General features: G+C 37.3%; 2 protein-coding genes and 1 long non-coding RNA gene across 3 annotated transcripts in view; all 3 read right to left on the bottom strand.

Moving 5' to 3' along the window:
- Positions 1-2,528: 2,528 nt before the first annotated feature.
- LOC114283877 (14-3-3-like protein) lies at positions 2,529-5,914 on the bottom strand. The gene is made up of 4 exons (XM_028226745.2): positions 4,750-5,914; positions 3,429-3,551; positions 3,031-3,147; positions 2,529-2,811 (listed from the first exon to the last, which is right to left on the bottom strand). Exons 1-4 carry the CDS (start codon positions 5,233-5,235, stop codon positions 2,755-2,757), a joined length of 783 nt encoding a protein of 260 aa, XP_028082546.1. The 5' UTR covers positions 5,236-5,914; the 3' UTR covers positions 2,529-2,754.
- Positions 5,915-46,173: 40,259 nt separating this feature from the next.
- Positions 46,174-58,390, bottom strand: LOC114283057 (putative glycosyltransferase). Its single transcript, XM_028225881.2, has 16 exons — positions 57,999-58,390; positions 55,727-55,837; positions 55,501-55,556; positions 55,271-55,413; positions 54,646-54,843; positions 54,365-54,564; positions 53,502-53,601; positions 52,806-53,381; positions 52,232-52,354; positions 51,631-51,711; positions 51,213-51,544; positions 50,836-51,093; positions 49,786-49,870; positions 49,466-49,679; positions 47,753-47,924; positions 46,174-46,631 (listed from the first exon to the last, which is right to left on the bottom strand). The coding sequence occupies exons 1-16, from the start codon at positions 58,190-58,192 to the stop codon at positions 46,493-46,495; spliced, it is 2,982 nt and encodes a 993-aa protein (XP_028081682.2). The 5' UTR covers positions 58,193-58,390; the 3' UTR covers positions 46,174-46,492.
- An 11,632-nt stretch (positions 58,391-70,022) lies between these two features.
- The window catches only part of LOC114283878 (uncharacterized), a 15,740-nt gene continuing 13,673 nt past the window's right edge, over positions 70,023-72,089 (bottom strand). Inside the window, exon 4 of the long non-coding RNA XR_014364998.1 lies at positions 70,023-70,343. This is a non-coding gene — a long non-coding RNA (uncharacterized LOC114283878). The remainder of the gene's footprint in view (positions 70,344-72,089) is intronic.

Below are 72,089 nucleotides of genomic sequence, written 5' to 3'. Positions count from 1 at the left end.
GTTAAATAATTTTGACTTTCTTGAGTGTTTTTGGGTCAATTTAATTTGTTTAATAGATGTTTTATTTAATTTAATTATTTAATTATTATTATTTTTTTAAATAAATTTATTTAAATACTTAATCAAAAAAATAACATATATTTTTATTGATATTTTATTTATTTAATTTTTAAAAATATATTTATTTAATTGTGCAAAAATAAAATAAAATAAAATTTTATTTAATCTAGCCATAATTTATAATTTATTATTTTTAATTAAATTAAATTTATAATTTATAATTTATATTTTTTTATTAATATCTAATTTTAAATTAACAACACTAAAAAAAATAATTTATAAATTATAAATTATAAATTTATTTGTCTTATTTATAAGGCCATAATTTATTATTCATTATTTTTAATTAAATTAAAATTAAAATTTATAATTTATATTTTTTATTATTAATATATATTTTTTATGAATCCCCGGACTATTTGGTTGAATTGGATGTGTATCCTGTATTTATTTTCTCATGAAATTTGATGTTTAGAAATGACTATTTTTAATGAATCTAATGTTTGGTTGACCGAACTGGATAAGGATGCATGTGCAAAAGACTATTTTATCATTTTTCAATTAATTACTAAGTAATAGCAATATTAAACATATCTTTAATATTTTAATTATTTTTAGCTAGATTAAATAAAAATTTATTTTATTTTATTTTTTACACAATTAAACAAATTTATTTTTAAAAATTAAATAAATAAAATATCAATAAAAATATATGTTATCTTTTTTAATTAAAATTTTAAATAAATTTATTTTAAAAAATAATAATAACTAAATAATGAAATTAAATAAAACAGAAAGTCAAAATTGTTCAAAGCAGTCAAAATTATTCAAGAAAGTCAAGAAAATCCCATGCGTGCGTTGCTTGCATGCGTAGGATTTCCCTACTTTGTTTCTATCCATCATTCTTATGAACTTTATTTTATTCATGGGAAAATTGGTAATTTTACATAAAAACATAAAAATTGAAAAAATTACCAAACATTGCACAAGTCTAAAAGTTAACAATGTATCAAATAAATTAGTTTTTTATAAGTTGATTTTGAGTCAATAAATTATGTTTAAGGTAAAATTCCAATAAAAACTACATTTTAACAAATAGACAGGTTACTTCATTACACCTCTATTTGGTTGAATTTTAAAAATTATATTTTGAAGAATATTAAAATTTTAAAAATTACTTTGGTAAAAAAATAAAAATATATATTATTTTCATCTGATTTTTTCAGGTGTTTGGTTTGTGTTTATAGAGTAGTTTTTGAGATAAAAAGGACGAAAATTTGTTTGGTTTATTTTTTTTCAGAAATGATTTTAGAAAATTGTTTTGGGGAGAGAGTTTAAAAAAAGTGATTGATTTGATGTGTATGAGAGAGAGTGATTTTGAAAAGTAGGTAACCAAACAAAATTTTGAGATTTTTTTTAGAAAAATTTGTTTGGTTTGATTACTCTTGAAAATTTGCTTGTAGAAAATTTTTCTCAAAATTTTTTCTGAAAAACAAACCAAGCAAGGCCTTTATTTTTAGGTAGGAAATAATTTTTAATATTTAAAAATAATAATTAAAAACTCAACCAAATTGTGCCATGTCAACGACATAATGCTTCAAACAGTGGGTTTAATTATTTTTAGCTAGATTAAATAAAAATTTATTTTATTTTATTTTTTACACAATTAAATAAATATATTTTTTTTTAAAATAAATAAAATATCAAAAAAAATATATGTTATTTTTTAATTAAATTTATTTTAAAAAATAATAATAATTAAATAATAAAATTAAATAAAACATCTATTAAACAAATTGAATTGATCAAAAAACACTCAAGAAAGTCAAAATTGCACAAGAAAGTCAAAATTGGCCCGGGCGTGCAAGGCACGCGTCGATTTTTCGTCCAAAAAGCTAACGGCCGTTAACTATTGGACTATTTAGAGCCAAAAACCAAACTGTAGGAGCAAAATTGAAACAATTAGAAATGTAGGGACCAAAATAAAAACATAGGTAAACTATAGGGACTATTTTTATAATTTACCCTTTATTTTTTGTCTTGTCAAAACTTAAACTCATCTTAGATTCTAATTCATATATTTAAATTTTTTTATTCTCTTAAAGTAACATTTAAGAAAATATATTGAGAAAAACTTTTAAAATCGTTTCAGATCACAAAATTTACTATTTTAAAATGAAAATATATCAGATTTCAGAACATACATATTAGTACGTAATTCAGTAAGGTATTAACGTTTCTGGTGACATAGGTCTAAAGACAATAAAAAGGAGATGAAAGAGATAGAAGAATCATATGGAAGAACCTTAAAAGCCTTCTTTCCAAACAAAAAAGGGGGCTAAAAACCAGAAGGAGATGTCTGATGCTAGTTAAATGGGCAATGAGGTCTGATGCATTGGTTTTTTTTCCCCAAGACATCATGGAAGGCAAAATAGTTGAACCATCTATTAAAAAAAAAGAATTTCATATTTACCCAATGCAAAGACAAAGCTTCAATCTCTTTAAGAGAATAAACCATTCCACATACAATTAAAACTAGAAGCACAAGAACATCAATATTCATCATTTTCAAGTTTTGGTATTGAAAGCAAGAACGCCTAAAAACTCAGAATGCCAGGAAATTAGAAACAAGCACCTTCTCCTAACAAAAACAACCAGGGAGAAGTGAGACCCTAATTCAAGGGTGCATGTCCCTCACTGCTTTTCATCATCGTGCTTGGGAGCTTCCTTAATCTCATCAGCCCCGTCATCCTGCATCAAAAACCAGAAATTGTTAAAAATAAAATTACATAAAACTGGAATATGCTTCATGAAAGATGTAACCGATTCTTTTTCACATCACCAGGGCAGCTGAGTAGCGAAACAAAGTATTCCACTTGCGAAAATAAGAGCTCATCATGCAAATGATGATTCAAAACATTATAAAAACAACCCCAACCAACAGGATGTTGCATGAAAGCAAAGAAATACCTGCATGTCTGAGGTCCATAGAGTGAGATTGTCCCGAAGAAGTTGCATAATCAATGTGCTATCCTTGTAAGATTCCTCTCCCAATGTATCCAACTCAGCAATTGCTTCATCAAAAGCCTGGTCAAGGCAGGAAAAAAAGAAACAAATCTGAGCCAAATAGTAAAATGAAATAACAAATAAGGATACTTGTCTTTTTGTGATAGGCGAGTAGATTTATGCAATGTCCAGATCAAACAGGTGTGCATCAATTTGGGAGATCGTTTTATGTTTGATATACAGTAGAACAATAATTAAAACTTAAAAAAATTCTCCTCAAAGTTCAACATCATCTTCCATCAATATGCCACCTCTCTCAGAAATCAGAGAAAAACAAGAGTGTCAAATTCAGAAAAGCTCACCTGTTTGGCAAGATTGCAAGCACGGTCAGGAGAGTTCAAAATCTCATAGTAAAATACAGAAAAGTTGAGAGCAAGTCCAAGCCGGATTGGGTGTGTTGGAGCAAGTTCTGAATTGGCAATATCCTGGAAACAAAATGACACAATAAAACGTTAAGAGAGCGAGAGAGAGAGAGAGAACCATGAATCAAAGTAGCAACCAACAAACCACTTACCACAAAAAGAAAAGACCAACATGATCCCATACTCTATTATTGTGGGTCAAAGCAAATTTCCCTACTAATGCTAGATGACTCCAGATTCTTTATTTTAATCTTTGCCATTTTTCCAATTCGACACAAAAGTCAATTCACAAATGATTATGACTACTCATTTTGAACCAAAACTTAATAAAAGATGCTGGAAAAATGAAAAATAATGCTAAAAATGATAAAAACAGAAAGTAATCACTCATGAAATTTGGACAGGAACGTTGAATTTCTATTGCTTCACTTGTTTCAACAAGAAATACACTTCCTGGAAGGACTTTGAGAATAAGCCCTGACGCTCAATGTAAAATACTAATTGCATAAAGTTCCCCTTTTTATTATTTCATCAGGCTTCTCATCTTGATCAATATTAGCTTTAAGCTGAGAAAAGTAACAAATTCTCTCTAAAGTGAGAGGCACAATTGAACAATGTATTCCCCGACAATACTTTGCCCCCAGTAAAAAGTAATTGAAGGGAGTTTTCCAAAAAAGAGAGTGCTGAACCAAATCATTGATGAAAACCACAAATAATCTATGAAACCTTTACAATCTTCTCCTACGAAATTCAACAAAGATCTTCAATTTGTCCTAAATGTTGCCTCAGGAACATGTACAACTCTTCCAAAGCCTGGGCCTCAACTTACATCAATGGTTAATCAATCAGATAATTAGGAGAACTATCACGTATGCTCATGATTTGCGGAAAAATATTTCCTTTTTAACTTAAGCATTTTTCTCAGCAAATTAAAAAAGCAAATTGCCTGGATACACTTTCAGTTCAATGTGGATATAACATTATTTTCTTTGGGAAACATCAATGGGCGCAAAGATACAAGTCATTGTAAGGGATCAATCGAAACCCTAACCCTGACTAATTTGCATTCCAATTATAGCTTACAAAAAAAATAAAAAAACAACAACAACAACCAAAATAGACAAATCTACTACGACATTTAAAAGTGAACACCAAATTTAGACCAAAAATTTCCCAAAATGTCTTGCAATTTTGCATAATATGAAATACTTAAAGACATAAACACATGTAGATAGATAAAGATAGAGAGTGAGAAAGAAACCTGAGCCGCTTTGTAGGCAGTGAGGGTGCTTTCGGCGGCTTCCTTGCGCTCGGCACCGGTCTTGAACTCAGCGAGGTAGCGGTGGTAATCGCCCTTCATTTTCAGGTAAAACACTTTGGAGTCTCCAGAGGAAGCCGCAGGGATGAGCCTGGAGTCGAGGAGCTTGAGAATGCCGTCGCAGATCGACGAGAGCTCCGACTCGATCTTAGATCTGTAATCCCTGATAGTGGAGACGTGGTCCTCGTTGCCGCGGCTCTCCTCTTTCTGCTCGATCGAGGAGATGATTCGCCAGGAAGCCCTACGAGCGCCGATGACGTTCTTGTAGGCAACGGAGAGGAGGTTGCGCTCCTCCACGGTGAGCTCCTCCGACTCCGCCGCCGCCGAGACCTTCTCCATGAACTCCACCATCTCTTCGTACCGCTCGGCCTGCTCGGCCAGCTTCGCCATGTACACGTTCTCCTCGCGTGCCGATGCTGCCACCGCCATGGTTGGATCGGATCTCTCTCTCTCTCTCCCTTCCTCTGTGAGATGTCTCGGAGATCTGCGGTTTTGAAATTTGAACAGGAAAATAGAGTTTAGAGAGAGAGACGCGGAGAGAGAGACGCGGACTTTGTTTTAGGCCTATTTCGAGTTTGCCTTTTTTGGGCAAGCTATGATATCGCTGGCGGTTGGCACTGGCAGTGATTGATTTGAAATAGGGATTAGATTGTTTCAGTCAGTCCCGTTGAAGAGGTTATGTTTACATCTTGTTTTAATAATTTAAATTATTTGTATTTTAAATTTTATTGAGTGTATTATTTTTATAAAAAATTAAATTGATTAGATACTAATAAAAATTGTATGTTTGAATTAATTTTGTATTTATTATTTATTTTTATGCTGTTTATTTTTTTATATAAAATTGATCCAAAAACATAATTATTATTATCCGATCGACTTAATTTTTTTATAAAAATAATATACTCGATGAATTCTAGAATGTAAATGGTTTAAATCATTAAAACGGCCCCAATACGATCTCTTTAGTTTGATGGAGGATTGAAAATAAGCCATATCCTTTGAAATAATGAGTTCGTTTGAAAAGTTGACTATTTTAATTAGCTTTTTAATTTTTTTTTTGACTATTTTAACTTTCTAAAACTAATTTCACTCTTATATTCTAATACTATGGGTTGTTTTGGGAAGTTGGTAAAAAGTTGACTTTTGACTTTTTACCAAGCTTTTTGGCTTTTTTGAAAGTGATTTAGGAAGTTGGTAAAAAGCTGACTTTTTGCTTTTTAGTTTAATATTTATTTATGGTGTCAAATCAAATTAAAATGACCAAAATACCCTTACCCAACATAAGAGAGTTATTTTTTTATTTATTTTTCATAGGCCCTAATTTGTAATTTTAGAGCTGCGTTTTTAGCACTTGCCAAATGGCTTTTTTGGCGTTTTTGGCAGCCACGTTTTTGGACATTTTGTCCAAAAACGTGGCTTTTTACCATGTTTCCAAAATGGCACTATGTTTGGTTTAAGTTTTTAAGTCATGATTTCAAGTCAATTTCAAAACATATCTTTAAAATATGTTTGATAAATCAGACAGTTTTTAAATTTTTGGTCTACCCAATCGTCACTTGTTATTTGGAAAAAAAAAAAATTGTATTTGTTTTTTATATTTTTTAAATATAGAAATTATTTTCTTAGACCAAAATGACAAATTATTTTTTTGAATTGAATTTTAAAAAAAGTTTAGTTATGAGTTTTGAATAGAATTTTCAATAAAGTTTTATGTTATGTATTTAGTTATGAGTTATAAGTTTTTCAATTAAATTTTGAAAACTCTTTTCAAAACTCATAACCAAGCCATTTTTCTCATTTTATACGTCACATCAAAAATTCAAAACTCATAACCAAATAAATTTTCTCTTTTCAAATCATAATTCCAAAATTCACAAACTCAAAATATAACTCTATTATCAAATTATAATTCTAAAACTCTACTAAATCCAACCTATGTTTGGAATATAGTTGACTTTTTTTTATAACTGATTTGATGGTTGTGAAAAAAAATAGTGAAATAATTATGATTTAAATATGATATTTTATATTATTGATTATTTTAATATTTTTGATCTTTATTAGTTATTTTAGTCCAAAACCTTCGGGACCACCTCTTCTCTAGCTATGTCTTGTTCGGTCATGTCTTGCACTTTCCAACAGATGAAGACACATGACAATTAGGGATCTAAAGGCGAAGGAGAGGTCACGTTTTGTACATGTCGGATGATCATTCAGACGATCGATGTAACACTTATTTACTGCAGTTGTTACCCTTATTAATCGTGACTATCACCTTATTTACCGCAATTGTCACTATTGTCAACTACGACTGCCCCTTTATTGTTGAATGACTGACCAAATGACGAATAAAAGAGTGCAGGACAATAGATAGAAATAGTACTGCAGATGAGGCGGATACAAAACTTACTTCCTAAATAGGGCCAATAAATTTGAGCCTTTGAGCCGTTGGATTTTAGTAGACAGATAGGAGGCTATAGGCCAAAAAATGAAATTTGGGTAATAGAATCAAATTAAGGTCGAAGACATTTGGGCTGAAGATTTTTAGCCCATTTTTAATATGCTTAACTATTTTGTGTAGAGAACAGCCCAAAGTTGATAAATTTATTTATTTTTTCAAGTCTTAGAAAGTAAACCTAAGTTCAATCTATAACTGACGTGATGATATCTTACGTGTCGTGCCTTTTTAATTGTATAAGAATATGTGATTAGTTTATAGATTAGTTTGGGAATCCAAAAAATAGAGACCAAAATTTATTCCAAATGTAAATGAATGTTAGAGACTGAATGAGTATATAATAAGGTTCATATATAAAATAAATCTTAATCACATGTTCAAAATTCTGGACATAAATTTCTGAATTTGTAACATGACTCTTAGATTATTTCATCTATGTACTAAACAAAATGATTATATCAAACTTTTTGAATTTACTCATGTTGAATAAATTTAGGTGAATCACTTTGCGAAAGGCATTACTTAACCGGTCACACTACAAGTGCACACTATGTTACAATCAAGGAACTTTCTACTATTTCTATTTTACTATTAAGCAACAAAAACAGAACAAGGAAATGACAAGTTTAGGCAACGAAAATAGAGAGAATTTACATTGTTGTATTATGTTAGCTTGAAAATCAATTTATAGAATACAACTCCATAAACAAACAAAACTAAAAAGTCTAGTCTAAATTTAATACATACCTAATTGGTTAGTCTATCAAATACATATGTCCAAATTTGCAAAGTTTTTTCAAAAGTCTATACTTAAAAAGTTTACTAGCCTAGACTTAGGCTTGACAATTATACATGACACCAAGGCATATATTTATGGAGGTTCTGACAAACTCCAATTATATACAAATATATATGACTGTCTACCCTTCTTGATTTTCTAAGGGATAGACTGAAACAGATAAGATTTGCTGATCTTTTTTGTTTTGTAGCGTTGGCTGAAAGGATTTGTCTGACCATTTTTCGCTTGATAATGCAAGTTGCTCAACCTGTCCTGGATAAGGTTGGAGTCGATCATGAGACAATTGCATATGACAGTGGGGTCTACTATGCTTCCATCATGTTGACGAGATTGCAATACTCTTCATCAGTCTCTGATGAAAGGGAATCAGGATCCTGGCTGTATCGCTCATTCTGAAATTGTTCTACATCATTTGCGGTCATTGCTAGTTCTAACGGAAAATCCAAATTATTTCTCTTTTTGAGATTTAATAACATGTCAAGAGTCTCATTAATTTGTATAGGAGACCTTTGATATGTTATGGGAAAATGAGTTACAAATAGTATTTTACCATTTGTGACGATGAATATTAGAAGCTCCCTGTGAAACAGTTATTAGACTGTCTATCCAATATTCTGTCAAATGAAGTTTTTGAATAGTTTCTAATTGCTCCCTCCTGCGATCTTCATCCAAATAATCATCTTTAAATTAAAAATCTTTAGTTTCTTTGAGATATTAAATTTGGTATGGTTGGAAAAAATGTTCTCGTTCTCGCCAACCAATTATGCTAGAGATCAAAAAAGTAAAATATTTACTCCATCGGAAGTCTTTTACTACCCATGAGAGCATTGCTTTTATGATCATCGGATATTCTATTCGTTGGATTGGATCTAAAATTTGGAAAATAACTTGATTAGTTATTCTCCAATTTATATCTTCAAAATATCACATGTCATGATTTGCTATGATGGTTATTTTGAGAATTCCATCTTTAAAATTTAGTTTATAATAGGATCGTTCTAAGATTTGTCTAATCTTATCACGATAATCCTCAACTCGATTTTTGATTAACAAGAAAATTTCTTTTGGAAGCAAAGTTCTTACTTTTTTAAAAAGACAAATTCTTTTTATTTGTTCAAAAACTGAATTAGAAAACTCATCTGATGTGAGGTTTGATAGTTGAAGAAAATTGTTTATTTTTTCGAAATTAAAATCTTCATTCCAATTCATTTGTTTAAGGATATTGAAACAAAGGTTTTGTAAATCTTTTAACTTAGCTGTTTGCTCAGCTAATTTGTTGGCCAGAACTCCCATGTGTTTTCGAAATCTCACTTTGTTATCTATAATGTGAGTTTTCCAAACTCCATTGAGTTTTGTATAAATTTCTATGGATATACCGGGGTTGAAAAAATCTTTTATTTCAGATTCATCTAGTTTAGATGTCTGAATATTAGGTGGAACTGGGTTAGTTCTCATTTGACAAAAATTATTTTGATAAACAGGTATAGTTGGTGCATTGTAAAAAACTTTTTTAGCTTTGGTTATGCTATTATAGGATTTAAAACTTGCTCCTGGAAATCCACAAGCTTGCTTATTGCACTCATTCCATTCTATGTAAATTCCAGGTTGTCTTCCTGCAAACACAACATAAACTTTTTCTTGTCTAGGGATTGCTTTTTTAGTAGTTGTCACCCAATCTCCTTGAGCGGGTTGTTTACCTTTGTCCATTTTTTCCTTTTGATCTAAAGGTCTTTTGCAAAAATTAAAATTACTTGTTTAGTAATTTAATTTTCTGAAACAATTCCTACTAAGAAAATCTGCAAGAAAATTGTTAATACCTTTAAGGTGTTCTACCTCAAAAGTATATTTAGAAATTTTATTATATCAGGCTAATCTTCTTCTTTGCTCAATAGGTTTTTTTATTGGTCAAGAAATCTCTTACTGTCTTATTATCAGTGCGTACGATAAAATTTTCTAAGACTAAATAAATGTGAAAACTTTTTATTGCCAATTTTATTGCAAGTAATTATTTTTCAAAAATAATATATTTATGTTCATTTGGCTTAAATATTCCAGGATTATATCTACAAATTAATTATTCTTTTTGTAATTTTATGAGTATTGATTTTTTTTTAGTCTAATCTCATTTTTTGATAAAGGTATCTCTTTATCATGCCATAATTTACTTGTTATTGCTATAAGAACACATCCCCAGCATGCTTTTGAGACATCTGTTTCTAAAATTAATTTATCACCTGTTTTAGGAAGATAAACATCTGGTAAAGTTTTAACATTTTCTTTAATTTGTTTAATTAAAGCAACATCTTCTGTTGTCCATTCAAAAATAATATTTTTTCTTCATTTGGTTAACCAAGGAATTTCTATTTTTGAAAGATTTTGATAAAATTTTGTCCATAATTTAGAATACCTAATAAACTCTGTAATTGTGTTATACTTTCAAGAGTATCAGGAAAATCTCGTACTTTGGACAAAACATGTTCTTATAATTTTAAACATTTCTAGTCTAAAATTATTCCCAAAAATTCAATCGATTCTTTTTCTAGTTCAATCTTTTTTGGAGATAACATAATTCTATGTTTTTGAAATTTTTCACAAAGTAATTTTGAGGGGTGTTTCGGGAACTTTTGAAAAAAGCTAGTTTTTTTGCTTTTTAGCTTTTTTACACACAAAAAAGCCAACTTTTTTAACACAAAAAGTCAAAAGTCACAAAAAAATCAAAAAAGTCAGCTTTTTACCAACTTACTAAAACACTACTAAATGTTTCTTATGTTCCTCCCGGGTTTTAGAGAAGATAAGTATATCATCAGTATAAATTACACAACAATCTTTAAGATCTTTAAAAATTGTATCCATCCAACGTTGAAATACCTGTGGTGCTATATTTAACCCAAAATGCATAACATTTCAGTGGTAATGTCCTCTAGATGTACTGAAAGCTGTCATTTTTTTTTATTCTTTAGTCAATTGAATTTTTCAAAATCCACTCTTACAATCGAATTTGCTAAAGATTTTTGATCCTTAGGTTAAGTTAATCAAAACATCTTTTCTTAGAATAAAATATCCATCAAATTCTAAATTTTCATTTAGCTGTTTATAGTTGACTACCATTCGGGCTTTTCCTGTTTTAATTTCAGCATGATTTCTTACCATAAAAGTTAGACTAGAGTGAGGGCTTCTAGTTTCTTTAATTAACTTTTTGTCTAAAAGGTCCTGAAGTTGAATATCACATTTATCTATATTTTGTCTAGTATAGATCATTGGTCTTACTCTAATGATAACATTATGGTCTTTCAATTTTAAATTACAATAATGCGGACTACGTTGCCATAGTTTTAATGGATTTTCAAAAAAAATTTCTTCAAGAATTTTAAAAATCTAATGTGATTCATCAATAGTTTTGATGATGGAGGTTAAATCACCACGCAAAATGGGCGCAAACTCTTTATCACAGATATATTTATGTTGTTCTAGCAATGAAATATGAATTAAGACATTATTGATACTTAATGAAACGGCTTTTTCCTGTATTTGCATTGGAAGGTATTTATACATAAAATTATTTCCAAGAAGGAAGTCTCCATGCATATAAGGAAAATATAGAATTTTTGGTATAACGAACTCGCTATCATTTAACCAAATAGCTATATTTTTAGCCTTAAATTGTATGGAAGTATGGTACCCATCAATTCCAGTAACAAAAATTGGATGTTTCATTAATGTCCAGTTTTCTTTTGATATGACATTTCATTTACATGAGCTGATTGTAGCTCTTGTGTCTATGAGAACATTGAGGCTATAGGGTTTATAACCTGCAAAATTAAATGTTCCCAATACATATGTGTATCTTCTTTTTCCTTGGTTAGAAGAAAAAATAATATCGTCATTTTTTGTTTAAAAATGATACATATATGCAGACTTAGTATGTTCAAATTGTCTTCTTGTTCTTGAAAAAATAGGAATCTGAACATTTGTTGAAGTAATAGATTCTTGATTAGAATTATTACTTGATTCACCAATGCTTAATTTTGAAAATACTTTGTTAGGAAAATCTTTTTCAAATACGGAAGTTTATCTTTTAATTTTTGAAACTGTATTTTGAATATATAAATTTTTTCTTGATGCTTGCATTTGTATTTGTACAGGATTTTTTTGTTTTAGAAGATTCTCCTTATTCCACTAGATCAAGGATTAACCATTGTCGAGGGATTTCTAAATCACTCCAATTCATTAGACGTGATTGGATTATCGTGTTAAATAGTCTTGGTTCAAAGATTTCAACGATTTTATTATCGTTTGATTTTGTTTTTGTTTCAGGAAATTTGGTCAATTCATGAATTGTTTTTCAACAAATAGCCAAATTATGGGAATTCGATTTCATTCCTAATTCTTGTATTTTAATTCTTATTTCAACTGTGTTCTCAAGATTAAGATCATTTATAGAAATAAAGAAATTTGGTCTAACATTAAACCAAACTACTCCCTTAGCCAAATTAGATTGAATTCCTCCAATGATTGTTTCATTGGGTCAGAAAATCTTTTATCAAAAATTACTGCCAAAATAAGAGTATCTATCCCTTGGCGGAATAAGGCTGTTATGGTTACTTGTATTAATTCAATATGAATATATTGAATCTTAGGATATTTCTTTTTCCATCTTGTAATCTTTTTCTTATATAATAAAAAAAGAATATCAATATTTCCTTATTTTGATCATTTTACTTGAGTGTTACCACTGTATTGTTCAAACACTCTTGCTGAAAAGAAGTTGAATTTTGAAAGTTTGTAAATTTTTGAAACAATAACTTCTTGCATTTTTTCAAATTTTGCTAATTCTTCTTCGGTAAAAGTTTTTTCCTTCTCCAATTACATTTCCAAGTCGAATTGCTTGTAATTCTTCTTGAGATATTTCTTAACTATTTATATTAGTCATCAAGAAGATTAGTTCTTCATCTGAACTTTCCTCATCACTAGAAATTTTGTACAAGATTTCTTCTTCATTAGAAATTTCTTCGCCATATATTATTTCAAAATCTTGCTCTTCAAGAACTTTGATCATTTTCTTTGCACTTTTTTCCCTTTTTGGGCATTCGGGTGCATAGTGACCCTCTTCGTTACAAATGTAACATTTACAAGTTTTATTTTTTAGAACACTTGTTAGTTTCTTTTTTCGAATATACTTTTTCTTTTTAAAATTTTTTTTGTTCTTTTTCCAAGGATTTTATTTATGTTTTCTGCGTTTTTTTGGAAAATCATTTTCGTTCTTTCAAAATTTTATCACAACATTTTTTACCATATTGTGAGTTAGAAATTTGATTTTTTATCTGTTTTTTTGCTTTTGCTTCTAAACCCCAATCTGCTATCAGTCTTAGAACATAATTAATGTGAAAACTAAGATTATCAAATTCTTTTTTCCCCATTTTTTTGAGAAAGTTAGGATATGTTTTAATACATAACTCATCCTATGGATTGGGGAGTTTATGGAAAAATTGATCTAACCAGGGTTGATTTGTTGGTGGATCAATAATATAATAATATTTTTTTAAAGTTTGAACATAGTCTTCAAAAAAATATTACATAATTCTAATTTAGTTAAAATATAATTTGCATCTGCTTGCAAAGTAGTATCTCCTGCAAAACCACATAAATTTTCTTTTATGATTTTTGCAAACTCAACTAATATTGTATCAAGAGTGAGAAAATTTGCCAACAAAACTGTTTTTTGACTTTTTCTGATTTCAGATTTTTCCCACTGTTTTAACCATTGCAACACATTTCCCTAAAGAGTTGCTGCAATATAATCAAGAAAATTTTCCTTTAACCAACTATTTTTATAATTGGTAAAAATGATGGACAGTGATTATGCCCAATCATCAATTGTTTGTGGCTGAGCCTTAAATGGAACATGAGACAAGTCTAAATAAGTATCATTTTGAGTTATTGGATACTTATGATTATTATCTTTTCTAGATATTATTGACTCAGGTGTAGGATTAGAGGTATTTTCAGTGATAGTATCATTTTTAATTTCATTTGTTTGAATAAAGTCAAAATTTTCTCCATCTCTTCATGTGCCAAAAAATTCGGGATCAATTAGCTCTTCTGCCTTTCTTTTTCTCTGATTTATTTCTGGTGAAACATCTTGATCTAATGTTTCATCAGATGAGGAGACATTTGCCCCAAGGAGTGTTGAGTTGAAATTATATTCTAACTAGGGATTCTTGTGCTTCGGGAGGACCCAATTATAAAAAAATTAGAAATTGAGAGTTTTCTTTTTTGGTCTTGAAAAGGAGTGATTGCTTTTCTTCAAATTGTATTTCCCAACTTGAGAGCGGATAACTAATGTGTTTCACTTGATCAATCTGTAACCTCTGAATGTTAAAATATATCCGATAAATTAACCACCTTACAAGATCGCCAATTATAAGAAAATTAGAAATTGAGAGTTTTTTTTTTTGGTCTTGAAAATGAGTGATTGCTTTTCTTCAAATTGTATTTCCCAACTTGAGAGCGGATAACTAATGTGTTTCACTTGATCAATCTGTAACCTCTGAATGTTAAAAGATATCCGATAAATTAACCACCTTACAAGATCGCAATCCATATTCTAAGAATGTTGCCCTAAGACTAAAATATATATATATATATATATATTTACACGTGTTGACTCACGTTCCATTACCAAGTTCATTTCAAGACGTTGATGGCTCTTTGGAATTTTTATTGTGATATTATAGGGATAATAATTTTTCAACAATCATAATTGAGGCCTTTTTCACCAAAATGAGTGGAAGCCATATTGGCCCTTTCTGTGAGATTCTCAGGTGGAACCTCCTGGTAAAGTTTGTTTTCCTTTTTTTCAAAAAAAATCACAGGCAACTTCCATATGCTTGTTTTGTACTGTCTCAACAATTGCAATCTATATAATAAAGTAATAAGATTTTTGAATATTTAACATATTTTTGTTTTATTAGGACATTTGAACAGTGCAGATCTATTCAAACTACGAAACAATAGCTGAGATATATTTTTCAAAATATGTCTTACGTCTATATATTTTACTTTCCCGTTTCTCTCTCTTACATTTTTCTTTTCTCATCCACCCTCCCATAATCCCATAAATAATCCCATGAATGATCCCATTATCCCACTTTCCTCCATCTTTTCTTTTATTTTTCTCCTTATTTATTTATTAATTTTTTTCTCCTTTTTATTCACTTATTTTTATTTATATCATGCATTCAGGCACGTGCATACACTAGTCTATATAATAAAGTAGCTTGGTTTTTGAAGATGTCTTAAAAATACATTTAGTTAGAATGATTGAGATCAACCCATCTATGTAGTTGATGGTTGGGTTTGTTTGGATTAAATAAATTTCTCGCCTAAAACAACTCCCTCCCATGATTCACGCCTGTACGGGGAGCAAATATTCCGGCAAGCCCGTACTCCTTTCTTCCGAGCTCCGTCGATGTCCGATCACCTGCGAGCAAGTAACGGTGAGCTACCCGGCGGTGTGTGGCCGGAAAAACCCTCCGACGATCAAGTTAGCACACACCTTAGGATGGATAGAGAGAAGGGAGAGAGTGTTTTAGTGTAAGAATTCCTTACAGGGATGTTCGTGTGTCGCGTATGGGGGCGCAGACATGCTTATATACCTTCTGAGCCCCTTACCCACTCCCAGTCATCTCCTGACACGTGGCTCGGCTATCCCATCTGTCAGCATAGACCTTGCTGAACATCACCTAATCTCAACTGCCTGACTTCACAGCTGGAGCTCGGCAGCCGAGCTACTCTACCACGGCCATGCCATGCTTCATACCCATGCGCCTAACCTGATAAACACATGGAGGACCGGGCTAGGCGGCATCCCGGCAAAGCCTAGCCCGGGTACCTCCTTTGGTCGGCCTTCCTGCCGGTCAAACAGTCTCCTCGGTTGACCACGCCTTACCGGGCGCCGGTCACTCAGCTTGTCTGGCTTCAGCCATCCCCTGATCAGGCAGCTCAGTCCAACCAAGCGCTATCTAGCCGAGCTCCTTTTTGGGCCGGGGCGGCTCACGCTTGGCCCAAGTTCTGCCCGACCCAGGTTCTGGCAGTCCATTTCTTGGTGGATGGTCAATCATCTCGGCCCCATGCACCGTTGGGCTCTCAATCTGCTCGGCCGTTACCTCAGCCCAACTCCTGATCATAAATCACCCTCTCAATTGCCCCTTAATTCCGTCCGCGAAAGCGTGACTGGGATTATTCTCTTCGACCGAGATAATACTTCCCCGTCCTCCAAAATTCCAAAGGGGAACCGAGCTAGTTAACATAACTGTCCACAAACCTGCCCGGTTATACTTCTCGGCTGACATCTGTTCCTTCGAAAGTACCTCGGTTGGCTCTTCGACTCTCCAACCCGTCGCTTCAAACCTGACATCGCCATAAATGGGGACACGTGGCGGGCTGCCATTGGTCATCGGGCAGCCAACCCGCCGTTTTTGCCAGATTTTTGAATTTGGGCGGCCTTTCGTAATAACATATACATCACCCCCCTCAAGCCGTTTCTTCCTACTGCTATTTCGTCTCTCAACTCCAGGGCTCTAGCATTCTTACCATTGACTCGTCTGCCATTCTTTGTGCTCGCGGGACTCGACCCTGCCCTTCACTGGTGAGTCCTCCTTCCTCCATTTGGTTGCTATTTTCTTTCATATTACACACATTAGGGCACAAAAACATAGCTATTAGGGCATAGGTCGTAGAATCCGTACTAAACCTCCCTCTGTTCTTGGTGTTCTTCTTCTTCCTGAAGAACACTGAAGAACTGGAGCGAACCGGGCTCCTGGTCTTCTTTTGATCCAAAAAACCAACCTGACCGAGCAAATAACATGTTTGTCTCAAACCTAGCAAAATCCGAGATAATCAAAAGGACTTGGTCGCTCAACCGGGCTAACATCTGGTCTGCTTGGGCGACCGGGCTCCTTAGATAGAATAAACAACCGAGGTGGTTTGGCACCCTTAATGACCGAGCTAAAATCCAGCTCCTTTTGCGCGACCGCGCTAACACTTAACACTTGCCATCCTTTTCCTGCAGAGTCCAAGGGGACCACTGTCATTCCTGAGGCTCTCAGGACCGAGCAGCATCCAATAACCAGTGCCAAACCCCTCAGCCGGGATACACTAAGCCGGCCACAAATGGGGAAATTCCGCTTCCTAGTGGATACTCCGGCCGCGCTAGCTGCTTTCAGAGAGGATTACGGCATCCCGCCCGATGTTCATCTCGAACTGGCTGAAGAGGAGACCACACCCTGGGGAAGAGTTGACCAATGCCCCTTCACCGTGCTCTCAATTGTTGAAGGGGGCCTCCGTTTCCTGCTCAACCCTCTTATAACCGAGTTCCTTCGCCGCACCGGGCTAGCACCCACCCAAGTGTCCACCAATACCTATAGAATAATCAACGGCGTTCACGAATTGAACAATCGGCTAGGCACCAACTTGGGTCTAGCCGAGATATTAAGGCAATACACAATGGGCCATACCGGGGATGGTTTGGCTTATTACTTGAAGATTAGACCGGGCAAGGAAAAAATTGTGACCGGCACCCCGGATAAAGATCTTCACGACGATGATTTTTTCTGGGTGTCGGGCAATTACGAAACAGCCGAGGTGCCGGGCTGGTTCATAAACAAGGACTTCGGTTCTTCATGTAAGCCACTCAAACTTGCTCGGTTAGCTTAATTCTTTACTTTGTAACTAACCGATTTTCCTGTTTCTTTTGCAGCAATCCAAGCCTTGCAAGCCAACTATCAATTCTCCAACGTCGAAGCTATTCGGACAGTGCTTAGGTACCGTCACCGAGATTGCAACGATTTACTTGGCTATACACCGACCTACAGGTATTCTGCTCCGCGCCGGAGTAGAGTAACTGACTTCCTTCGCGCTCCTTCGCCGCCTCCAGATCCTTCCCTTCCTGACGTTCCCCTCATTCGCCTGACCGAGGAACAAGAAATGGCCAAGCGCAGCAGAATCAAGAACCTGTTCACCGCCACATCCGTCGAGGTGCCGAGCGTAGTAACTCGGTCACCTGCCGCCGGTCAATCCAGTGGCGCTGTGGTCGCTCTTGCCACTCAATCCGCCGGGCAATCCAGCCGAGAACCCTCTGCACGACGTGCCGGAAAAAGAGCTCGGGCAGACCCGTCCGCCGAGCTAGTCACCGAGCTTACCACCAAGCACCCAACAGACGCCCCCGCCCCAATGCCGGCCTGGCGCCCGCATTTGAAGCACCGGGGTCAAGATATCCCGGCGACGGCTTCGATCAAGGCGGATAAAGAGCATCTGCTCGCCTTCGATCTGTCCAAAGCCCTGCTATTACCGAGCGACGTGGTCGGCAGAGACCACGTCCCCAACACTCGGTTGGTCAAATCGTCGGTGAAGTCTATGACCAGGGTAAGTTGATGTTCCTTTGAAAATTTCACAAGTGTTTGCTCGGTTCCTTTTTTGCTCGGTCTCCTATCTAATCAACGTTGCTTTTGTTTTTGCAGGCCATTCAAAAACAACACCTGGTCTTGGAGCGTATCCACAGACTTAGGCAGAAAGCCAACGACACAGCCAGCCAGGTTGAAAGCCTTCAAGCCGAGCTCGGCCGGGCTAAGTCTTCTCTTGAGATGGCCAACTCCGACAATAACAGACTGCTCGGCCAGCTGGATGCAGCCGAGAAAAAACAAAACGAGCTCCAGACCGAGGTGGATACCCTGAAGAAATCGAAGAAGAAAGCTTGCCGGGCTGCAAACACCGCCGGCTTTAACGAGGCCGAGGAGAGCTACAAGAAGCAAGTCTTTGCAACACAAGACATCTACTTCAAAGCAGGCTGGAAGTCTGCCTGCGAACACCTCGGCCAAGGCTCCGACACCGACGTATTTGCCAACCCTCCTCCAGCTTCGCTACCGGTCTACCTTGTGCCTTACGCAAACGACGTATTCAGCGCTCTGCAAGCGGAGGCCGAGGAAGGACTTGAAGATGGAGAGGATGACACAGATTCTGAGGCAGAGGAGGCCGAGGTGCAAGAGCAGCCCGGCAATGCTGAGCCCGGTGCCCAAGACGTCAGTCCAACCATCAACCTTGATGCTGGCGAGGACGAGTTCACCAATCTCTCCCCCCTAGTTTAGTTCTGTTCTCTTTGTTCTTTTTTGTAGTTTTGCTTCCAACTCTTTTGATGTAACCGGGCTCTGTCCCCACCTTTTGTAATGATTTTCTTTTCAATGAGAAACTCAAATTTTTCTAAGTGTTTGCACGGTAGTAATCAATTCCATCTTCAGCAAAATATCTCGGTATAACTCATCGTTTGAACAGCACTTTGTCGACCGGAATCCATAACACGGTCGAAGCACTTCAGCATAACAAAACAAATTCATGAACCGAAATACCCATCTCGGTTGTAACAAAGTTGGACAAGACACCAACTCTTCTAACCGGAGTACATCATCTCGGTTGGGAATCCTAAGTTGGACAAGACACCAACTCTTCCAACCGGAGTACATCATCTCGATTGGGAATACGGAGTTGGACAAGACACCAACTCTTCCAACCGGAGTACATCATCTCGGTTGGGAATGCGGAGTTGGACAAGACACCAACTCTTCCAACCGGAGTACATCATCTCGGTTGGGAATGCGAAGTTGGACAAGACACCAACTCTTCTAACCGGAGTACATCATCTCGGTTGGGAATACGAAGTTGGATAAGACACCAACTCTTCCAACCGGAGTGCATCATCTCGGTTGGAAATGCGAAGTTGGACAAGACACCAACTCTTCCAACCGGAGTACATCATCTCGGTTGGGAATGCGAAGTTGGACAAGACACCAACTGTTCCCACCGGAGTACATCATCACGGTCCGTAACATGAAAACAATAGTCCAAGTGCTAAAGCAAAATTACTTCTATAAATTGACAAAAAGAATTACATGCTGTGGTACAAGCCAAAAAATTTCTTTGCACAAGAAAAGAAAGCAGAAGCTTAAAAATAATACAGTTTCAAGTTGGCCGCATTCCATGGCTGAGGTATTGCTCTTCCTTCTAAATCCTCCAAGTGGTAAGCCCCCTTGCCCGCCAGACCAGTGATCTTGTAGGGTCCTTCCCAATTTGCCCCTAGTTTGCCTTCTCCTGGCACCAGGGTGTTGCCCATAATCTTCCTCAAAACCCAATCACCAACTTTGAACGGTCTGGGGTGCACCGTCTTGTTATACTTCTTTGAGAGCTCCTGTTGGTAGGCGGCCACATGGATGAGGGCCTTCTCCCGACGCTCGTCCACTAGGTCCAGCTCCAAGGCAATAGCCTCGGTGTTCAGCTCGGGCTCAAAACTCTCGCTTCTGAGGGTGGGCATTTCAACTTCCAAGGGTATGACCGCCTCCATGCCTTAAGCCAAAGCAAATGGAGTTTCCCCGGTGGAACGTCGCGGGGTTGTTCTGTATGCCCAAAGGACGCTAGGTAATTCCTCAGCCCATTTGCCCTTGGCCTTTTCCAGCCGTTTCTTCAACCCATCCAGTATAGTCTTGTTCGATGCTTCGGCTTGACCATTGGACTGCGGGTAAGCCGGGGTGGAGTTGTAGAATTCTATCTTCAAATCTTCACAAAATCCTTTGAATAGGCGACCGTCAAACTGGGTGCCATTGTCAGAGATCAAAATCTTGGGGACGCCAAACCGCGTGACCACGTTCTGCCAGACAAATCGCTTCACGTCTTTCTCTTTAATGGTTGCCAAGGGCTCAGCTTCAACCCACTTTGTGAAGTAATCTGTGGCCGCGATGAAGAATTTCTGGTTGCCCGGTGCTGTTGGCAGTGGTCCCACTATATATAGCCCCCACATGGCGAAGGGCCAAGGACTGGTGAGGGGAAGAAGTTCCCTGGCAGGCTGGTGGATCTGATGGGCGAATTTCTGGCATTTTTCGCACTTGCGGACATATTTTTGTGCGTCGGCCTGCATGCACGGCCACCAATAACCCTGCGAAATAGCACAGTAGGCCAAGGACCTGCCTCCTATGTGGCTGCCACAAATGCCCTCATGAATTTCGTACAAGAGGGCCTCCACACTATTCGGGTGCACGCACTTTAAATAAGGACCAGTGAAGGACTTCTTATATAACGCGCCGGATGAAGAGAGCCAAAACCGCTCTGACTTCACCCGGATTTTGTGTGCTTCTTTCTTGTCAGTTGGAAGAGTCCGGTCTCTGAGGAACAAGATCAAGGGGTCCATCCAAGAGGGACCGAGCGCGGCGCAGAGTACATCTGTCTGCCCGGCGTGTTCAATGCTTGGCCGCGGAAGAAAGTCAATCAAAAGAGGGTTTGGAAAAGTATTACCCACCATAGAAGCGAGACCGGCCAGTTCATCAGCTCGGTTGTTTTCTTCCCGGCCAATCTGTTGGACTCTAATTGCCTCAAACTGCTTGATATGTGCCTTGACCAGAGCCTGGTACTTCGCCATCCTTTCGTCCTTTGCTTCATAAATCCCAGAAACTTGGTTAACCACAAGCTGGGAATCACTGTACACCAGGAGCTCGGCAGCCTTCATTTGAATTGCGCTCTTGAGCCCAGCGAGAAGTGCCTCGTACTCAGCCTCGTTGTTAGATGCCGGGAAGCCAAGCGTGATAGAATGTTCAATGGTTAGGCCATCCGGGGAGATAAGAACGATACCTAGGCCGGCACCATCGCGGTTGGACGCTCCATCAACAAAAAGCTTCCACATGTCCCCCACAAAAAGCTTCCAGCAGTCGGATGGGTCCTGAGAGTTGCGAAGGGCAGTGGGATCACAATTGTTCGGCTGTGCGGTGTCAAGTTCGGTGTTGACCGGTGCAAATTCAGTGCCCCTTGGTGATTCGACACCGGACTCAGCAAGTTGTTCTGTAATGCTCAAGTCCGTGGGCGAATCATCAGGTTGCGGTGTGAAGCCGGCCGCAGGTTCTGAGCAATGTGGAACTATTCCTTCCCCCCTTGATGATTCGGCACCGGACTCAGCAAGTTGGTTCGGAATGCCCAAGTCCGTAGGCGAATCATCAGGTTCTGAGTGGTGCGGTTCAATTTCTTCCCCCCTTGGTGATGCGGGACCGGGCAGAGTGGATGGGCTGGTGATACACAACTCCGTCATCGCATCACCGGGTGGTATGATCATACAAACTGAGGGAACTTCGATGGTGCGTGCTAACTCCGCGGCGCTACCTCCTTCAACTGGTTGTACCTCGGTTGGCATTGCGTGCATCTCATCATCTGCCTTGGTAATGTCGACCGGGCATACCGGATGAATGCTAGGTGAGAACTCGGCGACAAAATCTGCCAAGGTCTGGGCTTTTATAGCAGTGCGTGGTTGGAACTTGACATCAAACTGTCCCAACTCGACCGCCCACTTAAGAATTCGGCCAGAAAAGTCCGCACGTTCAAACAAGGCCTTGAGGGGAAATTCAGTCAGTACGACAATGGTATGGGCGTGGAAATAGTGCGCCAATTTTCTTGAAGCCATCATCAAGGCTAAAGCAAGCTTCTCCAGTGGCAAGTATCTCGACTCTGCCGGTAACAAAGTTTTGCTGACATAAAAAATTGGGAGGTGCTTGATTCCTTCAGCCTGGACCAGCACCGCACTGACTGCGTGCTGGGAGATGGCAAGGTAAAGGTAGAGTTCCTCACCCGGTTCTGGTGTAACCAACAGTGGCGGAGAAGACAGATATTCCTTGAGCTCGGCCAAAGCTCGGTCACATTCGTCGTCCCATGAGAACTTTGACTTCAATGCTTGAAAGAAAGGGCGGTAGCGATCTGATGACCGGCTTATAAATCGATTAAGCGCGGCGGCCATACCGGCCAGATGCTGCACGTCCTTAGCCGAGCTGGGCTGCTTCAACGCTTGCACGGCTCTGATCTGAGTAGGGTTTGCTTCGATGCCTGGGTTCGTGACTAGGAATCCCAAAAATTTTCCGGATCCCACGCCAAAGGCACACTTTGAGGCGTTCAAGCGCAGCTTGTGCTTCTTTAGAATGGCAAACATCTCGGCTAAGTCGGACAAATGGTTTGCCTCATGTCGGCTTTTTACCACCATATCATCAATATAAGCTTCCATTGTCCGACCAAGCAAAGGAGCAAACATTTTGGTCACCATCCTCTGAAAGGTTGCCCCGGCGTTTTTCAAACCAAATGGCATGACTCGGTAGCAGAAGAGTCCCCTTGGAGTCGTGAAAGAGGTGATCTCTCGGTCAGGCCCATGCATGGCGATCTGGTGATAGCCGCGGTACGCATCCAAAAAACTGAGTCTATTGTGTCCAGCCGTCAAGTCCACTGGCTGGTCTATGCGCGGCAAAGGGAAGCTGTCTTTGGGACAAGCTCGGTTGACTGTCTTGTAGTCGACACAAACTCGCCACTTCCCATTCTTCTTAGGCACCACTACTGTGTTGGAAATCCACCGAGGATAGTGCACTTCCTGAATTGCTCGTGCCACCAGCAGGTTCTTTACCTCCTCAGCAACTACCTCGGCGTGATGCAACGCCGATCTCCTTGTTCGCTGGATGACTGGCTTTGCTCCAGGGAAAACATTGAGGTGATGGCAGATAAAACTTAGGTCGAGGCCAGGCATGTCGTAAGGCGACCATGCAAAGACTTCGATATTCGCCATCAAAAACTCAATCATCTTGGTCCTCTCTATGGCCGTGAGACTTGAACCGAGCAGGAAGAACTTGTCCGGCTGCTCGGTATCAATCCGCACTTCAACCAATTCTTCAACAGCCTTATCCTCGGCCTTGGTGCCCACATCATCCAAGACACCCTGGTCCTCCGGTCCCTCAATCATTTGAACGAATCCTTTGGCAGCCCGGCTTCCGTTGACCGCCACGAAGCACTGCTTGGACATGACTTGATCGCCCCAAATCTCCTCGATTGCCCCTATGACCGAGGGGAATCTCATCACCTGGTGATAAGTCGATGCTACCGCTTGCATGGCGTGTAACCATCCCCTTCCAAGGATAAGGTTGTACGTCGAAGGCACCTGTAGCACCCAAAACTCAACTTGTTTGACCACGGATCCCGCTTTGACCGGCAGGATAATCTTTCCCAAAGGCCACTCCGGTTGAGAGTTGAATCCAACCAGTGGCGAAGTTGCCGGAGCCAAGTCTGTCTCCCGGAGTTTAAGCTGCTTGAACGCATCGTAGTACATGATCTCGACCGAGCTTCCCTGATCGATCAAGATCCACTTAACATCAAAGTCCTTGACGCGTAATGTTACCACCAGGGCATCGTTGTGCGGCGTCTGGATGCGCTCAAGATCCCTTGAGGTGAAACTAATCACGTCTTTTTCTTCAGTCTTCCCCCTTTTGATGGCAGGCTGCACGGACAAAACTTCCCTCATATGCTCTGCCTTTTTTATCATGCCTCGAAGTTCGCAAACTCGCTTCGGTTCCACGATGCCGTGGATGACATTAACAACTCCTTGTGGTGGTGCGTCTCGGTCATCCTGTCCCCTGGGATCGACCGGAGCCTGATTCGGATTTACTTCGTCATCGATGTAAAGGTCTAGATGCCCGGCTGCAACCAGCTCTTCCAAGTGCTGGCGCAATGGAAAACAATCCTCTGTTCGGTGGCCCCTCTCCCGGTGGAATGTGCAGCGATACCGCGGATTATAGCCCTTCTGTCCATCGCCCAACTTAGCAGGAAACCGGACATACTCCTCGTCTCGGATTTCACTAAGTATGCGATAAATTGGAATCTTGAAGACTGTGGTGATGCCGGTCCTTGCCTTCATCCTTCTGTTTGCATCTGCTACGTCATCTCGGGGGTAGTCATCCTGGTCATTCTGACGTCCTCTGCCTCGGTTTTTTCGATTTGAACCACGGTCCGATTCCTCTGCTCGGTCACTTGAGCGGCTGGACTCTTGCCCAACTGCGTGCACTTTGCCTGCTGTCTTCTTGTCTGTTGCTGCCGGGGTGGCCTTCATGGTAGAAGCTGATGCGTCATCCTCTACTCGGATGTGCTCATTAATACGCTGCATGAGCTGGCCCATAGAGGTCGGCTGGTGCATGGTAAGCGAGTCCCGCAGTCTATGTCCGACCGGGAGACCACGCTTGTATTGCGTGATTACAAGGTTGACCGGGCAGTCCAAGATCTCATTGAAGGTTTCCCAGTACCTTGAGTTATATACCTTCAGTGTGTCGCTCGGTTCCATCTTGACACTTAGCAGATGATCAACTTCCTTTGGTGTTTTTGTGTTGGTTTTGAAGCGTGTAACAAACGCCTCGGCCAACTGATGCCACCTTTGTATGCTCCCTTCCGGCAACCGCTCGAACCACTTTAAGCCCAGCTCGCCCAAACTTGACGGGAAGATTAGGCACATAAGTCCGTCATTCCGCCTATGTCCGGCCATAACCTGTCGGAAGTGACTCACATGCATGTAAGGATCGGTTTTCCCATCGTAAAGTGTGAACTTAGGCTGGTGGAAGCCTGCCGGAAGCGGTGTTGTTTCTATATCCAGGGAAAATGGGGTGGCGCTCAGCCTGGCCAAGTCCGTATCTTCAAAGAGCGGCACTGCTTGGCGGGGTGGAGGCATTCCGACCTCCTCACTGGCGTGTACCCCATAAGATAACCGCTGGAGCGCCGGTATTCTCTGTGCTTCGCGCCGGCGGGCCCGCTCCTTTAAGACCGCCCGTAAATCCTCTAACTGAGCAGAGTAAGAGTACCTCGACGTTGTCTCCGGACGTGAAGGTTTGTAGGTGCTGTCTTGCGCGCTAGACTTCCCTGCACCCACGTCGGAATCACCAACCTGGTAACTTCTGGTAATGGATATTGACTGAGTACGTCGCTGACTCTGACCGCCTGAACGGCGGGATGGGGTGCGCTCACTGTGGTCTACCACTCCAACTACACCCTTCCCTTTGACATGCCGCTTGAGATCTTCCATCTCCGCCGCCATTCGCCGGATGACAGCATCTTGATCCCTCAACTTGCTTTCCAGTCGCCTGGCGTGCGAGTCTCTCCTCCGCCGGTGACCGTCTGGACTCCGTGAATGTCCATGACTTCGTCCGCGCTTGTCCCGCGCGTCTCCTGACTGTCCGCCAGTGGGCGTTCCCAAGTCAGCCATTGGATGGACAGCAGGAGGTCCTTCTCTCCTTCGGGTATACTCCGGGGTGGCTCCGTCGATGGCGGACAACGGAAACTCGTCGTTGTTCACCATGGACGGCGATCAGATGAACCTGGAAGACAAGGTTTTGTCTGTCAAGCTTTCCACAGACGGCGCCAATTGTACGGGGAGCAAATATTTTGGCAAGCCCGTACTTCTTTCTTCCGAGCTCCGTCGATGTCCGATCACCTGCGAGCAAGTAACGGTGAGCTACCCGGCGGTGTGTGGTCGGAAAAACCCTCCGACGATCAAGTTAGCACACACCTTAGGATGGATAGAGAGAAGGGAGAGAGTGTTTTAGTGTAAGAATTCCTTACAGGGATGTTCGTGTGTCGCGTATGGGGGCGCAGACATGCTTATATACCTTCTGAGCCCCTTACCCACTCCCAGTCATCTCCTGACACGTGGCTCGGCTATCCCATCTGTCAGCATAGACCTTGCTGAACATCACCTAATCTCAACTGCCTGACTTCACAGCTGGAGCTCAGCAGCCGAGCTGCTCTACCACGGCCATGCCATGCTTCATACCCATGCGCCTAACCGGATAAACACATGGAGGACCGGGCTAGGCGGCATCCCGGCAAAGCCTAGCCTGGGTACCTCCTTTGGTCGGCCTTCCTGCCGGTCAAACAGTCTCCTCGGTTGACCACGCCTTACCAGGCGCCGGTCACTCAGCTTGTCTGGCTTCAGCCATCCCCTGATCAGGCAGCTCGGTCCAACCAAGCGCTATCTAGCCGAGCTCCTTCTTGGGCCGGGGCAGCTCACGCTTGGCCCAAGTTCTGCCCGGCCCAGGTTCTGGCAGTCCATTTCTTGGCGGATGGTCAATCATCTCGGCCCCATGCACCGTTGGGCTCTCAATCTGCTCGGCCGTTACCTCGGCCCAACTCCTGATCATAAATCACCCTCTCAACGCCCTATATCTCTCCCTCTCAAATCATGACTTATTCGGCCCATTCTAGAGCCCATTTTAATAATCCAAACCGTTCAATTTTTAAAGTATATCGAGTATAATATATCAATATAAAATCAAGTTGATTAGATAGTGGTAACCCTTTCATCAAAACACATTTATATTTAGTTTTATATTTTAAATTATACTTATCATTCATTTTTTTAGATATAAATATGATTTGATGAAAGAGTTATCAATATTCGATCAAGGTATATTCTACTCAATATACTCTAAAAAGTTAAAGGTTTGGATCATTGGAATGGGCTTCAGAATGGGCCCCGAAATTTGTGAAATAGTGGTTGTTACGCACTATGCACTACAGCAATGCCAAATCTCTCTCTCTCTCTCTCTCTCTCTCTTATTGGATTCACTAATAAATTTTCATTACAAAATAAAATATATTAGTTTATTGAATTAATTAATTATTAAACAATTGAAATCGATCTGTATTTATTTTCTTAAAATGCTCAAATGTTAAAATAATTCTTTTGGTGCTTTAGTTACTAGCCAAGTGTGTGAGAGACATTTTAAAAAATCATTATTTTATTGTATAGATTAGAATAGTTTGAGGGTTGTTATTTTAAAAGCCTGTCAATGTGCTTTGGTATTGTGTAATGGCCTATAAATACAGTGAGCTTGGACGTACTACAAGTGGTAGGAGTATGAGATAAGTTAACAATTTGAATCTTTAACGTTCGCTTAGCTATTTTATTGTGTTCTCGACTTTGTTCTCATAACTTCATTGGAGAGCTTGAATGTGGTACATGTTATTGTAAAGACGTGCCACTAATCAAGTTGCCATAGCAATGTTTAATTTAAGATCATTTTCTGCTTGATTACAATTGTATAGTATCTTAAACTTTATATTCTAATCTTGCCATTTTCAATTTGTTAAATTGCTAAAAAGTTAAAAAGAGATTTATTTTTTACATTTCACTGTTGTTAAAAGATTAATATTGCTAATTTATAAAAGTTATAATTTTTATAGCTATAAATATTAGAGAGCTATTATATATCACCAATATTAGAACTATTTATTTCCTATGTGATTTTCTATTTAGGCTGGTTAATTCCATTATGTTATTCATGCTATGACTAACAATGATATATAAATCTCACTTTTGAGTTCAATGATGGTTTGAAATGAAGCATGCAGAACATGGATTAGCATAATTTGAATTCGTAAAAGTGATGATTAAATTCAACCTATTGTACATAAATCACACCTTAAAGAATATATAACTTTTAAGCTTAAAGGTGTGTTAGAGGTTTATACCTTCATTTATCTCTTTGGAATCTTCACCCATACATTACCTTTATTGTTCATCTTGGTGATTACATCATTTGTCTTCTTGTAGTAACTAATTTTGCTCTTAAGATTGAACATTGTTGTTGTGCATCTTCTCTCCAAGTCCTTGGTGTTCTTTGAGATATCTCCTACAAAACTAACTTGATTTCTTTCTTAGTACCCATACTTCCTTGGGTCTATGGGGATTAGTCTCAAGAACATTTAATCTCATAAAAGCCTTAGGAGGACCCCTATCAAAAATAGTTTTGATGTTCTTTTGTTTCTGGATAGGATTAAAATCAATGCCTACTTTATCATTGATAGGATTTAAGTCAATGCCTACTTTATCAAAAACATAATTTTGATTTCCAAGAAGTTTGTTGAGATTTTCTTTTCCTTTTACAAAATTTTCAAGAGTTTTGTTTAAATCCTCAACACTATTTTTCAAAAGATTTTTCTCATTAGCAATAGATGTAAAGTCATTGTTCAAAGAAGAATTTTCCATTTTCAATATATCTAAATCATTTGATAGAGAAGTAAATAATTTCTTTAACATAGAATTTTTAGTACAAACATTCTAAATTCATCAATTAATTCATTGAATGCATTTTCAAGTTCTTCATAGTTAAAGGTTACCTCATCATCTTCTTTTGTCATTAAGCATAGATGAAATGCTTCATTGTTGTTGCCTTCCTCATCAGAGTAACCTTCATCATTTTCTCCCCAAATAGCTATCTTTTTACTTCAATCCATCATTGTGAGTTCATGAGCCATGAGTGAGTCTAAGAGTTCTTCAATACTCAATCTTGTTAGGTCTTTAGCCTCTTGAATAGTAGTAACTTTAGCTTCCCAATTCTTTGGCAAGGACTTAAGATTTTTTCTCACCGCTCAACATTAGTAATGGATTTACCAAGAGATTTTAGAGCATTAATAATGTTGGTAAATTTAGAAAACATATTAGAAATATATTCAAAGGATTCCATCTTAAAAGCTCATAATCATGAACAAGCATATCAATACGCGATTCTTTTCCTTGACTAGTTTATATCTTGTCATCCATTGCTATGAAAAAGAGATAAGAAGTGACAAAATGATTTTTCACTTGTAAGCATATTTTTCACCTTACATATATGACTACATACTGATATGTCAATTCTTTTTGAGTCATATCTTTATGGAATTAATTTTGATGACATAACATGTTTTGAGATTGTATACTAACTAATTTGTGGAAAATTGTGTTTAACACATCCATGTACACTGGTGATCTCAAAAATATGCTCAAAATGAAAAATTAATGCTCATGTGCTTCATATTGGAATATTTGAATGAATTATGAAATTCTTTGATTAATGATACATTAACAATGTCTAAATAGAATGAAGAATCATATGTTTGTAGAGCCATTAGATCCATTCCATTGAATATCGTTTGGATAAGGACTATATTGGCATATATCTCATGAAATGCTGTTAAGTGATAATTGTGAACATTAACTTGTTTATAACATTCATGTTTTGTTACACATTGAGTAGAATGATTGTATTAAAGCTTGAACATGTGGATTGGATATAGTTGATAAAAATGCCTCTTGATGATGTTCCTGGTAGAACTAAAAGCATAAAACTATTTTCTCATATTATGCTATGTGCTACAATTTGAAAAATTCGAAAATAATATTCTAAACTCTTGATTGATCATGACACCTATTGAATTATTTCTCATGTTTTGAGTTTATGATAAAAGAGGAGAATGAAATAGAACATCATTTAGTACTTACATTGTATGCTTCATGAGTATAAAATTGATTGTTGTATGATTGATTATATCTGCACAAGATCACAATAGAAAAAGGAAGCACCAACTTAGGGGTAGAAATATTTTTGCTAACCATTTGTCAAAACCCCTTTGAGATGACCTCTTTATGAAACAAAATTAAAATCTGAAGAAGTTTCCAACTCATGAATCAAAGGTATGTTTCCTACTTCTCTCTCAAACTTTTGAGGTAAAAATCCTATGTTCTCTCATGAACTTTGAATTGATATTTTTTATTACAATGACATGAAAAGGATTGAGTATCTATGGTTTTAAATATACATCATATGATTTGTAATGAAAAGAATTTTGCTCTTGCCTAAAAAGGAAAAGGAAAATCATGCTTATGCTTAACATATGTGTTATATATGGATTTCATGATTTTCTAGGTATATGAACTGCTATATGTTGGACATGTCTCTTTAGTAGAATTACCTTAACTCCATGAGATTATGATGAGTGAGAGGATAATTTATATACAAATTGGGCCGAGCTAGGTGATGGGCCATTCATTGGGCCACGGTAAGAAGGGCTGGATAAAACGGAGCTTGGAGTTAGCTCGGTCCGGAGAACGCCTTATTATTATCCCGGTCCAAAAGAGTGTTGAAGTTATTCCGGTCTAAAGAAGCGTGGCGATTAGCCCAGTTGCCATACTCAGAGTTAGCCCGGTCATGGCATATTATGGATAGCCCGGTCAGAACCTAGCTATTTTGTTAGCTCGGTCAGGACCTTGATGTTTTGTTATCTCGGTCTAATCACGCCAGGGTTTGTGCAGGAGGAACCGGGGTAAGAGCAGTGAAAGGAAGAACCAAACTAGCTATAGTTCTGTCTACTCTGCGGCTCAGCATAGCCATGCTTACCTCAGTTATATTGGAGTCCGACCATGGTAAAACCATCTCACTTGGTTCAAGCAGTGAGAAGGGTGTTGAAGGATAAGCATTATCTTTCAGGAATGCGATTCCTAGGAGGACTCTACATGGAGGAGTAAAAGTCCTATTAGGATTGTGCCACACGGAACCTATAAAAACTCATAACATCACCAATGGAGAGGTAACACAACTTTGATTCCCAAACAGACAGAGCTTTTTGTCTATTTGTCTATTTTGCTTACTTAGGCATCGGAGAGGTATCCGGCACACATCTGCCGGCTAGCTCACGTTTGTGTTTTCAGGAAGTAAAGCGATGACATACGGAGGAGCGCAGACTTGATCAACAGGATTATACGAGAAGGTTTATTTCTTTTCCGTACAATTGGCACCGTCTGTGGAAACAAATAGAATGAACAAAACCTCTTGATCAAGTTTCTCTCGTTGAATGGTGCACAACGAAGATTTGCCACAATCCGCCATCGACGGAAAAACCCCAGAGGGGGGTGGGAGGCGCGAAGGATTGCCCTTTATCCCTCCTATGGCGGACTTAGAGCCCCAGCGACAGAATCCCCGGAGGGATACAAGGGGGAGGCGGAACAACAGCCCCCGTCACTCTCGCTCACAAAGTCCTGAAAGGCAAAGGCGAAGAATCGACCCTCAACCTTTGGAGGATCGCATAAAAGAGCAAGATGAACTGATAAGAAAGATAGCGGCGAACATGGAGACCATGAAGCGCCAGATCAAGGGAAAAGAAGTGGCGATGAGAGAGGGGCACAAAGGCAATACGCCTCCTCGCCACTCTGAAGATCGTGATAGGCATATCATGCTATCGCAAGCAGAGAGTAGAAGCCTCAGGACAGGCGACACTCAAACAAGGACTTCCAGAACTCGTTACTCCAGGTATGAGAGAACGAGATCATTGAGGTCTTACACTGAGGGAAGTACCTATCGGCCCTCACACATGCACCAAACATTATCCAGGCAAACGGAGTTGCCTAAATCGTCTGACTTACGGACTGTGCTTGAAGAAAGGGCGCGACAGAAGGAGGATGCCAGGGCATGTGACCCGCACAGAGTTTCAGCCCTTCGGCGGTTGGCTCCTTGGACGCATGGAAGCGTCGAGGTTGGAATGCCAGTACCACACCTTGCCTACAAACCAACAGATAAAGCGTTGGCAAGACTACATAGCTCGCTGTTCGTTCCGGCGATCGAGAACGCATCATTACCCTCAGGCTTCATCCAACCTAAATTTACCACATACGAAGGGAAGACAGACCCTTACATGCACCTAAGCCACTTCTGCCAGGTTATGGCGGTATATCGACGAAACGAGGCTTTGATGTGCATCCTCTTCCCATCAAGCCTTGGTGACCTAGGCTTGACTTGGTTCGAAAAACTTCCAGAAGGCAGCATAGCCTCTTGGGTGCAATTGGCGGAGGCGTTCGTAACAAGGTTCAGAACGAACACCAAAACCCCGGTGGAAATTGATCAACTGCTCTCCATTGACATGGGCGAAAAAGAGTCATTAAGATCCTACAATAGCCGCTACTAGGAGACCTTCAACCAGATTGGGGACTGCCCCACCAATCTCGCCATCGCACAGTACAAAAGAGGCCTTCTAGTCGGGAACAGACTAAGGGACTCAATCACTATGACACCGCCTCTCACGATGGAAGTCTTAATGGAGAGAGTGCACCAGCATATTCGGGTTGAAGAAGATGGCGCCCGTGCTAAAGCAAAGTCTAGCATGACCGCAGTACCAGATAAAAAGACCGCGGCAAACGTCAACGTGGTAGAACGTCCAAACAAAAACGGACGAGGTAGGTAGGACAACGGAGAAGACCAGGATAAAAGATGGTTGAGAGTCCGCACTGCCATTACCACGGTATTCAAAAAGCCAATCTACCAGATTCTAAGCAAGATACGCGATGAACCTTTCGTCAGATGTCTTGCCAAGCTAGGAGAGGCTCAGAAGGACTACGACGAAAGATCACGGTGCACCTTCCATAATGAAAAGGGGCACCGCATTGAAAATTGTACACCATTGAGACAACATTTAGAGGAGTTGGTGGCGGCCGGTCACCTGAACAAATACATTGAAGGAAGGGTGCAGCCAGCCCCCTAGAATGACAACCACCTGAACTGAATGCCAATCAATGCCCCACCTTAAGGCGTGATAAACGTAATACATGAGATATGCGAACCTGAGCGCGTATGTGAGCTTAGGGGCATGATCAAAAAGGCTGAGTAGTTGAGAGAGGTTCTAAGTGCACAACCCACAATCAAGAAAGGAAGAACGGAGGCCACCAATGTCATCTCTTTTTCAGATAGAGACTTGGCGATGATATACTGCCCTCACAACGACGCACTGGTCGTCACACTCCGCGTTATGAATGACGACATCAAGCGGATTTTAATAGACCAAGGTAGCTCGTGTGAGATAATGTACTACGACACTTTCAAACAACTGAAATTGGAGGACAAAAACTTGGTACCAGCTATATCCCTCTTGATCGGATTCAACTCAATGCCAGAGTGGCCAGTCAGCAAGATTATCCTTCTAGTCAGGGCAAGAAGCGTGACAAAACAAGTGAAATTTTGGGTGTTGAAGGTCCCTTCCACTTACAACATAATCTTGGGAAGAACATGGCTGCATGCCATGCGAGCGGTAGCTTCATCCTACCACCAAGTAATGCGATTCCCCAACGACGCCGGGGTAATTGAAGAGGTCTTTGGAGACCAAACTATGTCCAAGCAATGCTTTGTCACGGTTAATGGCAACCGCGCTGCCAAGGGATATGTTCATTCGGTGGAAGAACCTGAGAGCAATGAACTGTTCGCAGATGTCGACAAAGCAGCTGATCAAAAAGCGGTGGAAGACTTGGTAGATGTAAGAATAGATGAAAAGAACTCGGATAAGTTCTTTTTGCTCGGTTCGTCGTTGTCCAACACTGAGAGATTAGAGGTCTTGGAATTCTTGACCTTTAACATTGAAGTGTTCGCCTGGACACCCTACGACATGCCAGGCATTGATCCAAACTTCATCTGTCACCAACTCAATGTCCACCCATCCGCCAGACCAATCATTCAACGCACTCGCAGATCGGCACTCCACCACGCCGAGATAGTAGCAGAAGAAGTGGGAAATCTGCTAGAGGCAGGAGCTATCAGAGAGGTACACTACCCCAGATGGATTTCCAACACAGTCGTGGTGCCAAAGAAGAATGGAAAATGGCGGGTCTGCGTCGACTATAAGACAGTCAACAAAGCATGCCCAAAGGACAACTTCCCCCTACCACGGATAGATCAACTGGTAGACCTAACGGCGGGGGACAACTGACTTAGCTTTCTTGATGCATACAGAGGCTACCATCAGATCGCCATGTACGAACCAGACCAGGAGGTCACGTCCTTTACAACTCCAAGAGGACTGTATTGTTACAAAGTCATACCCTTTGGCCTAAAGAATGCAGGGGCAACATTCCAGAGAATGATCACCAAGATGTTTGAGCCATTGTTAGGCAGAACAATGGAGGCTTACATCGACGACATGGTGGTCAAGAGCAAGGATAAGAATGACCATCTAAGGGACCTAAGTGAGATGTTCCGGATTCTGAAGAGCCATAAGTTGCGCCTTAATGCATCTAAGTGCGCGTTCGGTGTAGGATCTGGCAAATTCCTGGGCTTCCTGGTGACCAACTGGGGTATAGAGGCAGACCCCTCCCAGATCAAAGCTATTCAGGATCTGGAGAGGCCTAACTCAGTAAAGGAAGTGCAGCATCTCACCGGCATGGCAACTGCACTCAACCGATTCATTAGCCGGTCGTCAGACAGACTACGACCATTTTTTCAAGCATTAAAAGCCAAGTTCGAGTGGGACGAAGAATGCGACCACGTTCTGGAAAACTTGAAAGAATACATGTCTTCTCCACTACTGCTTGTCACCCCAATACCTGGAGCAGAACTCTTCCTGTACCTGGCAGTCTCTCAAAACGCAATTAGCGTAGTGTTGGTCCGTGCGGAAGGAATCCAACATCTGCCCATCTATTATGTCAGCAAGACATTGCTGGGTGCCGAAACAAGGTACTTGCCATTGGAAAAACTGGCCTTGACCTTGATGATGGCCTCGAGAAAGTTATCGCACTACTTTCACGTCCACACCATAGTCGTCCTCACAGCTTTTCCATTAAAAGCTTTGTTTGAGAGGGCGAACTTTTCTGGGCGAATCTTGAAGTGGGCAGTAGAGTTGGGACAATTCGACATCAAGTTCGAACCCAGAACTGCGATAAAGGCCCAAGCTTTGGCAGACTTTGTTACAGAATTCACCCCAGGAAGTCATCATATCTGCCCAGTCGACCTGACTGACACAACCGAACCAGGGATAGAAGTTGACGCCGGAATAGCGTAACCCCTGGTGCAGGATACTCAGTCAGACCCCAAGGTAGACCAGAGTAAAGAAAGCAAGAAAGAAGTGAACCATGCTACACCAAGCCAAGCCTCACCATTAAATAAAGACTTGGTACAATCAGATAACGAGGGGCAGACAGCAAGCATGGACCTTGAAGAAAACGCCAGCAACATTCTTAACCCCACGGCATCATCTGATCCCTCCACTTGCTGGAAGTTGTTCGTTGGAGAGATGTGGAAGCTCTTCATGGACGGAGCATCCAACCGACATGGTGCAGGACTTGGCATAGTCCTCATCTCACCAGATGGCCTAGTTATGGAGCAAGCAGTCAACCTTGGCTTCCCAGCATCAAACAACGAAGCAGAGTATAAAGCACTTCTTGCAGGTCTCAAATCAGCATCTTACATGAAGGCCACCGAGCTAATGGTTTGCAGCGACTCCCAGCTGGTGGTAAACCAAATTTCAGGCGACTACGAGGCAAAGGATGACAGGATGGCTAAGTATCAAGACTTAGTCAGAAAAGAGATCAAGAAATTTGAAGTAGTGAGGATAGAACAGATTGGCAGGGAGAAAAACAGCAGAGTAGACGAACTAGCAGAATTTGTTTCAATGGCAGATACATCCATCCCTCACCCACTACTAATTGACTACCTACCAAGACCAAGCATTGAAGACCCCGAAGCAAAAGAGGTATGTTGCGCCGAACTAGGCCTGGATCCTATCATAGCATTCTTAAAAGACGGCATACTGCCGGGAGAGAAGAAAGAAGCCAACAAAATTAGAGCAAAGTCGCAGCGATTTTGGCTCTCCCCTTCTATGGCATTGTACAAAAAGTCATTCTCAGGACCTTATCTAAAGTGTGTTTATCCCAGCAAAGTTGAAGCATTCTTGTTCGAGATACATGAAGGTGTGTGCGGAAGCCACCAAGGAGGAAAATCATTAGCTTACAGAGCTATTTCGCAAGGATACTGGTGGCTATATATACAGGCAGACTCAGAGAAGTATGTGAAGAAGTGCGAGAAATGTCAGAAATTCGCACACCAAATACATCAGCCAACCAAAGAGCTCCTACCATTGACCAGCCCATGGCCCTTCGCAATGTGGGGCTTGGACATAGTAGGACCACTTCTAACAGCACCCGGTAACAGGAAGTTCTTTCTTGCAGTAACAGACTACTTCACAAAGTGGGTGGAAGCAGAAGCATTGGCATCAATCAAGGAAAAAGATGTGAAGAAGTTCGTCTGACAGAATATCATTACTCGATTAGGCATACCTAAAGCCCTAATATCAGACAACGGCACTTAGTTTGATGGCAAAATCTTTAGAGGCTTTTGTGAAGAATACAAGATAAAATTCTACAATTTTACACCGGCATATCCCCAAGCCAACGGCCAGGCAGAAACATCAAACAAGGTCATCTTGGATGGACTGAAGAAAAGGTTAGAAAGAGCAAAAGACAAATGGGCTGAGGAAGTTCCTCATGTTTTATGGGCTTACCGCACCACATCTCGACGATCAACAGGAGAAACACCATTCTCCTTAGCCTATGGCATGGAAGCAGTAATCCCACTGGAAGTTGGCCTCCCTACAATTACAAGCGAAAATTTTGATCCAGACTTGAATGGAGAAGCCATAGCATTGGAACTCGACCTCGCCGAAGAAAGAAGAGAAAAAGCACTGGTTCACATTGCCTCATACCAACAAGAGTTATCCAGGAAATACAACAAGACAGTACATCTAAGACAATTCAAAATCGGAGATTGGGTACTGCGCAAAGTAATGGGAAACACCTTGGTCCCAGGAGATGGCAAATTATGGCCTAATTGGGAAGGACCTTACAAAGTGGTCGGATTAGCAGGAAAAGGTGCTTACCACTTGGAAGACGAAGACAGCAAAGCAATTCCCAGACCACGGAACACTGCCAATCTCAAACTATTTTATTTTTAGCTTTACTTTAAAATACTTGTAATTTTTCTTTTCCCCAATAAAACAAGTAGTTTTCTTTTCAGCATCATTGTTTTTATTCTGTAAAAGTTGTTTTAGTAGGCTAGGGGCATTGAAAGCATAGTTGGCTGGAAAAACCAACTTAGAGGTTGGCTGGAAAAACCAACACTCTTCCTAAGCCCAGGATAAGGATCTAGGCTGCAGGACGTTTGGTCGAAATAACCAAACACTTTACTTTAGGTTGGCTGGAAAAACCAATCTAAAGGTTGGCTGGAAAAGCCAACACCCTCCTAAGCCCAAGATAAGGATCTAGGCTGCAGGACGTTTGGTCGGAATAAACCAAACACTTTACTCTGGGTTGGCTGGAAAAACCAATCTGGAGGTTGGCTGGATTAAACCAACTCTTAGTACTTTTTCGCCGAAGTAAGGATATCGGCTAAAGAATGGTTGGCTGGATTAAACCAACTCTTAGTACTCTTTAGCCGAAGTAAGGATATCGGCTAAAGAGTGGTTGGCTGGATTAAATCAACTCTTAGTACTCTTTCGCTGAAGTAAGGATATCGGCTAAAGAGTGGTTGACTGGATTAAACCAACTCTTAGTACTCTTTCACCAAAGTAAGGATCTCGGCTAAAGAGTGGTTGGCTGGATTAAACCAACTCTTAGTACTTTTTCGCCGAAGTAAGGATATCGGCTAAAGAGTGGTTGGCTGGATTAAACCAACTTTTAGTACTCTTTAGCCGAGGTAAGGATCTCGGCTAAAGAGTGGTTGGCTGGATTAAACTAACTCTTAGTACTCTTTAGCCAAAGTAAGGATATCGGCTAAAGAGTGGTTGGCTGGATTAAACCAACTCTTAGTACTCTTCAGCCGAGGTAAGGATCTCGGCTGAAGAGTGGTTGGCTGGATTAAACCAACTCTTATTACTCTTTCGCCGAAGTAAGGATATCGGCTAAAGAGTGGTTGGCTGGATTAAACCAACTCTTAGTACTCTTCAGCCGAGGCAAGGATCTCGGCTAAAGAGTGGTTGGCTGGACGAAACCAATTCTTGGTACTCTTTAGCCGAAGTAAGGACATCGGCTAAAAAGTGGTTGGCTGGATTAAACCAACTTTTAGTATTCTTCAGCCGATGTAGGGATCTCGGCTAAAGAGTGATTGACAGGTATACTTATAGTTGCAATGTTAAGACCGGGATAAAGTATCTCGGCAAGAGAATGCTGAACCTCATGCAAGACATCAGTTAGAAAGTAAGTAAAAGTACAAGCATAAAGATCAACCGAAATAAGAGTTTGAACAAAAAAGAAGTATTCATTCAAAGTTCACAAGTACAGAATGATGTTACTTCAGCCCGGTTACAATTATCCAAAGGTTAAAAAAAAAAAAAAAAGGGTACAGAATCAAGCAAAAAGGTCGTCTATTTCTGCGTCAAGTACAACTCGGAGTCCGATTTTATCTGGTAGCCCGGTCTCATCTGGTATCTCGGTTGTCAGATCTTCAACCGGTGGCTCCAACTCAGTTGACTGAACAACAGGTTCATTACCGACTGGGGCATTATTTAGAACGACCGGAGCATTGTCTGGCTCAGTTTCTTCTTTATCATCCTCAGACTGAAGAAACTGTTGTTGAACGGACGTAGCGTACTCCGTCATCGAAGCCGGGATAAAATACGGAGGAGGGTTGAAAACCTCGGTCTCTGGTCCATGACCAAGCTGGGCCACGGCCGCCCTCCATCTGCATTTAAACAATAAGTCTTTGGCTGCCTCACATTGCTTAATGTAAAGAGCCTCCCCCTCTTTGAAACCTTGAGCATCCGCGTCATCTGCTTTCTTTTGCAGCTCGGTGATCTCAGCGTTCTTCTTGCCCTCAAGCTTGGTCAGCTCACGCAGGTATTTATCTTTCATCAGTGTCAGGGACCTTTGTTTATCAGCGTTAGCCGAGGTAACTAGTCCGGTCAGACGGGTGACCTCGGCCTCTAGCTCGGTGGTCTTCTGTTGAGATGATTCTAGCTCGGCCGTTTTGGCTTTAGCTTCTGCCATGGCCTGCCTTGTTGCTTTCCTTAGTTCCAACACTCGCTTGTGAGCATTGTGGTTTTTCTGTATGGCTTGCAAAAGGATGGTAAGACACTTTTTCAGTGTAACCGAGCTGAAAGTTAGACAAATTTCTTTAGAAAAAATAAAGTAAATAGGCAACTTACCAGTACCATGGATTTTGTGGACGAGCGAAGGGCCTTCAGCTCGGTTAGGTGGTTGTGGTGCCTCATGTCGGCTGGAAGACAAACACCTTTAGCCAAGTTGAAGGCCATCAGGTGGTCTTTTTCTGCGACCACTGAGTTCGAATCCGTGATAGCACGGTTCTGAAAGGTGATTTTTGGAGCCCACTTGGAGGAGGTAGCTCAGTCAGAGCGCTCCGATTATGGGCTCAGTGGAGGGCTTGGCAGAGTGGTTTGAGGAACCACGGTTTCATCTTCATCAACAAGACGTTGCTCGGTTTGGGTAGTCCGGGCACGCTTCTTTGGGCGAGATGATGAAGATTGTTGAGAAGGCAGAGCTACTACGGTTTCTTGAGTTTGACTAGCTGGCGGTACCTCGGTCGGATTTGTTTCAGTCAGAAGGGCTCGTACGGCTCTCTTCTTGGCCATCTCTTGCTCAGCAGTTAAAGGGATTAATCTGATTTGGGGCAAGGTTGGGTCCGGTTCAGGCGAAGCCTCCAACAAGAAATTAGTTACCTTGGTCTTTCGCTTACCACTGTATCGATAGGTCGGTTGGAAATTCAGTAGCTCGGTCCAACTTCGGTTTGGATATCGCAGCGCGGCACAAAGTGTAACTAGGTTGGGGTAGTTGTACTGTGACTTGAGGAAGTTCGAGTCTGCATAAAAAGAAGACAACTGTTAGTCCGACTCAAATATTGAAAACCGAAGTAAAGAAAGATGTACAATGGAGCCGAGATAAACCTACCGACTACCCCCTTGTTCTAGTTTATTCTGTCACCAGGGATCTGGGCTTGTTGGTCCTCAAAATTCCTAGATACCCAGAAGAAATCGTCGTCGTTCACATCTTTGTCCGGAGTATCTTTTATTATCTTTTCATGCAGGCGTCTTATTCTTAAATAATAGACCCATCCATCTTCGGCGGATCCTATAGAATATTGGTGGAAGAGTTCTGCTAGCCCGACGTTAAGACCAGCCCGGTCGTTTAGCGTGGCAATGTCGTTTATTATACGGTAGGAATTGGTGAAAAGTTGGGTAGGGCAGAGTTTGGTTTGCCTAAGAAATTCACAGAGGAGGGGCTGTACATGGAAACGTAGACCGCACTCTACGATTGAAATAACATTAAAAGGGACAAAGCCTTGCTTTTCCCAAGGGATGGTGTCTAACTCGGCCAGTGAAAGGTGGACATTATTTGGGATTTGGTAGTCCTTGCGAAATTCAGCCATTGCACCAGGAGAGTCAACTAAAAACCTATACTTTCCCATTTGTGGTTTAAGTTATGAATAAATTGTATGTGGGTGTTAGCTCGGTGGAAAAATGATTCTGAGTAGCTCGGTTGAGCGCTCAAGGGAATTCCTGGGCAACCTAAGTCTGCAAAGTAAAAAAAGAAGTGTTAAGCACTGATCATTGGACCGTGCTACAAGAAACAAAGGCAAGATAAATAAAGCCCTAGTTTGGCTACGCAGTTTTAGCTCCGTTTGAGCGAAGGGATTTAGCTCGGTCGAGCCTTTGGGACAGCTTTCTTAGTCTGGTTTTAACAAAGAAAGTTGGTCCAGCCCCAACTTTTAGCTCGGTCAACGTTGAGGCTCTCTAGTGTGGCATTGCGCAGATCTAGCGAGCTTCGGTAGTTCGGCTAGTTGTAACAAACGGTGGTTTAACTTAAGGAAGCTACAAGTATGGCGCAAGTTTCAGTTTGGTTGCCAGGTATGGCTAGGCTTACGACCAAGGCAAACAACTTCCTAGTTCGGTTGCATAATTATTTGGGATCAAACCCAGTGTTTCTACAGATTGTTTCGTGAGTTCAAGTTGTTCTATTGCTAAGTTTTTTTCCAGAAAAACGCATGACCAAGCAAAAAATGTGTTTTGCAAAAACACAAGACAATATGCCATGGATTGTAAAAAAACAAAAACAAAACAGATTTGAGTAGCTTACCAGGTCAAGAGGAGGAAACTGAAGATGGAAGCAAAGACAGTGAAGAACACGAACTTAGCAAGCTCAGGGTCGAGGAATGTCAGAGACTCGCAACGGAGAGAAGTTGAATAATAAAGTGAATGATTCAAAGCATTAGGGCTTGTTTTGTGAAAAGAGAAGGGAAAAAGGCGGGAACTGTTCAAAAAACACGAGGTACGAAGATGGCGTGACAGCTGCCTTTAGCCAATAAGAACATGCCGCGTGTCCTTGGAATGAGAAATGATTCAGTCTCTGTGATTGAAGAGATGTTTTGACCAGACAGGTACAGCTCGGTGTAAATTTAGCTCAGCTGGAAAGGCTTAAGAATTTAGCTCGGCTGGAAAGGCTAAAGGGTTTTTTAAGCTCGGCTGGAAAGGCTAAAGAGTTTAGCCCGATCGTAAGGATAAAGTTTTTAGCTCGGCTGGTAACAGGTAATCCCTATCATGCTATACAGATGGAATTAAGGGGCAATTGAGAGGGTAATTTATATATAAATTGGGCCGAGCTAGGTGATGGGCCATTCATTGGGCCACGGTAAGAAGGGCTGGATAAAACGGAGCTTGGAGTTAGCCCGGTCCGGAGAACGCCTTATTATTATCCCGGTCCAAAAGAGCGCTGAAGTTATTCCGGTCTAAAGAAGCGTGGCGATTAGCTTGGTTGCCATACTCAGAGTTAGCCCGGTCATGGCATATTATGGATAGCCCAGTCAGAACCTAGTTATTTTGTTAGCTCGGTCAGGACCTTGATGTTTTGTTATCTCGGTCTAATCACACCAGGGTTTGTGCAGGAGGAACCGGGGTAAGAGCAGTGAAAGGAAGAACCAAACTAGCTATAGTTCGGTCTACTCTGCGGCTCAGCATAGCCATGCTTACCTCGGTTATATTGGAGTCCGACCATGGTAAAACCATCTCACTTGGTTCAAGTAGTGAGGAGGGTGTTGAAGGATAAGCATTATCTTTCAGGAATGCGATTCCTAGGAGGACTCTACATGAATGAGTAAAAGTCCTATTAGGATTGTGCTACACGGAACCTATAAAAGCTCATAATATCACCTATAGAGAGGTAACACAACTTTGATTCCCAAACACACAGAGCTTTTTGTCTATTTGTCTATTTTGCTTACTTAGGCATCGGAGAGGTATCCGGCACACACCCGTCGGCTAGCTCACGTTTGTGTTTTCAGGGAGTAAAGCGACAACGTACGGAGGAGCGCAGACTTGATCAACAGGATTATACGAGAAGGTTTATTTCTTTCCCGTACAATGAGTTTAAGCTGTTATGACCTATACTTGGTATTTTGCATAATGCTTGTGTTACAATTGTTAACTCTTCTAAACTGCTTGTTGGCATCCTATTGGCATCACTGGAGAAGAAACAATTTTGTTTTGAGCCTCATATATCATATCTTCTATTTCTTTTGTCAAATGAAACAGAGGAAGAATTTCACTAAGTTAAACTTGAATGTTTTTTCAAAAATCCCCTCAGATTGTATTTTGTTTTTGGTATCAAACATATGGGCTTGCACATTCATTCTATTATTATCTCTTTGCCCATTACAAATGGTATGAGCTTAAATTTCATGATCATTGTGTACTATTTGTTTCTTCTATACATTGGTAACTTACTTGATAAGGATGCTCATTTGTGCTATAAAGAGACTTGTCATTTTCTCATCATCCTATATTGTTGAGTAGTGCCAAACTCCCTCATTGTTCTTGATTATGTTGATCATGTCACAGGGGGAGTGAAAGAGTTGATTGTTTTGGTATCTTTATTTTTGATATATTAATTCTTACAAACATGATCTTTGAGCTTATTAGTTGTTAATAATGTAAGAGTAAGATGTTTTCCTCAAAGGGAGAGTGACTTGAACATTAGCTCTATATTTAGTTTTTGATACTGTCACAGGGGGAGAGAATGAATGTTTATGAATATAAATGTGACTTTGTCAAGAGAAGAAAATTAAAGAGAGCATGCCTTAAGGGGGAGTTGTTTTTCATTCCAAATAAATCAAAACATCATTGTATGCCATCATTAAAATGGGGGAGATTGTTAGTCATAGCATGACTAACATTGATTTTAATGATTTTGTTTTGATTTAATTGAAGATTAAATTGTTTAAAATCTTATAATTAATTTAACATCATAATTCATCCTCATTTTGTCTTATTTATATTTATTAGAGGCCAAAATTTCAGCTCAAACAAGCAAGAACCAAGTAGCAAACAGGAACAGCAAGCAGCAGCAACAGAAACATTAGCATTGTTTTTAAGCTTAAACAAGTGTTAAAGAGGTCCCATAACAGTAGCAAGCAGCAGTAGCAAGCAGCCAAAACAAAGGAGGCTAAATTTACACTGGGTGGACATTTGGGCGAACGTTTGGGGGGACCACCAGGTAGGCCAAAATCAGCCCAGTTCAGTCCCATTTTAGTTCTGTTCACAATGGCTGTCAGACCAGCAATATGCTTGTCAACTGCGGCAGTTATATTTGACGATCGGGACATGACCGGACATCCGGGTGGACATTTGGGAGGGCGTCCGGGCGGATGACCACCAAGAACAAAACTCCATCTAGGACATTCAGGCGGATGACCACTTGTTGAATCAGTTCTGCAACGACTATTTTTCAAAGTTCAATTTCGCAACGGCTAGCTGATTCACACCCATCTTCCAAAGGGCAAAGCTCACTTGGGCTAGAGACAAAGGCTGACATTTATGATATGTATATCATCATCCCATCTCCTCAACAGGAAGAAAAAGATAGGCTTGGCAAACAGAATAGAGCACTGAGCTTTGCTATATATAGAGAGCTCTGATGTAAAGAGCAAAAACAGAGAGGTGAACAGCAAACCAAAAATTTCTTATTCTTCATCAATCACATATTCCATTTTCTCTGATCATCTGAGGAGTTCTTCATCTGGTTTTCATTTTATTCTCAGAAATTATACACAGTGCCTTATAGCTTTAAGCAAATACACCTGTGAGAGGTTTTTACTGATATAACTCGGAGCTTCAATCTTTGTAATATTTCTTCAGAGAGTTTCATTTCAAGCTTTCTATCATTCAAACATTGTAAAAGTGTAGTACACTCAAGTTTCTTGATTCCTTAAGAGTAATTATGAATCATCTAAGATTTGCAAGGGTTTGAGGACTTGGTATAGTTTTTGTAAATTTTATGGAGGATTGCTCCATTTATGAAGAGGTTGCTAGTACCCCTATAAAGCTAGAAGTATAGTGGAAAATCTCAAGTAAAACTTGAGGAGTAGACGTAGGTTTGGTTGAAGTTGAACCATTATAAATCTTGTTTGCATTCTCTTCCCTTATCTCTTTAATTTGCTTGCACTGCTATGTTTATCTAATATTATTGTAATAATTATCTATTATACTTACTGTTCTAATTGTTGTATTAGTTGGTAATTTTTATTGGGTAGTTATTAGTTTTAATTTTATAGAAACCCAATTCATCCCTTCTTGGGTTGCCTTTTGAGTAACACATTATTTATTAAATAATATGAATCGTACATATACACATGACTTTGATTATATTAATACTTAAGAAATGAAATAAAATGGTAAAAAAAAATAGTTGTGAATAGCATTTCTCTAAACTTTATATTAAAATATTATCCTTAAATTAGATTATTTCATTTACATTACTAAAATATATAATTGTTAAATCATTAAAAATTTTATATATTTACTTTTTAATTTACATTACAGCTAGGGAGCACGTCATTTGTGTTAGGAGTATCTTTAGGTATAGGTCATTCACTAGTAGTTTAATATAAGAGAAAAAAAGTAAAAGTAATGAAACAAATTAAATCCTTTTATTTATTTATTTATTTTTGAGTTAAGAAAATGAGAAGAAAATAAAAATGTATTTGTCATTAAAAAAATTAAATTTGTGTGTGTGGGTTTGGGTGTGCGTAATATATAGTATTTTTTTAAGTGAATAAACAAGTAATTTAATTTCCCTTTCAATTTGATTAATCCTAGATCTAAACAGTGTCGATCTCTTTCAAAATGTAAAGATATCACAGGGATTTACAAGGAACAAACAGCCACTAGTACAAACAAATAGATCAAATTTTCAATTTACCAAAAAAAAAAGAAAAAGACAAAAAGAAGAGAGACCGTTGCAAAAAGAATACGAAGTTCAACCACGAGCCCAGCGGTTATCCCCTTCTTTCACATATGAGTTTTCACGTATGAGAAGTTAGGAGTTCAGCATGCAAGAGTCAAGTGGCATTTCTTAGCTTATAGTTGTACAACTTGCCATCTGTTGCAACGCCAAACAAGGAATAAGTTCAATTTCATATGAAAATATTCAGTATTATATGGAGAAATAACAAATCAGTGTTAATTTTGAAAAATAATTATAGATTTATGATAAACTTTATGCACTTTAATGATGAAAGTCGTAAACTTTTTCATGAATCTGTAATTATTTTGGGATAGTACCACTGATTTGTAAATTCCCCTTGCTACATTATATGATGATACAACATTCAAAGGAAATGCAGATCCATTTGCTTTTACACAGAAATAAACCTGACTACCATGAATATAAATCCAGCTTTTTTAGATCCACACAAAAATTACTAAAGTGATACACAACTACAATTGTGGTGATGAATGAGGGACAACCCAATAAACGCAACCATCAATATTATCCATAAATAATATGGAAGTACAATTTAACAGTTGTAAAACATCCCCAAAAAAAAAAAATTTAACAAAGAAAAATTGTATAACATATAGAAATGGCTTTTCAAAATTACTGTCAGAGTCTTGCTTTGTATCTGCCTGCTAAATTTTGGCAATAATATAACAAAATTTTCAGACTGCAAGAACAAAAATAAAATTAAGGGACCGACTAATCAACAGAAACCTGAGTAGTTATTCAAATCTCCCCATACTGTTTCCTCAACCTCTTCCCATGATTTTGCCGTCCTCAGTTCCTTGCATAAACTGAAAATAGCTCCCAATATATTATCCTCATGCAAAATACAATAGCACCTGCAAACACATTGAACCATTCCGTACAAGTCAGTTCCACAACTGCATCAATACTGACTGCAAAGCCGAAATAATTGATCATGACCTTATATAACATACATTGACAACATCATCACATTGCCGAAAAAACCTCACAAATGCAAGTTGTATGGTTAACTGCAAGAGGATTTTACTTTGAAAATAGAAAATAGCATTGAGGTTCTTGTCATAATCTTAACCAGGTTAGAACTATCAGATTGGGCTGAAATTAGAAAGCTTGTGGCCTAGTCAAGAACCTCTGGGCATGAGAGAGAGAGAGAGAGAGAGAGAGAGAGATGTTGAGCCTCTCTGTCCACAAAATAGGATCATGAAATCAACATAAGCAGATGAAAAAATAGAACTACGATATTTTCCCATCTGCTTATAAACCTTCCATATATCCATGTAGTAACCATCTGTGATACAATCAAACTAAAAGCTAAGCTCCATCAAAAGAATGAGTAGCAATAGTGACAAGGGATCCCTTGTCTCAGACCCTTTCTGAAGTAAAAAAGGAGTCAGGAGAACCATTTAGCAAGATGGACAATCTCACGGGCAAAATCCAAAATTATTTGAGGTCAACTCTCCCGAATGGTGTGCACCAGTAGACGAGCCACCGCAATTACATCCCTTCCAACCAAATATAATGTCGATATACCATTCAGTGGTAATTATCTAAATGCTTCCTCAAGGATATGTGAAGACTGATTATTTTTCAAGGAGTGAGGTATCGCCAATGACCTCAAAAGACACCAAAAAACCAATCCATGGTGCTTCCACATAATACTGATCAGATTTCCATTCTGTTCTCGCGAACCCAAATTAGAGAAGTCTTAATAGTTTCAATGAGGACATGCAGGAGATACGTAACTGGTTTTCCACTAAGATATATAAACATAATTATAGAATCTTATGGAGGATTGAATGAAACAAAGTAAAATAAAGTAAACTAATTTTCTGATGAATCATCATGAGTAACCCAACTGACAAACTAAAATTACAGTGCTAATTCTTAAATGATTCTTTCAAAGTCAACTAGAAATATCTTGAAGAACTAGACTAGAACAAGACATTGTGTTAGCAGAAGTCAAACTTTAACTCACATGACTATGAATGAGAGTCGTCCAAACTTACTGCCACCACCGTCAACAGATTCATGCTGTGATATTTTTCTTGCCAATGGAAGTCTATAACTTTCCAGAAACTGCTTCAAGAGATTGGGATCTCCTCTAAAGACATCCAAATGTATTGGAATCAAATCACAAATAGGGTCACCTGCAAAGAATTAGTGCCTTTAATATAAAAAAGATAGAGATTATCTATTTTTTGGTTCCGAATTGAGAAATCAAGATGAACTTAAAACAACAATTTTTATTCCAAAATGGAATTAATAAGCGTTCTCGTGTACTAAATCTTTATTCATTTGTGCTAGATGATTCTGATACATTTGAAGCCATACAGTTAAAAGAGGGCATTTGTTCTAGAAACAAATATACTCAACACTAAGTGCAAAACCTCCGAGATAATGCACAGCATCTCCAAAAGCAGCGAACATACAACATGAGAACATAAGAAAGAATATCTGAAGGACTAAGAAAGCCTTGGTGCACAAATAATTAATAGGCAAAATACATACTAGTCTCAAAGTATGTCCAATCCAAGACAAATAAAAGAACATAAATTGTGCTGGACATCAGAAACAGCAGAAAAAATATGCCTTACAAACTTGAAACATCCATACTCACAGGAAAATAAGCATATTGTCCCGTGACTATACAACTCTATAGTTCTTGGGATCAACGAAATAAATGTAAAGACCCCAAAGCAACCTGACCGTCAACCCCCGCTACTGAAGCCCAAGGTCATCCCAAGCTCAACTTTATGAGATAGAGATGCCCAGATTTAAAATGAGAGGAGAAAAGAGTAACTTAGGCAATCAAAGCCGTAATCTTTGAGAGTGATGACAATCAAAAACCAAAAAGTCAATGCCATAATCAGATGGAGGAATTCGAGGAGAGGAAAGAAAAAAATGAACAATCTAAGAATTAATAGTATGTGATCAGAAAAAAGCAACGGGAAATTTAGAGACAAAAGATGCTGAAGAACAAGGGATAGAGAAGAAACTTTGACTTGCCATGTTTGGATATGTCAACTATGAGAGATGCTTAGGGCTTTGGTTCCCCATCATGATGTAGAGAGCGATGTAGAAAACAAAGTGCAGAGAGGAGTATTGCTGCAAGGTTCTGGAAAGACAGGGAATGGTATGCTCCAAGGCTATTAGGGTTTAGAACTTGTTGAAGGTAAAAAAAAAAAAAAAGAGGAGAGGATTGAACGTTCCATGTAGTTTTTATCGTACAAGATTTCCTTAAAGAACCGATTAGACTAGTACAAAGTAAAATCTCGGAAAGGGCCAGCCAATTATAGGCTTGTAGCTTGTAAGTTTTGTGTGTGAGCTCATGCATGTGTGTGTGTCTTTATATATCTAGTATTTAGGTCAAGTTTGGGTTTCCTGAAGGTTGAAACCTAAGCCCAACTTGGGGTAAGTTTGGATTGTTGATTTTTAAGCCAAGCCAAACCAAGCGTTAAAAATGTTATCCAAACCCACCCAAAATTTGGTTGGGCCATAGTTTAGCACAAACAAGTAGCAGCCTTGATGTTATTGTAGTTTCATGATAACTAAATCCTTAAAAAACCATGCTATTAAACCCCTATCTACTTCAGTGAAGTTATGTTCATCACAAATGGAACTGGATAAATTCCAGTTCTGCTATAAACAAGGTTAGATATATAACATTAAATCAATTAAAAGCACTCACCTATAGATAGATCACTGAAATCAAGGATGTGACTAGGACGCCATGATGTCCACTCAGCACCGCCATGGTTGCCATTCACATAACCATTATGCATGAGGTCAGCAGCTGAGGTGTGCTCTGTTAAGCAAGAACTAACACAACATGGTTCCATGTGAATATTGTCATCCATTATATCAGAGTGTATCCAGGAGCAAGGTTTAGCAACTTTTCCATCCTGAAACAAAGTAAAGGGCTAAGTTATAATGAAATTCCAAATAAAAAAAAAGAAAAGTAGGTATAAGAATAATAGTAAAACTAATAATAAGAGATTAGGGGGCAACCTCAAATATATTCAGAAATTTTGGGAAATCATCTGGGATGTATTCGTCAACTTTATCTATCAGAAAGCTTGGAATTGGATCACCCCTACAAGTGGCAAGAGAAGAATTTTAGAGGTACCAGATTGAAAGTTTTGCTATATCATGCATAAATGGAGCTGAATGATCACATCACAGAATTGTGAGACCAACCCCCCCCCCCCAACACACACACAGACACACACAGAAACTTTCTACTATGCTAGACTGGAACACACAAGCCAAAAAAGAAAAAGTGCCAAGTAATGACTAACTATGAAGCACCGACATTCCAAAATAGGGGCCGTAGCAGTGTCAACACTGGGACATGTATGGCACATGCCATGTGGCATATCCCTTTATTTAATTAATTTGTTTTCCAGGGACATTTTGGGGATATGCCAATAACTTTTTTCCCCTCTTCTTTATAGATGTTGGATGTTGAATGTTGATTACCTCTTTGCTTAGAATCTTATATTTAAATAATTAATAGACCATCCATGAAGAAGACATAAATGATAAAAGTTAACTCGAGTGGGTTTTTTTATTTATTTATTTTTTTATTATTATTATATTGAATTAGTGTTAGTTTTTGCTAATTTTGATTGTTTGTGGATGTAATATTTAATCTACATAGAGACTAAAAATATATTATTATATTGCCGTATTCCCACCATGTCTGTATCCTCATTTTTCTGAAATCACCATGTCCCGTGTCTGTGTTTGTGTCCGCATCCGTGTCCATGCTTCTTAGATGACTGATGAATACCATTTAAGAAATAATTAATTCTGTGAGAAGTCAAAATCCTTCTAAGTCTTCTGATGATGAAATAAGAATGATGCACAATTCAGCAAGGCTGGCGTGTTGGTCTCCAAAAACTGAACACATACACCAAATGTTGGTAACCGACAAGGTAGGAAGTGTTTGACATTATGCCTAAGAGAATTGGTAAGAGTCCTTGTCACACATGGTGCATCTCTATGAGCCTCAAACTTAAGGATCAACAACTTCTTTAGTGATAAATGTGGACATACCATTTTGTCAAACGGCTACAGACATCCTTCTTCCTTCTTGTTAGAGTTCTGATGAAAAAATCCCATTCCGCAGGAATACTAAGTTTATTGGTGACAGCCTCCATTGAACCACTAACACAAGGGTACTCCATTTTCTCTTCAGCATCAGCAAGTGTTGAAGCATTTAAAGAAGGAAAAGGCAGGAGATGAAGATTGCGCAGTTGCTCGCCCAAAAAAGAAGCTAAATATAGAGTATCATCCCATGAGAGAGTTTCTCGTCTGCAAAGAGTACACAACGAAGTCAAGACCATTTGGACATACAACACTCCAAACATATTAGAAGGGCTGTTGTTCAAGCACCCAGTATCTAAATTGAAACAAGAAACTAGGCAACTTACAACTCAGCAAATGTTTTGCCTTTGCATCTTTTTGTTACAATATATGGCCATATCCTTGAGCCGTCGCCAGAACTGATTAATTCATTTATTGACATCCCTGCTTTTTTTATTTCAAAATTTTTTTTGCTCCATACACCAAATGGAAAATCAACTTCCAAACTATTTTCTGGGATCAAATTACAACTAGCAATAACATTAGGAACTCCTTTTCCATCCCAAGGTACAATCTTATATGACCCATTTTCAATAAACAGAATTCCACTTGCTAAAACACCAGGAATGTGATTTTTCAGAGGGGAGTCAACCTTGCACAGTAGACTGTAAAACTCCAGCTGTAAAGATGCAATCAAAGTTCATACAATGTAAGGATAAAAACGACTACTCTAAGGGACAAAAATCAAGAACAACAAGATGGTACCTCAGTGCCTAAAGCATTAAGGGAAAATTCCAGCCCGTCTTCGACATATAGTTTAATTACATGGTCAGCAATGAGATAAACCTGTTAACAAATAATACAGCAAGTGATCAGATAGCTAAAGATCATTTTTCCAGGAATGAAAACAGTTGTCAGTTTTAATGATAATGTTTTAATTTTGTATCAGGTTACTCAAGCAGTGGCTTCAATTTTTAATGGAGTACATGTAAACAACTCCTTTTATCCAAAAGAAAAAAATGTCCTTTTTTTATTTATTTATTGTGCTTGAAATAATATATGGAAGCATCAATCCCCCCCCCCCCCCCCCCCCCGGCCAATACTAACGTGTTAATCTTTCCTACAAGAAAACCAATTTTAAGTGTCTCGAGTTCTTTCCAAAATGCTAGCCAGCGAGAAGAAAAATGAAAGTTTAGAACACCAAAGTTTCAGATGCTTCTGGCTCAAATAGCTGAAGGACTCCAAAAATGCTTAGAATCTATGCATCCAATACAAAGAATGACAAAAAAAACTAGCACATTCAAAATAAAAACAGAAATGGCAGTAAATTTGAAAATCTGCAGAAGACCATGAGCCACTCACTTACAGGATTGCTACCCATGCCAACTGGAAATCTCTCATCATCTGTGGGGAAGGGCAACTCATGGAAGGTGCAAATTTCTCTGACGCATTCAGACCATTTCTCAGCATTCAGCGCAAGGCAGGCTCCCTACGCCATTTCAGAACATTAATGGTTAGATGTAAAAGAAATTTCATTAACCCTTCCCTAATCACAGTACAGCTCAAACCCCTTGGAGAGTCTCTGAGCAGATGCCTAGGCAAAGAACTACTAAGTTCTGATGATTGTCTAAAACAGTCTGCATCCAACTGTTCAATAGATGGTTAAATAAATAGATCATTAGCGCCACTCTTGCCCTGCTGTGCTCTGTGTGTGTGTGTGTGTGTGAGAGAGAGAGAGAGAGAGAGAGAGAGAGAGCACTATTGGCCAAAGAGACCCCGAGAAGTGGAGCCAACATGTAGTGCTGATACAAATCACTCATGGCCTAAAAGATGGGGCTCTTAGCCTTCATATTATCAATTCTTCTTTTTGGCTAAATTTAACAAACTCCTGACTACACGACTCACAAGAACAAAGAAGAAGCTAACAAGCAAAGAAATACCTTCCATATTAGGTTTCTCAATCCTGGTTTTGCAATCCAAAGCTTCCATAACCATTCTCTCATTTCTCGTTGTCCTATGCAGTTGCTTGAACTCCAAAGAGAATTGTAATGGTCCCTCCCTTTATCCAAAAACATCTCTAAGAAATTTATATCATAAGAAAATTCCTGATCATGCAGATTGTGATTTATGGAGGTTGAATTCACAGCATTTTCAGAATTTGGCTCCTCTACAGGTTCACAAAATTTGATCCTTTTCTCTTTTCTAGTCTGGTCTGAGTCACTCAAACTATCTTCAGTGGACAATGTTGTCTTTTTGGAATCCTCAAAACTGCCCTCATTGAGTGCAAGCAAGCCAGCACGACAAACTCCTTTGTGTTGATAACCAGGAGCCATATCCAGACAAACAAATTCAAAGTTTGCGGAGTTTACAAAATTCTGTGTGACAGCAACAGTGGTTTCCAGATTTAACACACAGTGCCACCATCCACTTGGAACAAATATTGTCTCACCCGGTAGTTGAGTACACTCTATTGGTTTGTCTTCATTAGCAAGAAGCGGATAAAAATCAAGCCACCACTGAAAACACAAAAAATGATCTGATACAAGATGGCCTGAACCAAGGCACCAAAAACAAAAAAACATATCATACAAAACTACAATCGTTAGATGCAGTTTTCCATGTCTACACTAGAATACCTGCAATGATGAAGGAGTCTCAACATTGACATCACCATCTTCTTCATTTACATGCACTGTCACACCTAAAGGTACTCTTCCTGGAGGATACAATGCCCACCTGTTCAAACAAGATTGACAGATTGCCTTCTAGACATCAGCTCCTTTCATTCTGGTCAAGCAATACCAAAAAGGGTAAAACTTCCCAGCATCCAATAATACCAAAAAGCACAACCTATTGCACAAGGCTCCCACTGAAGTGAGGTCTTGGGCAAGATATTCAAGAGGCACATATTTAAGATGATATTATAGCCGAGAACTGTATTGATCAAAACAGTATTTATAAATGATCTAGTTGTACGGTTTCAAGTTGAACTTTATAATCCATAACCTGCACATTAAGAGAAGTTGCTAGGTTGCATACCCTCAGGCCACATGAATGTGTGTGGTCCCCTCGAGGACATGCAATAAAATGGAGGTACATGTGAATGCTGGTGCATGACTCCATTATTTTCTTTCTTATTCTTAAATTTGTACCCTTTCTTTTACTGGAGGAGGAGGTGTGTTAAGTAGGAGATCTCACACTATATTCAGAAGTTGTTGACAACTATTATTCTAAGATTCAGATGAATACTTGTTGCCTACATATGGTATGCTGAAAAAGATAAGGCTAAAACACGGATACGTTGGGATTATTTGGAGGTCAATCAGAGCCCAAGGTTTGAAATTTAATGAATTGAAACCCGAAAGCAAAACCTGGTGCAGTCCACCAACAAGCATATGTGGTAATAGGTTATAGATATATTTAAAAACAGTGAATTCAGTAGGGTAAAACAAATGCATGGAAACAGATTAGTCTTCATGCAGGTTAGTAAAAGGTTTACCTTTTACGGCCACTCAAAAGAGTATTCCAGGCACTAGTCAGAGCTGGATCAACATGCCAAGAGGCACCAGATCTCTCGGGCCCAATAATGAGCCATCTAAAAGCAGGTCGCTTGTCTCTATCTAGTACATCAAAAAAGTCTTCTTGAAATAGATGAGGCACACTGTAATCCTTCAACAAGCCCGGAACAACTTCCCCAAACTGCATGAGTTCCAAGTTAGAGAAGTTCAAAGATTTTAAGAAAAAAATGGATGCAAGTATATATTTATATTGGAAAGGCACCTTGTCGTCAAAAATATAAAGGGGATCCTCATCATGCTGAATTTGCATGTATGAGACATAATCCTTAAATTTCACAGCGATTTTCCGAGAACTCCTCTGAGAGATCTTAAACTCTGTATCTCCATAGTTCAGCAATAGCTGATCAATTGTCCATGTACTCCTTGCTGGCCAAGTATCAGCCAAACCCGAAAGCAAAACCTGGTACAGTGCTCATCAATAATCTATAAACAATGTAGTGTTGTGAATAATTAAGGTAATTAAACAATATTTACTATGTATGTAAACCAGTCAATGAAAATGTCTTTTATGTCCCCTTTTTTGAGAAGAATGCTATCTACCTCCAAGAAATCGAATAAAAAACACATGGAGGAAATCGACACACATAAAAACAAGGAAGCTTCATAAATGACATTGCTGTTCCAAGGAAATATGGAAATATGTCTAAAGATTCAGAGATAAGGCCACATATATGGAAAGGAAAGAGAGCATAAAAGACCAAATGATACAGCTAAACAAAAAGAGGGTTGACCAATAGTCTAATTTACGGCAGTCATACTGTTCTTTCCACTATTTATTATTCCGTTTTAATTAATTAAATTTCAAAATCAGAAGCATTAACCCATACTGGTTTCTTCGCATCAAACTCTTGACGAAAGTCTTCTAATGAGATGTTATTCTTTCTTTCCACATTTCCGCTGTCAAAAGTGAATCCAGCCAATGTAGTATAACAACGATAATGTCTTCTAAGCAGAAATAAAGAGTTGAATCCTGTAGAGGGTATAACTGCCATCAGCTTTACCATATATAGGGATAATCATCAAATAACAGTCAAAAAATTGTCACAATGTCTCCTACCATCAAAGTGCATTGGATTTATGCAAGTTTCTTGATATTCACTTGGAAGATGCAGCCTGCAATCATTTGGTTGTTTGAAGGGGGGGTGAAGAGAAAAACTTGTTAGATTCCCACAACGAAGATGATGATGGTCATTGGACAAGAAAACACAAACACCAAATATAGTTCTTAGTCACAAAGGCGAAGTGAATGTATGAAAAATTAAAGCATGAATCCCACAACATACTGATCCAGTGCAGTTTTCTTCCAGGAGCCTTTGTACTGAAGTTGGCCATTTACATTGTCAAGGCATAAACTCATCCATAGTGGTTCTTCATTGCATAAGATGTACATCACACTGCATATTTAAGATAAACAAATTCAAATAAAAAAGGGAAACAAAAAGTAGTTTGGATTCACAGATCCTTCAAACTTCATTCAGAGAGTTGTCTATGCACTGCATGAATAAAAAGCTAGAGAAATTTCAAATTGGTTCGGAAGACACCTATAGCTAAATAAAGGCTTCGGACACAAACTTTAAGCTTTATGAAACTGCACCAAAATGATGTTAGGTGATATGCCATTCCATATGTATAAAGAATCTTCTAAAAGAAACCCCAAGGCAAGTGGCCGAATGGTAAAGCCTGGAGTATAAAATCCACAGGTCTCGAGTTCGAGTTACACCTTAGGGCCTTTGCCCGGTTGTTAACTTCAGGACCCCGAGATTAGTTGAGGTCCGCGAAAGCTGGCCCGGACACTCGGATATCAAAAAAAAAAAAAAAAATCTTCTAAAAGAAACCAACAAAATGTTTTCACAACAAAAAATGTAGCAGTTCTGAGGATAATGCACAGAACTTTAAAGCTGATTCTAAATTGGTATCCTAGTTTATTGTTGTGAACAAACTGTTGTGCTGAACCATTTTCCTTCTTATCCCATTCTTAAAGACAAAATTTCCATAATTGGATTGGAAAACTTGTTGCTTGTTTATAAATGTACAAACATTGTACAGGCAAAGGAAATTGTCAACAACTACAATTGATTCAGCATTACAACATTGACACGTACAAGAAAATCAGCCTCAAAAGGAACTAGAAATCAGTTCATTAGTTCAATTTGCTTTCTTTTTTTTCCACCTTATAGAAAATAGTGTTGCGATTTTCTCGTTAGTCTTTGCTTTCTTGATTATGCTTTTAAGAGACCAACTTCTAAGCCTAATCTTTGTCATTTTCCATTTTCTGAACATACTCCTTTGGACCATCTCAAACCTTTAAAGTGTGATAAGACCTTCCCAATTTTTATGGTGGACAAACACTGATGCACAACACAACAAGGATGAGTTGAAGCATTCATGGGGGATATATTATTAAAGAATTAGAGACAACAATGATACATGTATACATATTATATATAATATATCCACACTTTTGCATCTGTTTGCATATCTATGTGAATACATGCATGTACATAGGTGTATATTTGATGTACATGTAAAATCACAAATGATGATTTCTTTCCACCACCGTTACCTGCATCTACGTTACAGCCCTGACTAACTTACATTTGTTTCCAATATACTACACCAACTCTGCTTCCTTTCGACAGCAAATAAGATATAGGTAATTCAATGCCAACAAACCCAAGCTTTGCTTTCTACTACGGCTGGGCACATTCTCACATGATAGTCATAATACTACTTGTACCTACCATGGTGGCCAACCTGATCAATCAATCCAGGTTCAACGCAGATCAAATTTTCCTGTCACTTCTATAATCAACAGTTCAATTGGGTTCTGTCACTAGAGTTCTCATCCAGATATGGATGCTAGCTGTGTCACCAACATTAAGATACTGCAAAAGGGTGCCCTCAATTTGCAGCAATAAACATCTCAGTAACAATCACACAAGAGTTGAGACCACATATTGGGCATATAAATTATAGGGTAAATTACATTGACATACCCCAAGGTTTGAAGAAAATGCAACAAATCTCACAGTTTTGACATAATTACACCAAAGGCTAAAGAGACCATAACTAATGCAAATGTGAAAACACATACAGATAAACAAGAAAAAATATACATTTCAGTGTAAAAAGGATCCTAACATCACTTTTTCATCCATACGAGTAAGGAATTATTGACAAAAAGGGAGCTAATTGTTATGTGAATTGAGTAACTCAATGTAATTATGGCAAAACCGTGTAACTTAGCTGTATTTTCTCTAAACTCCAGGGAGGTCAGTGTAATTTACCCTAAATTATAATACGCGCAGAGTGTGCCCTATTCCCGAACCAACCTACTCAAGTTTCTACATCTTGAATTATCACTGTGGCATGAATTCCTCCAAATGTTTTCTGAAGTATCATGTAAAATTCATTAGCGTCAATTTGAAACTACAGATAACCCTGACTCCCCATTCCTTCAAAATCATAGATAATCTATTTTGAACTGTCAATCAATTACGAATTGAGACACTTACATGTAATCTATGTATAGAGAATAAATATAAGAATTGAAACCTGCTAACGCAAGAAAGGCGAGCGACATCGCGAGGAGTAAGATACACCAACATAGCACATAAGATTTCGTCAGGAAGAACACGAAGGTCACCGAGAGCGTCAGGTCTTCGGTCTTTGGGTACGCATTGGGTTTCAGAATACTCTACCTCCATTGATAGGCCTGTGTTACGCGAGATTGCTTTCACAATTTTCATTCAGTGTCCTTCGTCTATGCACTGTTATGTAGCGAGAGAGAGAGACAGAGAGAGAGATCGCACGCACGCACGCACCGAATTTGACACGAGCGCGCTATCTTCGTAGAACTTACGCCACCACCGCGAGCGCGCCTGAGCTGAACTTTCTTCGTTTCTTACGCGCGCCAATACCGTGTGCGCGAGGAGGATTCTGTGTATTTTTGGACGGTATATAAATTTTATTTATACTAGTTACGGAATGAAAATGATAGTTTGGCTCAGTATCTTTTTTTTTATTGAATTTTTTTAATATGTTAGGTAATTTTTTTAATTTTTAAATGCATTTTACATAAATATAGTATAATATTTCTGAAATTTTATTTTAATTTTTTTTACTAAATACTAAAAATATAAAAAAAAATGAAAATTTAGTATAATTTTCGTATTCTTGTATTAATTTTTAATTTTTTTTTTACAAATATTTCACTTTTTAGATATATTAAAGTAAGATGCATTTAAAAAATAAAAAAAGTTAATTAAAATTTTAAAAATATTTACTAAAAACAAAAAATAAAAAACTCAATTTTTAAAAAATTAAATTCAAAAAATTGAAACCAAACATAGTGAATATTATTCATAAAAGTTATTTATGGTTCATGTAGAAAATGTGTAAAATTTATTTTGTAAGAAAGTGAATTTTATCCTGATGTTTCGATCCATATAGAAATTGCATAAGTAATTTCTTAATATTTATAGATCCATTGTTATGAGTGTATTTAATTTCATTGTCCATGTAAAAAATATTGATAGAGATAAATTGTATGTATTATTGATTGATATGTATTGTTATGTTTACAATGATCATATATATAGAAGAAAATGTGGTAGTAGGTGTAGGTGGTAGGTGGAGTGAAGTGGAGGTGGTAGGTGGAGTGGGTGGTAGTGGAGGTGGTAGGTGGAGTGGTGATTTATTATTTACAATTTACATTAATAGCCCCCCTCAAACTCAAGGAGGATAGGTACTAGCCAATTTGAGTTTGGAGAGAGTAACAAAACAGAAAAATAAGCTGACAAATAAAATAAATGGGATAGGAGACACTGTATGGTCGTGTCGGATCGTTGTAGCAGACAGTTTACGGGGTCATGTCGGACCGTTGTAGCAGACACTGTGTGGTCGTGTCAGACCGATGTAGAAGACAGTTTACGGGGTCATGTCGGACCGTTGTAGCAGGACAATTTACGGGGTCATGTCGGACCGTTGTAGCAGACAGTTTACGGGGTCATGTCGGACCATTGTAGCAGACACTGTGTGGTCGTGTCAGACCGTTGTAGAAGACAGTTTATGGGGTCATGTCGGACCATTGTAGAAGACAGTTTATGGGGTCATGTCGGACCGTTGTAGAAGACAGTTTACGGGGTCATGTCGGACCGATGTAGCAGCTGACCGGAATCAATGTCGGGACAGTTTATGGGGTCATGTCGGACCGTTGTAGCAGACACTGTGTGGTCGTGTCAGACCGTTGTAGGAGCTAACCAGAATCAATGTCGGGACAGTTTACGGGGTCATGTCGGACCGGTGTAGAAGACACTGTATGAGTGTGTAGATAGGCTGCCCAAAAAAAAATATACATGTAGATATATATCGAGCCCTCAAAAGTCGTGCCCTCAAAAGGCGTGCCCACTTTATCAAAAGATGTGTCATGAAAAGGCGTGCCAGTTTGTCGGGCGTCAAGAGGCGCGCGATGCGCGTGGCTGCCTCGGCTATTTAACCAAGACGGAGCCCTAGGCCGAGGCAGAGGCAAAAAACCTGCGAAATCCGCTGAAAAACTCTTCGTTGTGCTGAGAGAGAGAGTCTGTAACACTCTGTTGCGAGAGATTGATAGTTTTACATATTTGTCCAAATAATTACAAATAAATATAACTGAAATATATGAGAAAATTAATTTTTACTTGAACAATTTTGACTTTAAAAATTACGTGCTACGCGACTTCAATTTATTATGTTCACACTAATTGAGTTGTTTACTTTATACTACATATATTAGTGGTGTAAACACGATGGGCTCGTTTGGTTTGATTTTCTGAAAAAAATTTAGGAAATTTTCTCTACAAATAAGTTTTCAAAAATAACCAAACCAAACAAATTTTCCCAAAAAAATTTCCCAAAACTTGTAAACCAAACAAGTTTTCCAAACAAATCTCTCTCTCACACACATCAAATCAATCACTTTTTCCAAAACTCTATCTCAAAATAATTTTCCAAAACATCTTTTAAAAAAAACCAAACCAAACATGTTTTCGTACTTTTTATCTCTAAAACACATCTCTCAAACACAAACCAAACATACCCGATATTTTGGCAATTATATGTTTAAATTTTTGGACAGTTTAATGAATAATAAAATTTTGTTTAGGGTGGCAGTTTTTGTATGTGGAGCCCGTGTTCGACTGCTCAAAATTTGTTTAAGATTGGTTCTGACGTTTGGTCAACATTTAATTTAGGATAAATTATACTCATCTCCCATGAGGTTTCTGATAAATATAAAAAATTTATCTGTGATTTGAATAATTACACAAATCTTTTTTACTTTAATTGACATTGTCCAAATTCCTTCATTCCGTTAGATTGGAACAAACGATATTACTTTCATATAATAAATAACCTTACTAGTCATTCTTTTGAGCACAAAAAGACGATAATACTTTTATCCCCTCTATTTACGTCATACAATAATTAAATTATGAATTATATTTTAGGCAGTGCTCAAGTATCCTCCATCTCTCATCCTCATTAAAGAGCCGTTTGGGATCTAGTTAAAAAAAAATTATTAAATTATTTGTTATCAACTAAAAAAAATCAAATGTAACATAAAATGTTTAAAAATTTATAAAAAAAAAATCAAGGATTTGAGTCTTATAGCCTAATAAACTATGAGTTTTTAATTTTATTAATTTTAATTTTAATATTTGATTTGTTTTCAATCTATATAGCCTAATAAACTATGAGTTTTTAATTTCATAAATTTAAATTTTAATATTTGATTTGTTTTCAATCTAAACCATTTGTCTTTTTTTTCTTTGGTAAAATTGTTAAAAAAATATATTTTAATTATTAAACTCAATAGAAATAAATATTTTAGACATTTTTTGTATATCTAAATTGTGTTTAATAATTAAAAAATATTTTTTTCGATAGTTAATGAAAATAGGTACATAGTTTAGATTGGAAAAAAAAAAGAGCAAAAGATTAAGATTTAAATTAACAAAATTTAAAACTCATAATTTATTTCAGTACAAGATTCAAACTCTGATCTTTTTTTATTTTTGTAATTTCTCTTAAATTTTTTCATTCACAAATAATTTTCTAAAAATATTAACTTTTTTAACTTTAAAAAATGCAAAAAATTGAAAAGTCACATTAAATAAATAAATAAATCCCAAACACACTATCAGCGTGATAATCAAACTTCTCCAAAAACCCGTGTATTACAGTGAGTTCAAATGTATTACCTTTAGTATTTTAAAATTCATGTTATTATGTGATTTGGTGGTAGGACAATCTATGTTTCTTTATTGTTGTTTGGCTAATTAATTGTTTATACTTCTAGTATTCACTTCATTGTAAACTGAAATTGTGATTGGAGTAATACCATAAAATAAATAAATAAATATAAATTTTAAGATAAATTACATTGACTACTTCTGAGAATTAGGGGGGAAAACATAAATTTTATAAATTTGACATAATTACATAAATCTCCTGTTTAGTAAGATTAAATTGATAAAAAGTAAAGTAATGCATATAGTGTGTCAACACTAAAATAAATGACAACATATATTTTTTTTCTCTATATATGACTAACAAATTATTGGGAAAAAAATTATGAGTTATTTGAATTAAAATATTATGCTAGTATAATGTAATTGTACCAAGTTTGTGAAGCTTATTGCATTCTCCAAATCTCAAGAGTAGTTAGTATAATTTATCCTAAAATTTATAAAATTTTCATATTTACTAATGTTACAATTATTATATCATTCTAAAATTTTATTATTGTATAGCATAAGTAAGAAAAAAAATATGTAATATTTATTAGTTTGTATAGCATTTTCTTCAAAAATATGTTAATAATTGTCCAACAGCCCCAAGGGTATTATTGTTATTTTTGGGTTTATTGGTGATGACATCAGCAGGTTTTGTTACCTGTGGTAACGGAGGTTCAAATATAGGAGAATCTTGACAATGTTGGTTAAAGTAGAGGAAGTTTGTGTAATTATTCAAACCACAAAGAAGTTCCTTGTATTTGTTAGAAACCTCAGGGGAAGTGAGTGAAATTTACCCTTTGATTTATAATTTTTATTATTGTGAGTAATATGTGTATCTGAATAGAAAATAAAAAAATAATAATTTTTTTTATGCAATTGTATCAAACCACTGAGAGAGAATGAAAATAATTTTTCTTAAAAGCAAAGTTTGTTATATAAAAAACCCTCATGCTTTTTTTTTTTTTTTTGGGATAAATAAAAGCATGCTGATTATAAGTTGTAACTGGTGCATTTATTGGAGTCTAAATTTAATCATTTATAGATTATATTGTTATATATATAGTGACAATCTTTTTTTTGGGTCAATTTGATAGGAGATATAAAGACCTATTCAATTGAAAATAATGAATTAACCAAACACTACTTAGTTTCAAACTCTAACAGTAAACTCATTTTTTTAAAAAATAAAATAGAAATTAAAATTATAATAAATATAATAAATAAATAAAAGAAAAAGAATCTTTCAATTATTTTGATAACTGCAAATAAATTCAAATTTTGAATTTCAATATGATTATAGAATAAATTATATATTTGTAAATGATTAAATTTGGGAGTCTAATTTCTTATTTACTTTTTGAATAAATGAATGTTTGTTGTTAATCTACATATAGAATAAATGAACATAGGTCCGTTTACAAAGACTTTAATTTCTTAATGTTAGCTAGAAATGATAAAAAACTATGCAATCAAAAACCCAATGTAATCACAATCACATTGTCACAATGAATACACAATTATGATGGAATGAAAAACAATATAATTGAATCAAACCATAAGTTTGGAAGATCTGGCAAACATAAGATTCAAAGAAGGCCATATGGGTACTGAGTGAGACATAAAATCAGATCACGTTGGTTGCTCCGGACGAATCTGAACAACATCAACTTCCCACAAAATCCAATTGGTGTGCCTCTTAGGAATATCATGCATGGTTGAATTTCTCCATGGCGGTAATCCCCCATTTCCACGAGGGAGTTACCGTACCATGGTTTCAAGTGAACTTGAAAACTATCTCAAATCTAAATTTTTGGGGAGCATTTGAGAAACTCTTCGACCAGTTACGCTGAGGAGTTATTGCTCATCAGTGGCGATGTGGTACTGGTCGTAATAGCTCTTGAATGATAAATCACCTTCATCTCTTGCGTAATTTCCTCTCCACTCACTCACAACCGTATCGTCTCCACTCGTTGCAACCCATCGAGACATCTCACCTTCATTTGAGATCTGAATTCCAACTATTGTCGGAGACAATCAGTTGATGCAATTTCCTTCAATACCTTTTGATGTATGTCATGACCACCATATTTTAGCTAATCTCATCAAGTATTAACCAAGCCCTCATTAATTAATTTGCAACCCATGCTCCGGTGCAACCATTCATACCTTCAATTATTTTCTCTCTTCATATTCAATAATTTTTTTTTTTTTAATTTTATATATGGTGTAATGGGTGAGGAATGGGTGTATGGAAAAGAACGATGCTACACTCGCAATGAATGAAGGAAAAAAGGGCAACGACGGGGAGGGGTGTCGCCGAACATGATTCTTACGAGAGACACAACCATTACCTAATTTCTTCAATGTAATCTGAACCGTTGAATAGACAAAATAATGAAGTGGCATCATCTTATTTACAAAATTGGACAATCTAATTTTTTTGGTAAATTGTAGATAAGTCACTCTCTTATTATAGTAGTAAGATGGAAGTAACAATTTGCTGATACCTTTTCATTCAAATAGATGTGGCAATGTTTCACGCTTGCCATTTTATTCAAATTCAATAATAAAGAGGATATTTTCGGAATAGAAGCAGAGTAAAAAAGTAGTAAAATTATTAAAAAAATAATTATATTATGATGTTTGAAAGTGTTTGAATTCTGGAAGGTGTTTGGTTGTTTGGTAAATGTAGATTGGTGTATGATGTTTAATAATTTTGGAAAAAGTAGGAAGCATATCCAATTATAAACAAGGTATTTTCGGAATAGAAGAAAAGTAATAAAATTATTAAAAAAATAATCATGTAATGATGTTTGAAGGCATTTGATGTTTGAAAGTGTTCGAATTCCGGAAGATGTTTGCTTGTTCGGTAGATGTAGATTGATGTGTGATGTTTAACAAGTTTGGAAGGGTATTTTCAAAATACGAAAAAAGTATAAAACATATGTACTCTTCAAAATGACCTTGATGTTTTTAGACAATGATATCGCTCTTTCTATACTCAACAGCTTCATCATTCTCATGTCATATTGCAGCAACTTGGGATGCAATAGGAGGATTAAAAGTTTGGAGATCTAAAGACGGACCAGCGCAGATAAGTATATGATGAGTGTCTAGGTCAGAAACATCTCTTAAACTTCTAAAGAATATAGAATATGGATTTGAAGCGACAAAATCAATTAAAAGAGCAATGATGTTTGGATCTAAATTGTCTGCAATCCTCATCCTATTCTGAACTTCATGTTTAGTGTCAAAGAAATAGAGCCGTAAGTAAGAAGGTTTATGATCTGAAAGGCAAAGCTGATTGATATAATGATAAACTTGTCCTTGCACACGAAAGGTATAGATTCCTCTATTTATACGCTCTAATTGTTTGTTAGTGGTAACCCCGAATGAAGTGAAAGCAAATGAATTATTATAGGCACGAATGTACTTCAAGAAATGAAGAGAATTTTTTAAATGACCTGTGAACAACTCATACAATTGAGATGGAACAACATTGGGACATAGTGCAATTTCCCTAGCAGAACAACAAAAACCATATGGCTCGAGATCTATTTTTTTTTTGCATTACAGAAAGAACAACATGATCCATTTGGTAAAACAAAGGCTTCAACTAGTGTATCTCTTTTTGTGATTCTCTTCTTCTTTCTATAGCATAGAACAAAGCCTACGGAGAGTATAAATAGAATTTAAGAATTATTTTCTATCTAGCTGGGTGTATAATAAAAAATAATAATAAGAGAAGTTGTTTAAGTACCATCTTCAGTGTCAGTTGTTGTGTTATTCTGGAAATCATTAATACCTATATAAGATACATGTATGAAGTCATAATGAGAAAGACTAATTATTATAGTTGAAGAACAAAATAAAAACTTTGATGATGTATACACTGTAGAACTGCTATTTCATCAAGTGTGCTGGATGTAGAACTTAAGGATTAGGAAAAAAAATGTGTAATTATACATAAGTAATTGAAAAAGAAAAAATGAAATTAGTTGTTATCTAATAAGGAGAAATGAATTTTTTCTCTAATAGAGACTCTAAAGAAATTATAAATATTTCAAAGGTGTTATGATTGATGGTTGCTCCTTCAAGACTAATTTGGGAAGGTTTGGAAAAAATTGATGTAAGAACAGGACGTTGAGATATTCCCAATGGTTCATATTCAAATAAACTGCTTGATTCATTGATGCGGCGTATTTTTGTTAGTCGATCTTTTTGTTTTTCTGCTCTTAATTCTCGCCTCCTTTGATTGATGCGATCTTTTCGTTCTTGTGAAAAATTTGCATATGACACTACTTTTTTTGGCTTTTCCGACATGATTGAAACACTATACTGTATTAAACAACAATATATACCGTAACAAATTAATAAATAAACATTAAAGCGCAATTGTCATTTTGATAATAATTTTATTAACATTGTAATTCTGATATAGCATGTACACAAAACAATAAAAGAAACCATACAAGGACATTTTACAATTACAACAAATTACAAAAATTAGACTCAGATCATAATTAAGATTAAAAATATATTTCCAGGGAATAATAAATTGTACAAATTAATACAATTAAAGATTATAAAAATTGAAAGTGTAATTAATAATAAATTTCCATGGAATTTATATTACATATTTGCGCAAATTGTAATTAATAATGTGGTTATGATTTTTAACAGAATTTTATTCATTATGTTGGTTGAAATTAATTAATTAAGTTAATCAATTTACATATTTACCTGTAAAAATACATTCTATGTTTCCATTATTAATAATAAAAAATAATGATAAAATTGTAATTAATCGAATCAAATTATAAGACCAAAATCACACAATGACTAAAATAGATAGACTGTTGGTATAATTTGCTCAACATATTCAAAGTTATCTAAATGCAATCATTATAGCTAAATGTAGATTTCCTAGGTATGATGAAGATGGATGATATCATCAAATTAGAATGGAACTAAACTTTTACTTTTTAACCAAATCAAATATATATGTAATAAGGCAACAAATCAAAGCGTCAAATGTGCAAAAAGGAAGCCATTTTACTGTAATAATACCAAAACTGGCTACAATCACAGTGCCAGTGGTGAATTTGGAGCTATAATAGGAACTATGCAACTTAATAGATGAGAAGATGAAAATATAATTAAAGTGAACTACTTTAAAATAAGATTAAGATTTAACAGCAGTTTTCAAAAGGCACAACACAAATAGATAAAATTTTATATTGAACCCATTTAAACCAAAAGGAGATGGATTCATGGAAGTGACATAACATTACAGGCATTCATCGTGTGCTTTTGTAGTAGTATATTTAAAAATAATTTTTATTATATTTATATTTTAAAAGTTGTAGAATAGCATACTAAAGGGGTTTTTGGGGACATTTAAATAAGCCAAGTATCTTTCTAGATTTATCTTTAAGCATTATTCTTTTTTCAAAATTATGTCATTTTTTTTTTTTACTTTCCTAATATGTATATATGAATAAAAAATAAAAAATAAATAAAATTAAACAAGCCAAAATAAGTAAAAAAATAAACTTTTTTTTTTGGAATATTTTTGTCTATTCTAGACTTACTTTTATTTTTTTAATAAATATTTTTCTGATTGCTCTAGTTGAGTAGAACCCTAAACTTTTTTGAAAAATCAATTCACCAAAGCAAAAATAAGTCCAAAAAATAAATAAATAAATAAATAAACCAATATATGAAAAATCATCCTTTTTCATGTAGATGAATAAAAAAAAGTTGAAAAATTACAATAAAATAAAATAAGCCAAAATAAGTCCAAAAAGTTAATTTTTTTTGAATTATTTGTCTTTTTTGGACTTGCTTGCTTGATTTAATTTTTTTTTTTAAAAAATTATTTTTCTAATTGGTCTAGTTGAGTAGAACCTAAATTTTAAAAGAAAAATAAACCAACAAAAAAAATCATCAAAAAACTAAATCCCAAACACCCTCTAAACATGGAAAATTTAGGATATACATATTTATTTATGGATCTATGCAAAGAATATTAAAATCTTTCAGTTTTCATTTTCCATCACTTTCTCAGCAACCAAACAACACAAGAATAACATAACTTATAAGAAAATTTCAGAAATTTAAGCCAAAGCAAAATTCAGAATTTAAATTCTAAATCCCAAACCCTAAACTCAACCCAGATTGCAACTGTTGGATTCAACCTCACCCTATAAAATTCACACTGAAAATCAAAATTTCATGCGAATACCTCTATCAAGAATAGATTCAAAGCATGAGAAGTATGAAAATTGAATTGAAAAATACTTGAAAATGCAAATTTACGATGGCATAGATTGAACTCTGATGAAAGTTTTTAAACTCCAAAGTTTTCCACTGCAACACCAAACTTCTTGAACTCCAAATGCAAATCTTCCCGGCAACACCACCATCTTCACACTACACGAGGGATTAAAGCACCACAATGACTTTTTGATTATACTATATACATTGAAATTATCCACATGTAATGATAATACCTAAATGTAGATTGATAGGAATGACACAAATTGAGGATGAAATCTAATTATAATGGAACTAATCAAATTAGAGTAGAATTAAATGGTGTGTTTGGTTTGTGTTTTAAGATAATTTTTTTTTTTGAAAAAAAATGGAGAGAAAGTTTAGAAATTTTTTGGTTTGTTTGATTGTATATTTTGAAAATAGTTTGGAAGTTTGGGATAATTTGATATTTTATTATACTTGAGTAAATAAAAAAAAAATTGAAGGAAAAGTTTAGGGATCTGTTTGTTTGAGTTTTGAAACTTTAGTTCCAGTCATTGGTTCTCACATGGTATTTGTTTGCAGCTTTTAAAAATTAATCCCTTGCTCATTTTGAAAACTCAGTCGAATGCGGAAAAATTTGGAATAACCAATAGACCCACCGGTCATCCGGTCAGATGATCGGAACAGTACAAATATTTTTTTTTTGTTTTTTTTTTTGCAATTGACAAATGTTAATTTTTATATATTCAACAAAAAAATATTTTTCAAATTTTTTAAAAACTTTTTATGAGCTTTAATAGAATTTTGAGTTATGTGTTTGGTTATGAGTTGTAAGTTTTTGTATCAAATATCATATGTCACATTAAAAATTTCCCACTCAATTCAAAATTCTTTTCAAAACTCATTTACCAAACAAATTTTCTACACTCAAATCGTAATTTCAAAACTCACAAACTCAAAATACAACTCCTATTCTCAAATCATATTTAGAAAGCTCTATCAAACGCTGCCTAGATTTTTTTTTGTTTGTTTGATTGTATATTTTGAAAATAGTTTTGGAATATGTGAGTTTGGAATGATTTGATATTTTGTTATAGTTGAGTAGATTTGTGTGAGAGAAAAAGTAATTGAAAAGGAAAAAGAAGAGGAAAAAAAAATGATTGATTGATGTGTAAGAGAAAGAAAGTAATTTTGGAAAAAACAAATTTCAAAAAATTTGAACTAAACAAAAAAAAAATTTCAAAAATTATCTTGAAATATAAACCAAACAAGCCCAATGCATTATTTGTTAACCAACCTACATATATATATATATATATATACTAGGGATAACACGGTCAATAATTTTTTTGGTACCACACGGGTTACGGAATTCAATTGTAATAAGTCAATTTAAAATGATATATCACTCCAGTTTAATACTTCACAAATAAGAAGTTGAAATTGTTTCTACATAGTAAACTGGCAAAAACATTCATAAATTTCAAATAACAAACTTCAAAATTACAGTCCAAATAATGAATTTTATATTACAGTGTAGCATAAGCAAATAATAGAATCTAAAAATATTTGCTAAAATTCAAGTCCAAACAACAAATTTTAGAATTCAATCCACGTCAAAAGGACACATGTATAGCAAACCTTCAATAAAAGGATGTTACTGAATTAGTATCATAACCGGTAACCTTTTCACTTTATCAAATTTCAATACCTTCAAGAAAGGTGAACGAATATTTTGGTACAAAAGAGTAATCATCCTATATAACTAAAAATAATAATAATTAACCATCCGGTTTAGAATGAGAGCCAACCAACTACACACATAAAGAGAAGCAACATAACCCAACGTTTCCAATACGGATCAGCCACCTATAACAAAATCACTCGCTTAAATTCACTTTAAAAAACCAATAGCTATGAGAAATCGCATCAAAATACATATGAGAAATCAACAAAATGATTCTTTAAAAGCAACTCTAATTTGACAACAAAATGAACTCATTGTAGTAATAAAAATAATAATAATTTGAAGAACAATAACAAATGCATGAATAACTTAATATAATATTATTGAATCAGATGATTTTACGGTTTCAATTTGAACAATACCAAAAAAACTCAACAAACCCATGTTTAAGAGTGATAATTGTATGTTTCACACTTTTTTGCAATGACATTGTCATAGCAATGGGACTAAAGGCTTGGTTTAATTTGGTTTGGTTTGGTTTGAACATTGTCATAGTAACAAATAATCTTCTTTCAATTTGTTTTGTAATTAATCCCCTTCTTTCAGCACAAAATTCATGTACTTCTCTAATAGCTCTGAATATATCAATGGTAAGCATACTTCTGACCCCATCATTGGCTGAAACACACATGAAAAATAGCATTGAGCGAAGATTCCAAACATGAATGTAAGAGATAAGTTTACTCAGGTTTTACATAGTGAAACCTATCAATAAAATGATAACTCTTGTATAGAAGTCTTCCTAGTAGAACCGGGGAGCAAATTTCAACAACAACAAAAATATGAATTAGGCAACCTCTCCAAACACTTTGATCTAGATAATGAATTACTACAGTGAAGCAAACATAGAACACGCATTGATGACCTCGCCATTTTTTCAATTATCTAAGCTCTGTAAATAGATCAAATAATAAAAATAAAATTAAAAAGCCCTAAAAAAACACAAACTATTCATCGCAAAATTACGAAAAAATAAAAAAATAGTGTCATCACTACTATAAAACACAATATTTGTAATCTCTGAAAAACATGATGAGGCCACAATTTTAAGTTCCCAACAATGCATGAAGCAACACATGACAAATTAATTGAGGAAAAAAAAAAACAGAGATGATATGAAATGCATAGCTTGCATTGGCCACAACAAATACTAAAACTAATTTGGAAGGAAAAAATGAATCTGAACAATAATCCCGCAAGCAAAATCAGTTTTTTCCTTTGATATAAAGGACCAATCATCACTTCACAAATAAAATCAAATGTTTTACATAGAAACAAAATGAAGATGCCATCTAAGTTTGAATGAGACATGAGAAATTGCCCTTTTACTCATAAAGACTTTAATACAATATTTAAGCTATTGCTATCATAAAAAAGAATCTCATGGATGACTAAATTAGTGCATCAAATCTTTAGTTAGTGTATGGATATTACTCAGTACAACTGTATCAAATCATTCTCCCATTTTCTAATTTCTTGTATTTTGTCTTCTACAAAACAAATTGCCTCCCTAAACATTTAGAGTTTTCAAGTGCTTTATATGGTTCAAGCCATCCCCAAACCCATCCAGAGAATAAAAAAAATTACCAAGATAAAATGTGGGAAAATGAATCACAACATAGCTAAAACCAAAGCAAGTAACCATACACCTAAACTGAGACTTGAAGCAGCAAAGGAGCTATACATAAACATAAAGAAAAGGAAAATCAAAATATAACTAAATTATGTACAAAGCACAATCCCAAAGACAAAAACGCTCAACGAAATTCACAAAAAATTGCCATTATCATCACTTGCAAAGAGCTTGTGTGTGTGTGTGTGTGTGTGTATGTGTGTGTGTGTGTGTGTGTGTGTGTGTGAGAGAGAGAGAGAGAGAGAGAGAGAGAGAGAGAGAGAGAGAGAGAAAACCTAAGTAGAGCTCTTTCCGGTCTTCAAATTATGTTGTAAAGAAACTAACTTTTAAGGTAATCCCATTTACATCAAAACCAATAGAGCTCTTCTCCTCATTCAAGTCTAGGAATTCAAACTAAGTAGAGCTCTTTCCGGTCTTCAAATTATGTTCTAAAGAAACTAACTTTTAAGGGGGAGAGAGACATTTGTGATAGACAAAGGTATTGGTAAGCGAGAACCAGAGGTCTAGCATCAACACACATGTTGTTCAACTTATACTTTTAACCGTCAGATGTTGATTAGGATTGATCTCAACCATTAAAAACAATTGTATCTCTAAGACAATTGTAGGACATTTCAAAAACCCTTTTAGTTTATTATATAGATAAGTGGATTTTCATTTTTGTTTTGTGGCCTGTTGAAATATATAACCCACTTTGAAATTAACCATCAAAAGTATTCTTACGCAATAAC

Source organism: Camellia sinensis, chromosome 3, assembly GCF_055761805.1.
Source record: "Camellia sinensis isolate YWXY chromosome 3, ASM5576180v1, whole genome shotgun sequence".
In the NCBI taxonomy this organism is placed as follows: domain Eukaryota; kingdom Viridiplantae; phylum Streptophyta; class Magnoliopsida; order Ericales; family Theaceae; genus Camellia; species Camellia sinensis.
This window is presented reverse-complemented; position numbering and strand designations above follow the sequence as displayed.

What these genes read in the sequence shown, in the direction of transcription:
- LOC114283877 (XM_028226745.2), bottom strand. Translation starts at nt 5,235, where the DNA reads ATGGCGGTGGCAGCATCGGCACGCGAGGAGAACGTGTACATGGCGAAG. An exon ending in CTTGCAATCTTGCCAAACAG is followed by an intron (nt 3,148 to 3,428) that starts GTGAGCTTTTCT and finishes TGCCTTGACCAG; the next exon opens with GCTTTTGATGAAGCAATTGC. An exon ending in TATGGACCTCAGACATGCAG is followed by an intron (nt 2,812 to 3,030) that starts GTATTTCTTTGC and finishes TTTTTGATGCAG; the next exon opens with GATGACGGGGCTGATGAGAT.
- LOC114283057 (XM_028225881.2), bottom strand. Translation starts at nt 58,192, where the DNA reads ATGAAAATTGTGAAAGCAATCTCGCGTAACACAGGCCTATCAATGGAG. An exon ending in AGACTCCTTCATCATTGCAG is followed by an intron (nt 53,382 to 53,501) that starts GTATTCTAGTGT and finishes TTGTGTTTTCAG; the next exon opens with TGGTGGCTTGATTTTTATCC. An exon ending in TTTCAGTGATCTATCTATAG is followed by an intron (nt 47,925 to 49,465) that starts GTGAGTGCTTTT and finishes AATTCTTTGCAG; the next exon opens with GTGACCCTATTTGTGATTTG.